At 44.4% G+C, this 72,089-nt stretch overlaps 3 protein-coding genes across 3 annotated transcripts; all 3 read left to right on the forward strand.

Annotated features, from left to right (window-relative positions):
• The first annotated feature begins 6,389 nt into the window (after window positions 1-6,389).
• LOC147664188 (receptor-transporting protein 3-like) lies at window positions 6,390-15,393 on the forward strand. Its single transcript, XM_086949947.1, has 2 exons — window positions 6,390-6,535; window positions 14,826-15,393. Exons 1-2 carry the CDS (start codon window positions 6,390-6,392, stop codon window positions 15,391-15,393), a joined length of 714 nt encoding a protein of 237 aa, XP_086806073.1.
• Window positions 15,394-21,231: 5,838 nt separating this feature from the next.
• On the forward strand, window positions 21,232-45,219 carry LOC147664189 (receptor-transporting protein 3-like). The gene is made up of 2 exons (XM_086949945.1): window positions 21,232-21,457; window positions 43,510-45,219. The coding sequence occupies exons 1-2, from the start codon at window positions 21,312-21,314 to the stop codon at window positions 44,072-44,074; spliced, it is 711 nt and encodes a 236-aa protein (XP_086806071.1). The 5' UTR covers window positions 21,232-21,311; the 3' UTR covers window positions 44,075-45,219.
• A 10,652-nt stretch (window positions 45,220-55,871) lies between these two features.
• LOC147664190 (receptor-transporting protein 3-like) lies at window positions 55,872-71,951 on the forward strand. Its single transcript, XM_086949946.1, has 2 exons — window positions 55,872-56,017; window positions 69,888-71,951. The coding sequence occupies exons 1-2, from the start codon at window positions 55,872-55,874 to the stop codon at window positions 70,495-70,497; spliced, it is 756 nt and encodes a 251-aa protein (XP_086806072.1). The 3' UTR covers window positions 70,498-71,951.
• The last annotated feature ends 138 nt before the right edge of the window (window positions 71,952-72,089 follow it).

A 72,089-nucleotide genomic window follows, 5' to 3' on the forward strand; every position in this document is an offset into this window, starting at 1 on the left:
ACATTCACAGTTTCCCCTGACGAAGGGCTGATAATCTGCCCGAAATGCATTGGGTCTGAATAAAGAACTGCTGCTCGGAACTACTATTTGCCTTTTTTATCGTTTTCCTGTAGAGGCTCGGATGGGCACACGAGAGAATGAGAAGCTTGTAAAAATGCAATTTGTGTAATATGTGGACTTGGATTAGACAAACGGACTTAAAAAGGAAGAAATAGAGATAAACTTTGGTAAAAACAGTGATAATCGGTTTTTACATAAACATTACCTCGAAATGGTAAATGGATGTAAATGGATCTAGTATCCTATATAGCAGTGCAACTGGGAGTGGAGCGCCAATACAGCGCTCCCCACAGTATATTGATATTAGAACAATCTGCCACTAATAATAATAATAATAATGCGATTTATTGAGCGCGAACAGCTACCTCACAAGGAGGTGTCCCGGCGCTGTGAAAGCAGCGGATCCCCAAAGCGCAAGCTACATACAGGAAGTTAGTGTATTTTGTGGAAGAGCCATGTTTTAAGTCTTTGTTTGAAGACGGCTTCAGAGGGAGCCTGTTGTAGCTCTGGGGGAAGAGAGTTCCATAACACGGCTACGTTAGCCGTGAAGGTTCTTCCCCCTAGGCGTACTCTTTTTACCCGAGGGACCACAAGCTGCACCCGCCCGTTGGAACGGAGAGTTCTAGATTGGTGGTATCGGGGTAGCCTAGATCTCAGGTAATTAGGGCAAGTACCATATAGGGCTCTATATGCCAGAGTCAAGGTTTTGAACTTTATCCTGCTGGCCACTGGGAGCCAGTGCAGGGCTCGCAGGTGCGGAGAGACTGAGTGTTTGAAGGGAATTTGCCTTAGCAGTCTCGCAGCCGCATTCTGAACCATCTGAAGCCGTTGGATCAGATAGGCAGGAAGGCCCAGGTATAAGCCATTGGCGTATTCCAGCCTAGAAGTTACAGTTGCATGAACAACCGTCTTGCGACACTCCTCCGGCAGTAGCCGCAATATCTTGTTCAGGTTCCTCAGTTTAGAGAAACAGCAGCCTGCAGTTTGCTGAATATGCGAGGCAAAGGATAGGCTGCTATCCCATCTGATCCCCAAGTTTTTGGCACTATGGCTAGGCGAGGGGGGGGAACCCATTTCCACCGGCCACCACAGCTCTGCAGGAGGAGGCGAGCCTTTGCCGAAGAAGATCACCTCTGTCTTCCCGGCATTTAATTTTAATTTATTTGTGTTCATCCATCTAGCGACATCTTGGAGGCAACCCTTGAAACTCGCAAAGGCACTTACAGATACCTCCGAGTATGGGAACACCAACTGGGTATCGTCGGCGTAAGAGATCGCTTTGATCCCCCAGTTGGCGATAAGCGTAAAAAGGGGGGCCAGGTAAACATTAAATAGAAGCGGGCTCAAAGCCGAGCCCTGGGGGACGCCGTATTTTATCTTGGTGGATTTAGAAACAAACTCCCCCAGAGCCACCTTCTGTGTTCTCTGCGATAAGTACGAGCGAACCCAGCCCAGTGCCTGATCTTTTAGCCCTACTAGAGGGCAGAAAATGTTCAAACAAATAAAACAAAGGGTTCTCAAAGCTCGAGGGGATCGAAATACCCTCGAGCTTCGAGAAGCCTTTGTAAAACATTAGAATGTTGGTCTGCGGGCCTTTACCGGCCCGTAGAAGCAGGGAGCACTCCGTTGTCTTCAATGGAGCTCCCAACATTCCAATGTTCTAATATTCTTACATTCATTTATTAAGTAGAGTCCTTGCTCCCCAGACCCCCCTGTCCCCGGTGAGGGTTAGTTATTTGGACAGGTAAAGATGTAGGACTTTGCACCTGAGGCAACCAATTTTACATTTAAACCCTGACTTGGTTTAGGCTCTGACAAATCACATGTATGATTGTGTTAAAGAGATCTTTAAGGGCTGTTTGTCTGGTGTTCAGCTGTCCATCACATCCCTCGAGGCCACTGGAATTATGCGTTAAAATTAGACCAGGGGGCAGATGTATCAAAATACCTATTTGCGATTCTCAAATAGCGATTTTTTTTAAAATCACTATTTTTGCTATTCCTATGGGCCAGGAGGCCCATAGGAATGAATGGGAAGTTATTCTCAATTTGCAATTCGCAATTTGAGAATCGTAAATAGAGAATAATTTCAAAGGTGTCATAAGGACACCCTGATGCACCCCTGAAATTTACATCTGCACCATATGGCACCTTCACAAATGCCAAAAAGTGCATTTGTGAAAGAAATCGCAAATTACCACCAACTTGGAGTTGGTGGTAATTTGCGATTTCTTAAGGAGAAATCGTAATAATTGAATGCTTGATGCATAGCATTTAAGGAATCGCAATTTGCGACTCTTTAAATGCTTACGCAAAATGAAGGAATCGCAAATTTTGCGATTCCTTAATTTTGCTATGCAATTTCCTTCATACATACCGTTCAGCAAATTTTTAGTCGCAAACGCTGCTTTTTTGCGAATCGCAGCATTTGTGACTAAAGATTGCTTTGATACATCTGCCCCCAGATGATGCAGCAATGTTGACTGAGTTATCAGGCAAGAAAATTGCAAATTATGTGGGACAAAGCCTCACATCCTGTGACAGTATTGTTTCATGGTCTTTTTAGTTTAATCCACAATATTAGTACTTTCTGGGCTAAAATGAAACTTCCCTAGTACTAGTTTAACCCTAGTAGACGGCTTAACAACTTAATAGGAGGGCTGTTAATCTTGGCAAAAATTAAAGTCTTGCACTGCGAGGCACCTCGTGTGACGTTTCTGTGGAAACTTTTGATCCGTTTGAACTAAAAACGATTTTCTAGGAAATCTGAAAATGATGTAGCAGATGGGCTGAGCAACAAGTAACTCAGACCCTCTCTAACACCAGCGGATAACTCCCGACCATCTATTAAAATGTTTTTGTTAAACTGCCGATCTCTGACCAAGCATGCAGTAGAAATATCACTCCTCATAGAAAACCTCAATCCGGAGGCCATATTTCTTACGGAAACTTGGCTAAAGGATGAGGTAGACCCGGCTATCAATTTTATATCACAGCTTAGTAATGTACTGCAGAGGATCGATAGGAAAGTGGGAAGAGGAGGAGGGATAGGGATAATATTCAGGGATTGCTACCAATGTAGATCCTTTCCAGCTGAAGTACCGGACTACGAAAGCATGGGCTTTGCCTTAGAACTATCTTCCACCTCAACCTTTTCAGGCCTACTACTCTATCGCCCCCCTGGTCAAATAGGCAGGTTCATGGACTCTCTTCCGTCCCATGTTGTCAAGCTATCCTCATCAAATTTTACGGTGTTGGGAGATATAAACATCCACTTGGATGATCTCTCGGACCACTTAGCGAAGGCCCTCCTGGATGGTTTAGCAGCCCTTCAAATTATCCAGAAGGGATTCGAACAAACACACAATAAAGGCCACTTACTGGATGCGGTTCTAAGCAATGATCAGATGCTTCATGTAGGTGCTCCAATTGCCCTCCCCTGGACTAACCACTTACTGGTACCGCTAGCTTGGGAGATTCTGAGTCCCCCCATGGCTCTTTCCCGTGCCACTTTAATGGGGAGGAATTGGTCGAAGGTATCATCCGACCAATGGACAAATTCTCTTTCAGCATTTCCTCTACCTACAGGGGACGACCCAGACATACTTAACATGCACTTTAATGAGTGGATACAGATGTCACTGGAGTCGGTGGCCCCTTTGAAACTCCTTAAGGAAAAAACTAAGTCTAAAGAGGCACCATGGTACACTCCCAAACTAAAAAAAGCGAAAGCAAAGCTGTAGGAAATTAGAGAGGATGTGGAGACGTACAACGAAGACGCAAGATAGGAACCTTTATAGGGAATCCATCAAGAAATATAAGGCCGAAATTACTCTGGCACAATCGGTGTTTTATGAACAAAAGATAAGGATGGCAGCTAACGTCCCGAGGGAAATCTTTCGGATTGCCAAATCCTTGATTAAGACCACACTTACTCCCATCGACCCAAAAGAAGCTCAAAGCCGCTGCGACAAGCAGGCAGAGTACTTCTTTCAAAAGATTCATTCCATCTCCCTTTCTTTTAAATCGAATGAACAGAATCCTTGTGATACAGGAAACATCCCCGCAAAATCCATCTGCCAGCTAATGGAGATTCCACTGCTTAATGAAGACTCCCTGAATGCATTAATGCTAAAAGTGACATCGGGCTCTCCTACCGATCCTGCTCCTCCGCGCCACCTATTGAAGGTTGCGGATACTATCAGACCAATTATCCTAAACATCCTGAATACCTCTATTTCTACAGGAAACGTACCAAAGGCTTGGAAATGTGCTCAAGTTAGGGCTTTATTGAAAAAATCTAACCTCGACTCAGCAATTATGGCCAACTATCGCCCAATCTCCCTTCTCCCCTGGATGAGTAAGCTGCTTGAGAGGCACATCAATTCCATCTTGGTTGGCTATCTGGAATCCAACCACCTTCTCCATGACTCTCAAGCAGGCTTCTGCCCTAAATTGGGGACAGAGGTTGCGCTGCTGACAGTAACAGAGCTAGCCCGGAAGCACATGGATCAAGGCTGCACCACGGCAATCATGCTGTTAGACCTGAGTGCCGCCTTTGACACCGTGAATCATAACATCTTAATCTCTCGCCTAAAACATCTTGGAGTGGCAGGTCAAGCCCTCACTTGGTTGCGATCCTTCTTAGAGGATAGGATGTTTCAGGTGTCAGAGGGTGCCACCCAATCCAAAGCTTGGCCCCTCACTCGCGGAATGCCCCAGGGCTCCTCTCTAAGCCCTACACTTTTTATTGTTTGCATGGAGCCTCTGGCAGAGATTGTGCGTCCCTATGGCTTTGAAATAGTAACCTATGCAGACGATACCCAACTAGTGGTGACTCTAAACCAGCTAGAGGGCACATCCAACAAACTGGGCAGTTGCCTAGAAGCAATAACAAAATGGATTGCCCTGTCCCACCTAAAACTGAATGGGGAGAAAACGGAGCTGATGTTCTTGGGAAAATTGGGTGTACCAAGAACAACCATTGATTGGCCGACCTGCATGGGTGCCCCCCCAGAACCTAAAGATCTGCTCAAAAGTCTGGGAGTATAGCTAGATAACAACTTAAGCTTCAATTAGCAAGCCACCAAACACTCTGCCACATGCGATGGCCTGAAGAGAACGCTGAGGAAAAAGTTGCCTCTTCTCCCATTTCAAGCCCGAAGGATAATGGTCCAGGCTATTATCCTGTCCCGCCTTGACTACGGGCACGCCCTTTATCTGGGCACTCCTGTTAGTACTATTAAAAAACTCCAAGTAACCCAGAATGCGGCGGCACGTCTTCTCCTTGGACTCACTCGAAGGCACTCAGGCGTGGCCGCCTTGAGGAAACTACACTGGCTGCCCATACAGGCCACAGTAAAATTCAAGGCAATGTGTATAACGCACAAAGCTATGTGGCAAAAAGGTCCCACAATGATCCGCTCCTTGGTCACTCCCTACCATCCACGGAGATCGTTGCGCTCCAGTACAACCTATCTGGCTACAACTAAGAAAATTAAACTAACCAGATGGGGTGGCCGCTCTTTTTCGTGGAACGCGGCATCAGACTGGAACTCCGTGCCGCTTTCCTTGCCCAGTGAACTCGATCTCCAAAAATTTTGCTAACTTCTAAAAACACTTCTCTTCCACTAATCCTTATCTTGTTGTCACTGTTTCCCACCCGTCCACAGCGCTACGAGGCCTCCGGGTAGTAATGCGCTTTACAAAACTCTATTTAATTTCATTTCATTTCATAAATCCGTAATTATGTGGAAAACATTATGTGCCTCATTTATGAAAAGTGACGCATCGCTGCGTGAAAACAGCGATGCGTCACTTTTCACTGCGCCCTCCTTGCGACACCAATGATGCGTCATAGTCACAAAAAGTGACGCACCAGCGGCGTAAAAGTGACGCACAGCCTCATAAATGAGGCCCTATGTCTGCATAGTTGCACAACGCCGATGAGCATGGCGCCACTGAACCCCAGAGTTTTCGCGAAAACTTGTTGATATTGCAGTAAGCCACTTCTCGACCTTGGAAGAATGAAAAGGCGCGTCAGCCCTACCAAGAATGAAGATCTCTTCTGTGGCGGATGAAAGCATATCTATCCTATTTAATAGTGAGAAAGAGGGAACTACGAGGTGAATTTTACAACTAGCTGTGTGTTGAAAGAGTTTTGTTTGCTCACTGAATTACTGTCTCAGTTTCGTTTCTCACTCCTCACTGGCTGGTGTTTTTTCCACCCTTGGCCACACCTTATATCTCGCCAGACACCGCACATTTCCACAGATACGCGCAGCGCTTCTCTGGCAGAAGTGTCCCTCCCAGGCTTCCATCGAGTGACCATGGGCAAAGACGAGGAAATGTGGGACTACTACTTCAGGGCCTTGATGTTTAGAGAGAAGCCGAGGGATGAGTGGGACTTCGAGTGGATGCAGAGGAACCCCGATGTTCTGGTAGAAGACTGGGACGCACAAGAGGCCTTTGGCAGGTGAGACACAGGGGCACAGGAATTTCAGCTCGGATGAAATGCTGAGTGGTGAAAATGTATGCTTTCCACCTCTCCCAGATCTTACAATTACAAGGTACAAGAGATTCATTTTAGAAACCCTTGTTGTGTTTATACTATGTAAGGACCAATAAACTTAAATATTTTAAGTAGGAAAATATTAAAGATAGCTGGACTCAAATTTTAACATGATAATTCTGTCGCTTTCTCGTTAATGATTATTTTTTTTAAATTTTACAAAGAGATTTCTTCTGTACTTGCTTTTTTAATTTCATTTTTCTAAGAGGAAACAGCCCTGCTTGTATTGGTTTTTTTTCCAGGCTTTAGCCTTGATATGAAAGCAATCGATACGTTTACTTGCCGGGTGGAAACCAGGTGGAACTCATTTTAATAAACCTCAGACAGTCACAGTTTCTGTTAACACTATACTGATTGTAGGTTGAACGGCTGTATGAGAAATTATCATGCACAAAAATATCGAGGCACATAAATATTGCCTCAAAAATATTGTTTACTTTTATATCGTCTTCCTATACATATATATTACGAATATGAAAACTATTGTGTCAAGAATGTCGTGGAAGGGAACATCATCCAAAACTAGAGAGGAATATGTTTTAAAAAATATATATATAGACTGTAAAATAGTACATTTAAATTATTATTACATTGAAATGTAAAATAAAGTAAATTAAACAATTGTAATCAATTATTATAATATAAGAGTGTGTGCGTGTGTAACAAAAATCAACACGGAATAAACTATTTTTTAAGACTGTTTTTTTTTTTTTTTTTAATTTTTGAAAACCTTTATTTGAGAAAATGGATGCATACAAATACGGGCCTACAACCCGGGGGTCGACCACGGAGCAAAACTGCAAAGCACCATCGTCAATTAAAGGCACAGAGTGGTTAGACGATATTACAAGCGCTGCAAGTCAGTATTGTCAGCTAACTAGAACCACTCGACACAGGATTAGAGGAGGTTAATTTTATATGTTTAAAGAATAAAGGATCGGTCGTATAGATAGCAACCTGGAGTACATGGCGGGAATAATCCAACTGTTTCGTTGCAGTACAACAGAAGAGCAGTAGTCAGAATGGTCCATAGTATGCAAAACATTGGTCAGTTTATAATTCCTCAATGGTAGTGTCCACGCCCAACCACATGTACCCAGAGACTAACTGAACAGCAATTCCCCAGTAATAAAACCCATCAGGGAAACAAATAGGCTGCAGTCACTATACATCCCAACCCCAGAAATAAGAAAACGAGAAAACCAAAGAAGAAAAGAAGTAGGCGGACTCCACGTTATTGTACCCGCCCCTCAATGATAATGGCGAGCATTAATACAAATCGCAAACGTGCTTGGGGGCGGAGCGACAAATCAGCAGAAAAAAGTGCCATGAGTATCATGTGTCGTAAAATACATATTCCTCCCCTCACTGTAGCACACCCCACGGGGTTACAAACAGTTGTGGAGACCCAAGGAAGGGATACAAAAGAGCCATAGAAACAAAGAACTACCCAATAGACCCTACTCCACCCATCCCACCCTGCACCCCTGCAGAAGGCTACGGCCTACCCCCCCCAGCAGCATGCCTGTCGCCCTAATAATGAACCCGAAATATAGAAAAAGAGAATATAGGGAAACGGAAAAGGAAAGGGAGAAAGAAGAAAGAGCCTGGGGAGAGGAACCAGTAGCAAATGGTACGGCCCCGCCCCCCGCCCACTTACGCTGTAAGTAATACCCAAAACGAAGCTGGCAAATGTTCAGCCACACGCAAATACAAAGGAATCAACAAAGTATCACAATGTAAGGCAGTCCATAACTCCATATACCAATCAGTAGTCCTCCAAAATGAACCGGGTTCATCCTAGTCCCTTCTTGGCCATCGTCGCTATGTACGTTGATCCAGTGGGCATAGGACATGACGATGAGGAAAGGCCATGGAAAAATTGCTGGAGTATCAACGGAAACAGCCAATAGGACCCCCTCTCACACGGGCAATGCAGATACTGTTCACAGCAGCTGTACATACCAATGTCAGTGGACTCCAGCGGTTCCACCCGTTCATGAGTAGGACCATCGCCACCCCAGCCAGGAAGCGGGGAACAATCAACGACCGCACCGGACCCATCCGCGTCCTCAAGCATTGGTCCGGGAATAATGGCGGCTATTACTTCTCCCCGCACGCAGGAATCCCGGACCAAGGTCGACCTCCAGGACCTCAAAGCTTGCAGGACGTCGCCCACCGTGGGTTCGAGCTCACCAGTACAGGCCCAGGAGGAGTGCAAGGGCAAGAAATCGGCGTCCCGGGACCCTACACGGAAGATGGCAGCAGCCGCCATTTTGCGACAATTACGCCGTCTCTCCGGATTCGTCTCCAAGGGTGAGCTCAACAGCAGAACCCCGGCGGGACCCCCCTCAAGCGCGCAAGCTGCACCCACAGCGCTGAAATAGTGATTACAAGGGAGGGGGAACCGCCGGTGACACCGCTCCACCAAAGTCCTTCTTCGCCACCAAGTGAAGGAACCCGGTACGGCCGGATGGCAACAACGGGGGGAGCCACCAGACACGGCGTCCCCACCCCACAACTTGCCGCACACCACCTCTGGAGCACCGGACGAGTGTCCCAGGCGCGTTCATGTGCCTCCGGGCTCTTCGCACATCGGCATCTTCCGGCCGGCCCCAGACCTCCACCCGAGGCCGCCGCCGACACCGTCTCGCCGGCAACTCGCTAAGGGCGAGGCCCCGGTCTCATTTTTTAAGACTGTTTAAATTAAAATAGTAACAGTAAAGTAAACTTAGCATAATATGTCCCTAACAAAACTATGTACCTAATTTTAAAAATTAACATAAATATTGATAAACAACGTTATTTAGTGATTTTAATTAAATCTGGATAGTAATCATAGGACATTGTAAATATATATATATATATGTATATATATATATATATATATATATATATATATATATATATATATATATATATATATATATATCAAAGCAAACTCCCTCGAAGAAAGAGCAGAGGCCACACAGGGGAAGTTTCGGAGCCAGCATTTATTCACAGTTCACACAGAATGGCGAATGCATTCCAGCGTCGTAGCCTTCTTCAGCGCCCGGAGTGTGATCAGGATGCAGGTTCCCAATCACGGGTTTAAAATACCCTGCCCCGTCCTGATAGGTGTTTAGATGCTCCTCCCCCAGGTGAGTCACTTGCGCTGATACCTAATGTGGGCCGCCCAGTGGCAGGCGCCTACATGTCCCAAAATGCTTTGTTCTTGTTGGGGAGGTATTGCGAGGGGAACAGCAACGTAATACAGCACAAAACTCCAAAGTCCATGTTAGTGCGAATTCTGCTTTCTCCTCCGGTCTCCACGCTGCAGCACCCTTCAGACATCAGGGATCAATTCAGCGTGAGCAAATGTGTGAGTACACATTGCCACAGTGCAGTCAATGACCGCATATATATATATATATATGCTGCTCTTTGCAACACGAGACATGCCACTGCAGCATGCTTAAGCGTTTGTTCAGATCTTTATTGGAGACAGAAGCAGCATGACGCGTTTCGCCACTATCGAGACTTAATCATATGCACAGTCACTTTGGATGGGTTAGCTAGCTTATTTAAACGTAACTCCAAACATTGAAAAGGGACTTATGTCCACCAGTGCGATTTAAGGCGGCAGTGAGTGCTTTAACATAATTTTTTCATATAAGGAAACTCCTTCGAAAATAAAGTATTTTCGTTATCACTGTGTCCTACCACTGCATAGTTTCCCAAATGTCTTAGATTGTAGCTCTCGGACTACAATCCCCAGAATGCATCATCACTGCCTTCTTTTAACCTACTTGGTACTTCAATGCTGTTCTTGGCAAAATTCAACCTTTATTGTCACCGCAACTCCCGTACATTGCGTAGCCTTTCCCAGGAATAGTTCCATTTTGCGGCTTATGTTTAAGGTTGCAGCGTCTCTCAAGGTGAATTTCGTTACCATCCCGACTTTCTTTTTGTCTTCCTGGCAAAACATTGATCGGCATGAAGTGCACGGGGAAATCCCTTACGCAAAATCTGACTGTGTCCGTGTTTATTTTCTAAGTCGAGGCGGGCCGTCTCAGTGTGATCCTTCAATTATTCCATCGTTAATAATCCACTTATTACAGCAATTGAAGCGATATATATATATATATATATCACAGCTCCACTCGCACCGACCAACCAGTGCACTCACAGGCGGGTGCTTTCTGTGGTGGTGCCCCACATCAACATCGAAGCTCCAATCAACTTCCCTTCTTTTCAAAAGAAGTCAAGCACTCCGCCGGGGTAGTGTAGCAGATCTTTATTTAGCCATCAGCAGCCTTAGACAGACGCGTTTCGTTTCCTTCGTCAGTGTCAGTTTCATGCACTGCGAGGACGCCATTTAAACTATTTTGCCGTCACCCTGGTGTCACCCTTGATTACGGCAAGAGAACTTCACATATATCTCATAAACTGTCGGGCATCTTAACACGGTACATTCATGTGCTTTACGATGGAACTTTCATAAGAATATGCCACAGTTAAACAGATAGCAAAACACACAAGATGATGGACGGAATGCTGCACATTGGCAAAACACTCACCCCCACTCACAGATCTAAGAAAATAAATACAATGTAATTTCTAAAAGCAGCATCATACCTGTTGATTAAATTGCTTACTTATAACAGCTGATAACTAGCACAGCTTAAGAACACCCAAAAAGTGCCTCTCTCTGGATTCAGTCGACCACCTCTATAGACCGGGACATGAGCCAAATTTGCCAAAATCTGCCTGGACAGCTGGTGAAAAACTGGGACTGTTCAGGCAAATCCGGGACGCATGATCACCCTAGCATGTGCCTAACTTCGATCTTTGCCAATATACCATTAAAAGCATGGATGAGCTGCACAGCTTCTGGCATCTTGCACGCGATAGCCTTAAAACTGCAATGAAGGAGAGTAGTGGTGGACATAGGCACTCTTTGCTACTCCTGTTCTTAGGGCTCATGATGGAAGTAGCAGGAGCAGAATGCAAATAGGGTTCTAAAAGATATATAAAAGATATATTTACTTTTCATAATTTACATTGTCCTTGCCCTTCCTCTAGAAAACCAGAGCAGATTCAAGGGTCTTGAGGTACTAAGGGTGGAAAGTGGGTCTACCCGGTGATGCCATCAAGGGCAAACTGGTGCATGATGTCACTTTAGCTACCCCCTGCATTTTGGAAACTAGGGGGCAGATTTACAATAACTGGCGCATCCCCAGGGATGCGCCAGTTATTGTGCGCCGCAGCTCCGCCACCCATGGTGCGCCGCATTTACAATGCGGCACACCATGGGGCAAAAACGGCACAGATGTGTCACGTATCTCTGCCATAAAAGCGGCGCATTGCTGGAGTTGCGTCTCAAGTGCGAAGCAGCTCCAGCAATGATCAATGAGGCCCTATGTGGATAATGCTGCGTCAATCCTTACGCCTGCTTCAAGCAGGCGCAGGGTTTTGACGCAAGCATGGGCCCAAAAGTGACTGAGTGAAATCTTGTAGATTTCACTCAGCCACTTTTGGGAGGCGTTCCTGCGCCGGAAAGCCTCCCCCTGCGATGGTACGCCTCTTCTGGCGCAGGGCTTTACAACATGACGCATCTGGGAGATGCGTCACGTTGTAAATACTCCACACCATGGTGCATCTTTTGCGCCACCGCTGCGTCACAAAAGAGACGCACCAGCAGCGTTAAAGCGGCGTAAGGGGCTTGTAAATATGCCCCTTCAAGCTCATAGACAACGTTGTGTGCGAATGCTGCACGTCATACACAACCAAAATCCTGCTCTAGGTCCCAGACCCATCTTTGAACTCCATCACCAAGAAAGATAAAAACATGGAAAAGCAAAGATATGTGACAGCTGCACAAACAAAAAAGTATTTTTGTGGAGGGCTTAAGAAGCTATGATATATTTATTTCCATCTGTGATGGGAATGGTTTAGATTTCATCTCCAGATTGGTAGCCACTCTGGTTATGTCATGTTAAAACAACTTATAAAGCGCACAAATACCAGTAGGCGTGTGTAACAAACCAAGAGGCTGCAGCATTTCAAGGGATTCATCGGCTAGATTTCCAAGGGGGTGCCACAGGGCTCATGTTTGAGCCCCACTCTTTTTAATATCTATGTGGCACCCCTGGCAGGAGTATTGCGTAGATACGGTTTTGTCCCCGTATCATACGCAGGTGATACGCAGCTCCTTTTCCCCTTCAAAACTCTTTCCACTGAGGTTAGGAACTCATTCTCGTCAGGCATGAAAGAAGTGGCAAAATGGATGTCTACCAACTATCTCCAATGTAACGTCAGCAAAACGGAGATCATGTTATTTGGGGAGGCTAAAATACTATGGACTCCGGAATGGTGGCCATCAGAACTAGGAGCAGTCCCTGAACCTAAACAGGTTGTGAAGAATTTGGGAATTCGGCTCGATCACGACCTGTCACTAAAACAACACACCAGCTATATTTCAGGGATATGCTTCCACACCATCGGTCTGCTCCGCAAAGGTCTTCCCACTCCTACCTGACTCAGTAAGGAAAACCCTCGTTCAAGCACTGATCCTGAGTCGGATCGATTATTGTAACGGTTTGTTACTCTCTGCCAACGAAGGAGTGCTGGATAAGCTACAAGTCATTCAGAACACGGCAGCCCGCCTTGTTCTGAATGCCTCCCCGAGAACTGCTTCCAAGCCCCTCCTTAAACAATTACATTGGCTTCCAATCAGACAAAGGGCAAAATTCAAAATATGCTGCCTGATCCATAAGTGCTTGAATGGACAGGGGCCGATCTATCTTGAGCGGAGATTTGTTCCTTATGTTCCAGCACGATCCCTCAGATCAAGTAACGATCTCCTCCCCGTGGTCCCCCATGTCAAAATGGTCAGACACGGAGGTAGAGACCTGTCTACCACTGGTCCCAAGCTGTGGAACAAATTACCCCTGGCTTTAAGACAATGCAAAGAGCACCTAACATTCCGTAAACTCCTAAAAACTGTTCTATTCAAAAATGAAATCTAATTCCATCTTCATATCATGTTTGCTGATTTACCGGTCAAAAAGCGCAGAGATACTCCTGTCGGAGTGGATTCAAGCGCTATATAAACCTACAAATAAATAAATGAATAAATAGGTAGATGAGATCACATCGGGCTAAAGAAGATGGACCTGGACATATAAACCTTTACATAAGTTTTAGATTACCGGGCCTTAACTCTGGCAGCGATGATCTAAAACAACAACCACTCCTCTATATCATATATGGATCTTAAAGAATTTCAGCAGTTGAACACAAACATATTTTAAAAGCTATTCCTGAATATTAATGGAATTAATTGGAGTTAGTTTAAATAAAATTGAATTCATTTAAAAATCCAATTAAATTAAATGAATCTAAAAGCAAAATAACCTTGACATGTTTATCCCCTTCCATGCTGCCGTCGGCCATTGGCCGACGGCAGCACTACCTGCCCAGTGCTGCCGTCGGCCAATGGCCGACGCGGCACCGCCCGTTTTGCGGAAGTGCCGCACTTCCGCAGAATCGCAGGCGCATGAAACGGGTTAAGCAGTAGACAGGGTAAATAGATCTTGTGGTATGATATATTCCTCACTGGGGCAGAAACTGAAATTACTATCAAAGAGATGGGTAAGTGAAACAAAGTATATGGGGATTTGTCGACTGTGCAGACATTCAGGGCCGGCTTCAGGGAAGTGTCACCGGTGCGGTCGCACTGGGCGCTGATCTGGAAGGAGGGAACTGATCCTCCAGCTGTCAGACAGGAAAGAAAAATTTCAAGATAACTCTTGTGATTAATGTTCCTGCTAGAGAGAGAGATCAGAGTTTTGTCTAGAGGCAGTTTTGACTCCCCATAAAGTAGCTCAGCGGGTTAATATGCCTGCTGCAAAGAAGAGCTATGTATTTATGGTGGAGAGCTGAGTGGATTAGTAAAACTAGCCTTTACCAGTGCTTTAAAACAAATTAAATGTATGTGAGGAGGGGCTAAGGAGAGATGAGGGGCACTTTTGCCAGGTGGTTGTGAGGGAATCTGAGGAGGAGGCCACTGGAGGGGGAGGAGCCAAAAAGATTGTTGCACCATGTGCCACCAGCCTTTAAGCCGGCCCTGCAGACATTGCACTATACATTACATCATTACACTGTTGCTTTTCCAGGACCTGGTAAATTGTTCCACCTTTTCCATCCGCAGGTTCTGCTGCTCCTGGTGCGGGCACTCCTGGAACTCTATACGTGTGTCGATCATCTACCAAACAAAATTGGAAAAGAAGAGAAGACAAGGGACTGTGAAAATGAAGATCTTGAGGCAGAAGTGTAACCGCTGCTGCGCAGGTATTTATGAAGATCCAGAGTTTACCATGGAGAACATCAACGTCATCTTAAACAACCTGCTGATCTCCATCCGGGAGTCATGCTATGGCGAGGACGTGGATGATGATGAGCTCCAGCCCATCGCCCCGTATGGAAGCCTTGATGGGCCACACCAGCCTGAGAACTGTGAGGCCTGCCAGCTAGGGATCTGTGCCAGGAATCCAGGTGGCAAGAGGTCTTCTAGGAAGACATCTTTTGCCAATCTACTTTCCCTCCAGTGCAAAAGAAAACCGGCTCCTCCCATTCACGACACAATCCCAAAGTCTTGTACGGACCAATCCGAAGACCAGCCTTCTTGTGGCTCTTGCTTGTGGAAGTGCTGTGGCTTAACCTCTCTAATTCTTATTATACTATTACTCATTAAAATAATTTTACTCCCTGCAACCTAGAAAAGTTGGGACTGATTCACTAAGTCCTTCCTTTGATAACTACAGACATAATTAAACCAGGCTGATTTACTTGTCTTGGAGAACTTTGATAAAATAAGGCACATATTTTCTTTCGATTGATTGATGGAAATCGATTTGTATGTTTTTTCTTAGGCTGATGGATCAATGTCATATTATGGTATTGTCACACATATATATATATATATATATATATATATATATATATATATATATATATATATATATATATATATATATAAGCACTGGTAGACCTCGCGGGGCAACAATTGCTGGACCATTTCCAGTCAGCGTCACACGCTTTGTTAGCCCATTGGCTAATCCTATTAGCATTCGAAAGGCTCTTGCTGTCTCTCTCCCATTTGGCTGCTTTTGCCTCAAGAAAAAAGGCAGAAAGTCATAAACAAAAGTTTCTTTTGCATTTCACTCCAGTGCCTATCACACATCAGCCATGCCCTGCTTTTCATCCAACAGCATGTTGCATCGTGGTGCTTGTGTTTATACTGTAACACTTTATTTATGTGTTCAAATCCCCCAGAATGCAAAGTGATGTTGGCTAAAATGCCAGAATTGGCGGGTGTTGATACACATCAAATGGAGCTTTAAATGTTACAAATTGTTCTTCATAACCAAGGGTTCTAAACCTTTTGACTTCTGAGGACCTCCTCTTAATCATTACTGGAACCCAGGGATCCCCAAAGAATCAATACTGGGACCCAGGGACCCCCACTGAATCCTTATTGCAATCCAGGGGCCCCCACAGAGTCATTACTGAAATCCAGGGGCCCCACTGAATCATTACTGGAATCCGGGGACCCCACTGACTCATTATTGAAATCCAGGGACCCCACTGACTCAATATTGGAATCCAGGGACCCCACTGACTCAATATTGGAATCCAGGGACCCCACTGACTAATTATTGGAATCCGGGGACCCCACTGACTCATTATTGAAATCCAGGGGCCCCACTGAATCATTACTGGAATCCGGGGACCCCACTGACTCAATATTGGAATCCAGGGACCCCACTGACTCAATATTGGAATCCAGGGACCCCACTGACTCATTATTGGAATCCGGGGACCCCACTGACTCATTATTGGAATCCAGGGACCCCACTGACTCATTATTGGAATCCAGGGACCCCACTGACTCATTATTGGAATATGGGGACCCCACTAAGTCATGACTGGAAGCCGGGGACCGCGGCCTAAACATTGTTGATGATTCGAACCTCATAACAATACGCAAAAAATACAGAAACAAGCATTCATCAAATAAATGATGACAACGTTTATTTAATTACAAATGAATATAAAAAATATCAATATTTTAACTTTGATAGGAAGGTTGGAGCCTTTCTAAATTTAATTGAGGCCAGTCATTGCTCATAGTATATTTTGTTTGATGCGCTTGCAGTGCTCCAAAGACTCGAACTGAGGATACTGACTTAATTTTTAGCCTCCAATTTCAAATTCCTCAACATGTACCAAAAGTTTAAAATTTTTCAATTCTACATGTTCCTTCTTAATTTTCTAGACTTTGTGAATCTGTTAATATTCATTTTCTAAGCAGTCGCAGATCCCGTGAGTAGGTTTCACGGGTCCCATTGGTCCCCAGACCAGAAGTTAACAACCACTTTTCTAGTTCATTTCATAATCTGCTTGTTTCACACATAAAACAAAAGTAAACTCTGCTCAGATATCCTATAAGAATGTACTTTTTCTTTGATGTAATGCATTAAAACGACCCTGGCAGTACAAATAGTTTTGATTTTTGTGTAGTGGGAAGTATTATGTTGATCCTCACAATACAACAAAGTTACAACATGGGCAGTAGCAGTGCAACTTTACCTAATCCAAAGAATAGGTAAAGGGCAAGTGAATGAAGCAGGAGGAACATCTAACAAGCTTCTCACACATACCTGGCAGATAAAACACAGGTAGTAAATGTAGTAAAGAGGGAGTGAGCAGTTAAAAGACAGTTGGACACGCTGCAGAAACATATTAAACCTATAATAGAATTACAATGCATCCATGCACTCATACAGGATTTTGCAGTCCTACCTATTTTTGGCCATGCATAGTGCCTTAGTAATTTTTCATAGCATTGATTTCCATCATCTGTGGAATTTCCACTCTTCGATGGCTACCAAATGCATTCCACTGGTTGGCACTGATATCAGCATTGGGATTTTGCCGGCACTGATTGACACTTTGTGATTTTGGTTGGACTTCATTTGGGACAAAACCATGAATTGGTGGCGATTGTCTTTGTGGCTCATTATCTGGCGGGATCATCGTCTTGGCCTTCGGTAGGCTGTGATGGGAGTGTTATTAGACCTGGATGTAGGTCTTGTGGTTTCTCCAAGGACTGAGATTGTTTAATGCTGATTGTGGGTTTTACTGCATGTAGCGCTCACTGTGGTATTGTATTTTTTCCATGTGGATCTTATGTGTTATTGTCATCAGGCCTGCTATGAATGTTTGTATTCGGTTTGAGGCATTTTGACGTTTAGCGTACTGAGTTGTGATTTTGTTGATTTCATTGGAGTACAGAGATTTCTAGAGACGTAAGATCACTATTGTCTTTTACACAGTGACTTTGGACATTATGAAGTTAAACCTTGATGTTGGATCTGGGAGAATTAGAGGTTAATATTGGGCTTCATGGAGAATTTTGGCGCCGATATTGGAATGGGGTTCTATTGATAAACTAGGACCTAAAGAAATTCTTGTTGCATTTTTTCTGTGTTGATCGATAAACTTGTGGAATATTGTAATATCCTAGTTAGAATATTTTCTAAAGAAAATGTTTGTGTGTTGTGGGAACCCACACATTTAATAAAGATTTGAATTTTAAAGATTTTAAATAAAGAAAATAAGAAAAACATGTTATAATTTGCAAAATGGAAACAGGAATGAAGTAAAATGTGTCATCATGCGCAAAATGGAAATAAAGAAATAAAGAAAAACATGTCATAATTTGCAAAATGCAAATAAAGAAATAAAGAAAAATGTGTTGTAATTTGAAAAATGGAAATAAAGAAAAATGTCATAATTTGCAAAATAGAAATAAAGAAATAAAGAAAAATGTGTCATAATTTGCAAAAAGGAAATAAAGAAATAAAGAAAAATGTCATAATTTGCAAAATGGAAATAAAGACAAAGAAAAACATGTCATAATTTGCAAAGTGGACATAAAGAAATTCAGAAAAACGTGTCATACTTTGCAAAATGGAAATAAAGAAAAACGTGTCATAATTTGCAAAATGGAAATAAAGAAATACAGAAAACGTGTCGTAATTTGCAAAATGAACTTGATTAAATTTGATTAAAAAAATTACCAAAAGTGACATAGGATTCTTAAAAACATATGTATGGAAAGTTTTTACATGCAACCTTGTAATGGTATTAAATTGTCACGTTGTTATGGTCAGTGAACCGATAGTCTGTGTTTCAAAGCTTCAAATCTTGCAAACTATTGGTAAAACAAAAACTTTGCGGTATCTGTTTCTTAAAATATATCCTTGATTTCTCATGTAAAGAGTTTATTTCTCTGTCTGGAAATCTGTACTAATCTGTCAAACCACATTTACACCACTGTAAATATATTTCAGCATAAAAAAAGTCTACATGCTTTTAATATTACTTCAATAAAGATTAAGACATCTATTATGATTATAAAAATAAGTGATGCCTCGTGTGATAGTGGCATGGACTGCCAGTGAATGAAGAGATGCGTGCCAGCGAAAGGCTGGCTCTTCAGGGGGGATCAGGGATCGACCCCGGCATCAGTGGCTTTTAATAACACCAAGAGGTGCAAAACAAGGAGGTGTCGCACTGGGCACAGGCTTAAACCTCTTCAAGGGGATGGGTGGGTGTCAGACGCTGAGGAGTCAAATCAAAGGGACTTTGGGCCACATATACGTAGGTTTTATTTTGCACTTACCTAATTATGAATTTTTGCGAATTGCTATTAGGTAATCGCAAACACCTATGTACTAATGTGTCTTTGACACATTTAACGATTCCTAATGGGGTCGCAATTGACGTACCTTTATAATATAATTTGTGCCCCATTGGGAATTGCTAAAAACACAGGCCGGCTGGGGACAGCAGACCACCATGACTGTGTTTGACTTTATTAAATCAATGTTTTTTTTAAAAAAATGCAGACCGGTACCCTTAAAGGAAAATGGGAGGCATTTCAAAAACAAAAATGAGACGTTTTCTTTTCATTTTTAGGTCGAGCCTAGAGCCAGCGTGCATGCGCTGCTCTGCAAGACTTGTTGTGGTGGAGTAGCAAATAGAGGTAACTTTAACCCCTGTAGCGTGGCGTAGAATCCAACACGGTGCGGACGCTTCCGTGGGTGGGCGGGGCCACGTCGGCCAACGAACGTGCGCATCACTACAGAGGTAGTGCTCGTGACAGCCGTTGGCCGACGCACGCACGCACTCACGCACGCTATGGTTTAAAGACACTCATTTTTTAGTTGTATACAGCGCAACCTTGGAGTGCTTTACATGAGCTCCACCACGCAAGCACATATTAATGTTTTAAATCAAAGGATGTGGAGCCGACATGAGGCCCGAACCTGCTTTCTCAGCTCGAAGGTCAGCAGCTCTATCCTTTTGCCACAAGCTCACACACAATAACGGAAACATTTTCAAACTGATATACAACAAAGTCATAGTTGCTGCTTATTTATCTTATGCAATTTACAACCATTAACAAAGCCAATAGTCCTGGCTTGTTGTAGGTGTAATGTTACTTGTTGTGTTATATATCTGGATGCAATGACAGAAGCAGCAAAATACAAGTCGAGCGACACACTATTCTAAATGCAGATTTTTAGCTTAAGTGTTTTAAGCCTCGCCCTTAATTACAATGGCCGCGCCCCTATGAGAGACCCCCAGTTTTTTCATCCCACTTAAAGCCTTGGTATCAAGTTTAATAGAGTGTGGAGATTCAGCGCTGCTTGGGGTTGCTAGGTAAATTCTTAACATCCGTTTGCATTCACAAACACTCTCTTTTTATTTTCCCTTCCCTGTTTCCACATCTAACTTCCGCCCCCAAAATGTGTACTTACTTTTTAATGACCATTCCGAATCCAGAGCACGCACGTCAACCCTCGCCCATACTATCCCTCACCTTTGTAGTCACCGCAGTTGTATCCTTACATATGTTTATTCTTCCTGATGTACAGCGCTCTGATTCCCTAAAAGGTCACCTGCATGTGCTTATCTGTTTTCTTCAAAGTTGTACATCTCTAATACCCGAAAGGGTCATGTTCGCGCTTCATAAAGCTCAATAAATATAATAAAATAAAATAAATAATACATTTGGAGGGCAGCTAACCTGGGCAAAGAGAAGCACCTCGTCGAGTGTTATCTCTAAAAACGGATCCGTTTGAACTAGAAACCATTTATTAGAAAATCTGAGAATTTTGTAGCAGATGGACCGCTCAGCAAGTAAATCCTTAATTATGTGGAATTATAACCGCATAATTGCAGAATTCCAATGGCCTTGGCAAACATTGAATTCCGAAATCTTGGTGCACACTGGTTGATGTTGCAGTATGCCACCTTTCGGCTTTGGAGGAATGAAAAGGTGAGTCAGCCCTGCCAGGAATGTAACTAGTTATCTGCAATGAATGCCGGTCTATCCTACATAGTTGTGAAAAAGAATGAAAACGAGGTGCCTTTCAGCACTAGCTGTGCGCTGAAAGAGTTGTTTGCTCAGTGAGTGAGTGAGTGTCTCAGTTTCGTTTCTCAGTCCTCACTCGCAGGTGTTTTTCCACCTTTGCCACACCCAGGAGCTGCAGCGGACACCTCCACAGACACGCGCAGCGCCTCCCTGACAGAAGTGTCCCTTCCAGGCTTCCATCGGGTGAACATGGGCAAAGATGAGGACGTCTGGGACTACTACTTCAGGGCCTTGATGTTTCGAGAGAAGCCGAGGGATGAGTGGTCCCTGGTGTGGGAGACCCGCACTTCCGCCAGAAGTGACTGGGGGCGGTACAAAGAGCAGGCCTTTGGCAGGTGAGACACGGGGGTAACCTCTGTACATCTATATAATCAGGTTCCATTCACAAACATTCTTTAGTTATTTATTTTCCCTTCCTTGTTTGCACACCTGACTACAGACCCCAAAATGTTTGGAGTAAGTGAGTGTGCAGAGTGGGTGAAAAAAGGCTCAAAGTGCGACAAGTTTTTGGGGGTTTGAGGATAGAGGTGGGTGAGCCAGGCAGCTCATGGGAAGAGCCGAGCCAGGGCCGAGCCAGAGCCGAGCCAGGGGTCCGGCTTAGATGTAAGAGTCCAAATATGACCTGAGCCCCGCTCCCACCACAATCAATAATCAATCATATCATCTGTAAAGCGCTCTACTCACCTGTGAGGGTCTCAAGGCGCTGGTGTGGGGAATGCTGCTACTGCTCGAAAAGCCAGGTCTTGAGGAGTTTTCTCACCATGAGAAACATACATTATTTGTTTTGTAAGTGACAGTTGTTTGGCTAAAAATAGCAGCCACGCCTGTCTGGCCTAGCTATTCACTATTTGCCGTTCCATCTCCCTCCCTTTCGCTCCACCCTCACCTCCTTCTACCTCTCGCCCTCACCCCCTCAGGATCAGCCGACTATGCTCCTATCGGCGAACTGGAGGGCCCTACTCTTTTTCCTGATCCTTCTGGCTAGGAGAGAGATTTGTAAACAAGCATTTACAATGCAATGGTTTCGCCTTTGGATAAGTTAGAGCTATTGGCATTGTAAATGACAAAATTTGTATTTATGTGTTAGTTTTGAAAACAGATAAATAAATGGCATTGTCATTTACATTGCCATTAGCTTAATCTCTCGCAAATGTGAGACCTATTGTACCCTACGGACGAGCTCAGCAGACAGCAGTTACTACCACACACACACCCAGAGCCACACACAAGGTTGATTTGTGGAACGGTGAGATTAGAAATCAGCGGGTTTAAGGCAGTTTTTTGTTTCTGGGCTGAGGGTGCAAAAGAAAGGGCGATGATCTCTGATGATCTCAGATGTTCATTGCAGCGAGGTGGATGACATAAAGGTTTAGCTAATAACTCCTCTCCACAAGGGCCTGGTCAATTAACTCCGGGCTCTGCAGTTTACTATCACCATTACTCTGTTATGCGCGTCTCTGCTTTTCGAGTATTGTAGAATGACTACCTCTGCAAACAGCACGTGTTCTCCCAAAATAGAACCCTTTCCACCTCGATTGAACATGCACATCTGTGAGTAAAGCCTTCGACACAGTTTTAATGTGATTGATAGCCGTCTAAATCAATAAATATGATACTGTGCAGTACGCATAAACATTTTATGGGCGCTATAGGGAAATCGGGAGATGCCCTCCTGACAGCGGGTGCCCATGAACTCCTGAAAAGGAGGGTAGAGGTATGGTTGTTTAACGTGAAGTTGTTAGAAGCATGGGCATAGTCACCCGCTCTACGGCACAGCTGGGACACTTTTTGACAGCTTTGGGCTGGTGCGCGAGTTTAATTGTTATGTTGAATGTTTGGATGGCGCTTTTGAGAATATAGCGTTACTTCGAAGCGCCCGGAGAAGCAAGAGGGATGGAAAAGATACAGGCGGGGGCTAGAAAGCGAGGAGGGGGTGTTGGATGAAAGCAGCTTCTCCAAAACGCTGGCAACGCACTGGACTGAATGACAGCACTTTACGGGAGCGCCTGGAGGGTTCTTGCAGGAAGGGAGGAAGATGAGCTGGAAGGTAGAGGAGAGATGACAGCAAGAGGGCAGGAGGAGAGGGGGGGCAGTCAGGTGATGGTGCGAGAGAGCACAGTTTGGGGAGTCCAGACCGGACTGAGTGAAACATCACAGTACGCCGGCTCAAAGATAGGTGTGACTGGGAGTCCAACAGGGAGACCCCCCCTCCCCCTCCCAAACTCTGCTTTTAATGGGGGAACATCTCGTGGGCCCTGGGCTTATAAGACGCAGCACCTGAGTGAATGAAAAGTAAGGCGACGGACCCCCCTCAGACCTTGTCTAGTACTGCCAGTGCCTACATGCCAGGGAATGAATGAAATAAGGCAGTGCGTCCAGATGGCATCACAACCTTTGGGATAGCCCTGTGTAGCATATACAGGCTATTCACCCACACAGACCGCTAGTAGGGTCGGTGCAGCAGCTTCTTAGGGACGGTGTCTCTGAGGGCCGCTTGGCCCGGGGCAGAGTCACCGTCCCCTCGAGCTCCGCCTGACTTGGCCCTGGCGCCTTTGGTGTGTGTCAGCAGGGGGTGAGACGGTGAAGAGCTGCCAAGGGGGGGTATTGGGATGGTAAAAACAGTGCTCACTGTGTGATAATGAGGGATTAGAACCACTTTAAACTGGAAAATCAGACAGAAACATGCACACATGGATAAGGCTGAAGCAAGATGCTGTTGGCATTAACTTAATGCACACAGCTCCCTGCGCCCCTCTATATTGGCGGCCACCCATGCTAAATGAAGGCCCTGGGTTCCACAACTGTTCAATGAGGATTCTCCCATTACCACTGTGTGACACTGCGCTTTATCAAACTGCACCATGACATGCTATATTCTTTTGTATCAACACAGTTATGAGTGTGCTGCGTTTTGAAAAGTCTTGGCACCAGACATGGCAAGGTGCATTGTAGTAACTGTACTTGGCCTACTTGTTCTTCGAGAAGTATGCAATTAGTGTTTGCACAACCTCATGAGCAATCGGAGTTGGACAGGTACTAGGACACTGGATAGGAATTAAACTAGACTGCAATAAATATGAAGTCTTAACGTCTTGGAAGTTTTTATTGAAACTTAACAGACACCAAGTGACAAGGGACCCATTAAGGATTGCACTGTATGCACAGCAAAAATGTTCTGATTTTTATATATTTATATAGATACACACACATACACCCATACACATATACACCCACACACCCATATATACACATACACCCATACATGTGTGATATCCAAACTCTTCCACAAATTACCGGACCCTTTGCTCTCCTCCCACACCCAACCCCTTACATTTCCGATCGACATGAAATGGGGACCTGAGGGTCTGGGAGCAAGCTAGTGATTTCCAAAATAGTACCGAAAAGCTCTACTCTGAGCCATTTAGCAAGGTTTAATATCTCTTATGGTGTAATAAGTAATCCGTTCCGAGAGTAAGACGCAACTGTGACGCATATGGGTATAAAAACCTAAACGTCCCTTACAAGAGTCAAAGGATCTAGTCAGGCAAACTGCAAAAAGATGCCTTGACTGAAAGAAACACGGTAAACATGGAGCACATAGTTGAAATGGCGAGAACAGTCAGTGTGTATAGGAACTTCATAAACGAAAAAATAAACAGCAAATGTTTTAGGAAAACGCTGACTAAATGGGCCTTAAACCACAAAAGGAAGCGTGACAAACCAATGCAGATTCAGTCATCCACTTGGGAAGGGCAAGAAAGCTAGCGGTCGCTCTGTCGGGAACTCATTTAACGAAGTTAGGGCCTGCAACAGAAGATGTGCGATTTTCACAACCTGCAACACAAAACGACAATTTAGACCAAAAAAAATACTTTTCCGCACTGCCTCGTCAAATCAGTTTCTAAACATTAGCATCCGCCGTTTTTCATAGCTTAGTGGTTTGGCATTAACTTCTATACATTAACAAGAGTGGGAACATTTGAAGAAATTTTGTATACAATATGCTTCTACTTCCTATGTGTGCCTTAGGCTGCGTAAGTTACCCGCTCATACAAATTACTTTAACTCTTGCATCGGCTCAGACTACGGATTCTCCCAGCAGAAGTGACGTCTCGAATTTGTCAGAAACATTATTAAAGATACCATTTGTAGGAGTCAACACAGTTTTCAAGGAGGCCTCGATAACGATGAAAAAGGCGTCACGCTAAAAAAAAAAAGGCTTTTTTGGAGGGATGGAGAAATGCGTCGGTGTATTGTGAATTCAGTGCCTCGCAGCCCTCCTACCGATCAATTTTCAGAGTCGACCATGACGTTAGGATTCCAAGCATAGCACCTTAACACAAACCATATATTGTTGAATGCACGCTGCTCTGGAGCGTACACCCACAGCTCTTAAAGCAAACTACGTAGGTTGAAATCCTCCTCCATCGCCCTCCCACCACTTCACCTCCCGCCAACCCATTTCCCCAAGGGTATGAAACCGTGAGCGGCGCGTTAATGTTTAAATCTTACCTCGACAGCGTGTAAAAGGCAGCAGTCGGACGAGCAGGACGGCATATTTAAAGTAAGGATTGTCCGGAGAGTTTACTGCGCGGTCTCTTCCAACCCCTGGCGAGCCCGAGCTGCACCGTCAAGGACGCCAGACCGTGTCAACGGATTACTGTACCGTACCTGTCACGTCGCCAGTGTTGCATGGCACCGCTCCTGGGGAGGAAGGCAACTCTCGAAGCTCGCCTCTCAAAGGGTTACAGAAGGCTTTTAGGTAGTGAGAGAAACTGCAGACGGCAAGCCAATGGTAGTCCTCCTCAGACTGATTCAACAAGCGGGAGGGGGAGCAAGGGAGGTGCCGGCAATGCCGGACCAGACACGGGGGCGTTCCCGGCGTCCCGTGACGTCGGCAAAAGCCAAAGAATGTCGGGAACGCCCCCGTGTCTGGTCCGGCATTGACGGACAGGCCCCTCGTCCAATGGCAAGGCTCCGTTTACGGAGCCAGCCAATCAAGGACGAGGGCCGAACAAAGCCACCTTACGGTTCTCAACAGGATTTCGCCTGCGCCGAAAAGATGCGCAGAGCGCATCCTTCGGCGAGGCGAAACCTAAAAAGGATAGATTCTGCACCACCTCAGGGTGCGGACTGGCTCCTGGTGGTTAAAACCATCTGCAAAATGGACATAGGAACCGAGGCCGGTACACATACTAAGATCTGGCACGATTTTTTGAACTGGAGTGCTATAATAAGAACTTGATCTCTTGCGTCCTATGATTACACCTGTGTGGAATCACTAATCAGGAAACTGGTTGGGCAGGACTATGGGCCATATGTAGGTAAATTGCGTTTTGCGATTTTCAAATTGCTATTTTTAGGGAATCGGAATTAGAGAATCGCAAAATGCAATGTAGGTAGGATTAGCAACATTTTTTGTGAATGACACTTATTCCTTATTTGCGAATCGCAAATTGAGATTCGCAAATAAGGAATATCTTCTCATTCATTCCTATGGGCTAGAAGGCCCATAGGAATAAATGGGAAGACAGTCTCAATTTTCAATTCTCAATTAGAGAATCGCAAATTGAGAATGCAGTTTAAGGGTTGCAAGGGTATCAATAGGACACCCTTTTGCACTCCTGAAATTAACATGTGTGCAGATGTGGACTACAAAAAGCATGGAAAAAAGGGTACTCCCTAAAGTTATGTCAGGTCTAGAGGAGGGAGTGGCAAACCAACAGCAAGAAAGGGGGAACCTCTATTATGACCTATATTCCTTTATACATGAGCAGTAAAGTTGCTTCAAAATTACATACAGGATGCTGCAAGAAACATGAATACATTCACTTAGACTTAGTATTGATATTTTACTTCTTTCATTTATTTTCTATCATTTTCATAACAGTTTAGTTTTTTTTTCATACTAATAGTGCTGACATTGCTAACACAACACACAACAATGAGAGAAACGAAGAACAAAATAAAAATGTCCTCTAGTAGACTCCTCGAGATGTCGCTAAGACCAGTAGTCTTTAGATCTTTCTTTTTTTTATATAAGCGTTATTGTTTTTTTTTTATCCTTTCCTTTCTTTCTCCAGAGTTTGAATTAATTTGTACGTGAGGGTCTCTGGTGCGTACGGCCGTACGCACCAGAGACCCTCACTTACAAGTGTGTTGTGTTAGTCATGTCAGCACTATTAGTATGAAAGATTGAGTATGTATGAATGTTGGTATGAGTGAAAATAACTGTATATGTATTGTGTAGGCGTGTTTGTCTCGATATGATTTAATCTTGCATTTTAACTGATTTGTACATATGTTACCATGTCACTGTATTGTAATTTTGATAAAACAATCACTAAAAAATGAGGGAAAAAAACTAAACTGTTATGAAAATGAAAGAAAAAAAATGAAAGAAATAAAATATCAATACTAAGTCTAAGTGAATGTATTCATGTTTCTTGCAGCATCCTGTATGTAATTTTGAAGCAACTTTACTGCTCATGTATAAAGGAATATAGGTCATAATAGAGGTTGCCCCTTTCTTGCACATGTGGACTACATACATGCCCTAAGGGCATGTATGTGACCCACATGGCACTTTGAAAAATGCCAAAAAGTGCATTTTTCACAGAAATCGCAAATTACCACCAACCTGAAGTTGGTGGTATTTTGCGATTCCTTAAGCCAAAATTCGCACAACTTGGATGCTTCCTACATTGCATTAAAGGAATCGCAATTTACTGTTACTGTTATACTTGAGAGGAGAGTTCTGTCCACCAATCTAAAAGAGTGGAGAGATTTTTAGGTCGATTAATTTATTACTCGAAACTATTGTGTTGAAACCAACTCTTAAAACCAAGGGCTTTGGGAGACGGATAACGCACAGTGCATGTGCCCGTGCACGCGCTTTTCTCCCGAGCCTCGGCATCACACTTCAAAGGAATTCCTTCCGCTCCTTATCTCCTCAGGCACTTAGCGTCTATGTGTGTCTCCCAGGCTCCTCACAGTGCCATATGTCCTCAGGGCATCACACTTCTAACGTGAACGACCGTCTGCTCCTTGGAATGCTGGCATGGTTGCCCAGTGCTGCCTGATCTTCTTCAAAGGCAGCTTGTAACCCGTGCTGCCCTCTGCCTTTGCATTCTGAACTCTTTCTTGGATTTCACACACAGTCCATAGCGCTTCCTTCTACCTTTCACTAGGCACACACACACACCACCAGCCATCAGTGCACGCTTTCACCAGGCGCACACACACACACACACACACACACCACCAGCCATCAGTGCACGCTTTCAGCAGGCGCACACACACACACACACCACCAGACATCAGTGCACGCTTTCACCAGGCATACACACACACCACCAGCTATCAGTGCACCCTTTCACCAGGCACACACCACCAGCCATCAGTGCACGCTTTCACCAGGCACACACACACACACCACCAGCCATCAGTGCACGCTTTCACCAGGCGCACACACACACACACCACCAGACATCAGTGCACGCTTTCACCAGGCATACACACACCACCATCCATCAGTGCACCCTTTCACCAGGCACACACACACACACACACACACACACCACCAGCCATCAGTGCACGCTTTCACCAGGCACACACACACACACCACCAGCCATCAGTGCACGCTTTCACCAGGCATACACACACACCACCAACCATCAGTGCACTCTTTCACAAGGCATACACACCACCGGCTGTCAGTGCACACTCTCAACAGGCACAGACACCATCAGTCATCAGTGCAGGCTTTCACTGGGCACAAACACCACCAGCTGTCAGTACACGCTTCCACCAGGCACACACACCACCAAACGGCAGTGCACGCTTTCACCTGGCACACACCACCAGCTGTCAGTGCACGCTTTCACCAGGCACACACACACCACCAGCCATCAGTGCACGCTTTCACCAGTCATACACACCACCGGCCGTCAGTGCATGCTTTCACCAGGCACACACACACACCACCCGCCATCAGTGCACGCTTTCACCAGGCATACACACCACTGGTCGTCAGTGCACACTCTCACCAGTCACAGACACCATCAGCCATCAGTGCACGCATTCACCAGGCATACACACCATCGGCCGTCAGTGCACGCTTTCACCAGGCACAAACACACACCACCAGTGCACGCTTTCACCAGGCATACACACCACAGGCCGTCAGTGCACACTCTCACCAGGCACAGACACCATCAGCCATCAGTGCACGCATTCACCAGGCATACACACCACCAGCCGTCAGTGCACGCTTTCACCAGGCACACACACACACCACCAGCCATCAGTGCACGCTTTCACCAGGCATACACACCACCGGCCGTCAGTGCACGCTTTCACCAGGCACACACACACACCACCCGCCATCAGTGCACGCTTTCACCAGGCATACACACCACCGGCCGTCAGTTCACACTCTCACCAGGCACAGACACCATCAGTCATCCGTGCACGTTTTCACCGGGCGCAAACACCACCAGCCGTCAGTGCACGCTTCCACCAGTCACACACCACCAAATGGCAGTGCACGCTTTCACCAGGCACACACACCACCAGCTGTCAGTGCACGCTTTCACCAGGCACACACCACCAGCTGTCAGTGCACGCTTTCACCAGAGACACACACTACCAGCTATCAGGGCACCCTTCCACCAGGCACACACACCACCAGCCGGCCAGGCACACACACACCACCAGCCATCATTGTATGCTTTCAACAGGCACACACACACACACCACCAGTGCACGCTTTCACCAGGCATAAACACCACCGGCCATCAATGCACACTTTCACCAGGCACAAACACCATCAGTCATCAGTGCACGCTTCCACCAGGCACACACAACCAGCCGTCAGTGCACGCTTTCACAAGGCACACACACACACCACCAGCCATCATTGTATGCTTTCAACAGGCACACACACACACACCACCAGTGCACGCTTTCACCAGGCATACACACCACCGGCCATCAATGCACACTTTCACCAGGCACAAACACCACCGGCCGTCAGTGCACACTTTCACCAGGCACACACACACACACACACACACACACACCACCAGCCATCAGTGAACGCTTTCACCAGGCATACACACCAGCGGCCGTCAGTGCACGCTTTCACCAGGCACACACACACACCACCAGCCTTCAGTGCATGCTTTCACCAGGCACACACACCACCAGCCATCAGTGCACCCTTTCACCAGGCATACACACACACGACCAGCCATCAGTGCACGCTTTCACCAGGCATACACACCACCGGCCGTCAGTGCACGCTTTCACCAGGCACACACACCACCGGCCGTCAGTGCACGCTTTCACCAGGCACACACACACACACCACCAGCCATCAGTGCACGCTTTCACCAGGCATACACACCACCGCCCGTCAGTGCACGCTTTAACCTGGCACACACACACACCACCAGCCATCAGTGCACGATTTCACCAGGCATACACACCACCGGCCGTCAGTTCACGCTTTCACCAGGCACACGCACACACCACCAACCAACAGTGCACGCTTTCACCAGGCATACACACCACCGGCCGTCAGTGCACACTCTCACCAGGCACAGACACCATCAGTCATCAGTGCACGCTTTCACCAGGCACACACCACCAGCTGTCAGTGCACGCTTTCACCAGGCACACACACACACACACACCGCCAGCCATCAGTGCACTCTTTCACCAGGCATACACCACTGGCCGTCAGTGCACGCTTTCAACAGGCACACACACACACACACACACACCATCAGTCATCAGTGCACGCTTTCACCGGGCACAAACACCACCAGCCGTCAGTGCACGCTTTCACCAGGCACAAACACCACCAGCCGTCAGTGCACTATTCCTCCAGGCACACACCACCAGATGTCAGTGCACCCTTTAAGCAGGCACACACACCACCAGCCGTCAGTGCGCGCTTTCACCAGGCACACACCACCAGCCATCAGTGCATGCTTCCACCAGGCACACACAGCACCAGCCGGCCAGGCACACACACAGCACCAGCCATCAGTGCATGCTTTCAAAAGGCACACACACACCACCAGCCATAAGTGCACGTTTTCACCAGGCATACACACCACCGGCCGTCAGTGCACACTTTCACCGGGCACAGACACCATCAGTCATCAGGGCACGCTTACACCAGGCACACACCACCAGCCGTCAGTGCACGCTTTCACCAGGCACACACACACACACCGCCAGCCATCAGTGCACGCTTTCACCAGGCACACACACCACCAGCCGCCAGTGCACGCTTTTACCAGGCACACACACCACCAGCCATCAGTGCACGCTTCCACCAGGCACACACACCACCAGTCGGCCAGGCCCACACACACCACCAGCCGTCAGTGCATGCTTTCACCAGGCACACACACCACCAGCCATTAGTGCACCATTTCTACAGGCACACACACCACCAGCCATCAGTGCGCACATCAATTGTTAACGCATCCACAATTAACTATTGTAGCAATCGCAGTATGGCACACTTTACTTTTAAACATATTCATCTAAAGCGCAGCATGCCACCATTCCCTCACACTCATCACCCTCACACACTCTGCAATGGAACATACACTCCAAATACCACTCAGTGCCACATAATCGCACGCCACATAATTACACTGCACTCAATGCAACATACACTTCAAATACCACTCAGTGCCACATAATTTCACTCCACATGATTACACTGCACTCAATGCAACATACATTCCAAATACCACTCAGTGCCACATAGTTATATGCAACATATTTACACTGCACACAATGCAACATACACTCCAAATACCACTCAGTGCCCCATAATTACACACCACATAATTACACTCTACTGAATGCAACAGACACTCCACACAATACCACTAAGTGCTACATAATTATATGCTGCATAATTACACTACACTCATGCAACATACACTCCAAACAATACCACTCAGTGCCACATAATTATACGCCACACAATTACACTCTGCTGAATACAACATACATTCCCCACACAATACCACTCAGTGCCACATAATTATATGCTACCTAATTACACTACGCTCACCGCAACATACACTCCAAATACCACTCAATGCCACATAATTACATGCCACATAATTACACTGCACTCAATGCAACATACACTCCAAATAACACTCAGTGCCACATAGTTACACGCCACATAATTACACTGCACTCAATGCAACATACACTCCAAATACCACTTAGTACCACATAATTACACGCCACATAATTACACTCTACTGAATGCAACACACACTCCACACAAGACCACTCAGTGCCACATAATTATATGCTACATAATTACACTGCACTCAATGCAACATACACTCCAAATTCCACTCAGTGCCACATAATTAAACACCACATAATTACACTCAACTGAATGCAACACACTCCACACAATACCACTCAGTGCCACATAATTATATGCTACATAATTACACAGCACTCAATGCAACATACACTCCAAATACCTCTCAGTGTCACATAGTTATATGCAACATAATTACACTGCACACAATGCAACATACACTCCAAATACCACTCAGTGCCACATAATTACACACCACATAATTACACTCTACTGAATACAACAAACACTCCACACAATACCACTCAGTGCCACATAATTATATGCTACATAATTACACTGCACTCAATGCAACATACACTCCAAATTCCACTCAGAGCCACATAATTAAACACCACATAATTACACTCTACTGAATGCAACACACACTCCACACAATACCACTCAGTGCCACATAATTATATGCTACATAATTACACTGCACTCAATGCAACATACACTCCAAATTCCACTCAGAGCCACATAATTAAACACCACATAATTACACTCTACTGAATGCAACACACACTCCACACAATACCACTCAGTGCCACATAATTATATGCTACATAATTACACAGCACTCAATGCAACATACACTCCAAATACCTCTCAGTGCCACATAGTTATATGCAACATAATTACACTCTACACAATGCAACATACACTCCAAATACCACTCAGTGCCACATAATTACACACCACATAATTACACTCTACTGAATACAACATACACTCCACACAATACCACTCAGTGTCACATAATTATATGCTACATAATTACACTGCGCTCAACGCAACATACACTCGAAATACCACTCAGTGCCACATAATTACACGCCACATAATTACACTGCACTGAATGCAACATACACTCCAAATACCACTCAGTGCTGCATAATTAAACTCCACATAATTACTCTGCACTCAATGCAACGTACATTCCAAATACCACTCAGTGCCACATAATTACATGCCACATATTTATACTGCACTCAATGCAACATACACTCCAAATACCACTCAGTGCCACATAATTTCACCCCACATAATTACACTGCACTCAATGCAACAGACACTCCACACAATACCACTCAGTGCCACATAATTATATGCTTCATAATTACACTGCGCTCAACGCAACATACACTCCAAATACCACTCAGTGCCGCATAATTACACGCCACATAATTACACTGCACTCAATGCAACATACACTCCAAATAACACTCAGTGCCACATAATGACACAGCACTCAATGCAACATACACTCCAAATACCACTCAGTGCCACATAATTACACGCGACATAATTACACTGCACTCAAAGCCACATACACTCCAAATACCACTCAGTGCCACATAATTACACTGCAATCAATGCAAAATACATTCCAAATACCGCTCAGTGCCACATAATTACACGCAACATAATTACACTGCACTCAATGCAACATACACTCCAAATACCACTCAGTGCCGCATAATTACACACCACATAATTACACTCTACTGAATGCAACACACACTCCACACAATACCACTAAGTGCCACATAATTACACACCACATAATTACACTCTACTGAATGCAACACACACTCCCCATATTAACACTCAGTACCACATAATTACACGCTACATAATTACACTGCACTCAATGCAACATACACTCCAAATACCACTCAGTGCCACATAATTACATGGCACACAATTGCACTCTACTGAATACAATATACACTGCCCATATTACCACTCAGTGCCATATAATTACATGCCTCATACTTACACTCTACTCAATGCAACATAAATACACTTTATCTATCTGTCTATCTATCTATCACCCTTCTATCTGTCTATCTCTCTATCACCCTCACTCTATCTATCCATCTATCGCCCTCACTCTATCTATCTATCGCCCTCACTCTACCTATCGCCCTCCCTCTATCTATCTATCGCCCTCACTCTATCTATCTATCTATCTATCTATCTATCTATCTATCTATCTATCTATCGCACTCACTCTATGTATCTATTGCATCACCACAGCATCACTCAGCACCACCAGAGCATCACTCAGGGGTACCACAACATCACTATGCACTACCACAGCATCACTGAACGCCACAGCATCACTTGTCGCCACCACAACATCACTCCGCGCCACCACAGCATCAATCTTTGCAACCATTCAACAACTGGTTCAAATATGTTCTCTCAATGTTTCAAGCTTCATTACAAATGTCACAAAAATATGTTAATAGTTCACTTCTGTTCTTGGATTTTCATCGCAATAAAATACAATGAACATAATCTTCACAAAAGTTATTTACAAAAGCTATTGCCATTATAAATTACAATAACTTAAGTATTAATTATAAAAAAATAAAAGCCATTTTTATTTGTAATATCAATACATCTAAGTCACGTAAATACAACACATATTGCATTACAAATGCTATAGATGTCACATTTGCGAAAGTTAAAACTATTGGCAGTGTAAATGACAAAGCTATTTATTTCACTATTTTCCAAACCAACACATAAATAAAAAATTTGTCATTTACAATACCAATAGCTCAAACTTTCCTAATGCGAGACCTATTGCATTGCAAATGCTTGTTAGTCTTAGCCTTTGATTCTAGGGGCTTATTTAATTGATGTTTTGCACACAAGTTTTGTTTTGTCTGTGAATAATTGATGGACTTGCACTTTGTGGACAAATTTAGTAATTGTATATAATTATCTTTATATAGGGGGCTTTCTTCTTATTTTGAAAAAAACATTAGTCCTGATGATGGTCTCATAGATGCCAACAACGAAGACCGAAACGTCGACCACTATCATCATCTCCTTAGCCCTTGTGCATTGGAAGAAACCTTTTTTTCATTTATGAATTGGTTTTTCCTTAATAATTTACGGAGCTGATGCTTTGTTATGAATTGACTTGTGAAATTATATGTACAGCCTTTTCATGACTTTTATACCCTGATTTATTTCTATATATCCCCATGATTTGTTCAAAATACAAAAATCTTTTTGGAATATAATTAACTTGTTGTGTGCTTTATAAAGTCTAAAGCCATATTTATATTCTCCTCTGTTGCTTTTGCTTTTTTGATTGAATGTATGATTTTGAACAACACTGAAACTTGTCAGTTATCCTAGGGATACAACTAGGTTCAATTTATTTGTGAACCTTAAAATTAATTGTTCTCAACCACATATACTAAGTGCTTCAAAAAACAAAATCCCTTGTAGACATCTTCTACTTAAATCAGGTATCCATGACGGCATTTTGGAAAGTGAGTGGGTAGAAGCGTCCGTCAAGGATGTTGGGAGCTAAGTCGTGAAATATTTGTCAAGAAGGGTAAGATTATAGGAGCAGGGAGAGTCGTTTCCCCAGAAGGTATTATGGACAGAGTTCTAGAATTGTGCCATGAGGGTAACATAGGGATTACAAAAACTAAGAGTAGAGTTAAGCAGCCGTTGTCGGTAGTGGGAGTACCGGCCGGACGGTGACGTGGGGAGGGGGAGGGGCAGGGTGGGGGGTAGTAATGTATGGATTACGGGCTTTAAAAGGTAAGTAAATATAAAAATAAATAAAACGAATTTTGTTGCACACACTGCATCGCATTTGGTGATGCAGTGTGTGCTACGAAATTTGTTTTATTTATTTTTATGTTTACTTACCTTCAACACGTTTGAAAAGCTCAATGGGGCACATTTGGATCAAGAGACCCATTTAAAATTGCACAATTGCTATGCAAGTAGTACATTGTAATGTGTAAGATGGAGATTGTTTAAAAGCCCCTTCAAATTCTTTGTTCTAATCTATATATTACATTAAACTGCGAGCATTTATTTTCAACTTGCTAAAGCACAAAATATGATCTGTTACCTCAGGGCGCCCAGTCTGAGGCTCCACACACATGCGAGTGGTTACTCTGCCTCTTCCCCCGTTCCCAGATATGCCGACGGGAAGTAGGTAACGGCCCAGGAAAGCAATGCTGCAATGGCGTCAAGGGCCGTTGCCTCTGAACAAACTGCCCATCCGTTTATTATTGAGGAAACATTTTATACAACTTTCATGTAACACCTTCTTATAAAGTAATACTCGTTGACATTGGCAGTGGGGAACACAAACATTGGCATTTTTTAAAAAAGGTGGCTGTTTTAGATGTTTAGGAGGAACACAGAGCAGGGCTGGCCTTAGGCATGTGCAAACTGTGCATCTGCACAGGGCCACCAAATCCCCAGGGGCCACCACGCCAATATATATCCTTTATATAATATCCTCTGAGGATGGATACATATTTGTGTGGCGGCCCCTGGCAGGGATTTGGTGGCCTCTGGTTCTGTTGCACTTCCAAACACCCTGACCCCCCTCTTCACTGGCCTGCCCGCTCCGCCCCACCTGGACCCCCTCTTCCGGGGCCCCCTACCTACGCTCCTTGCCCAGGGCCAACATGAACCTAGAGCCGGCCCTGCACAGAGCTCATCAATATATAAAAGGAAAAACACAGAAACATGCGGTGTGAAAAGAGCACGTTAAGGTACTCAGGTGAGAATTTCACAATTGCTGGTAACTGTGTAGAGAGGAAAGAAATGTCTAACAGTTGCTTAAATGGCAATTTTTCCCACTCTGCCCCATTATGAAAACATTCCAGAGGTACAGAGACATGCAGCGTTAACTCCAGGAGCATTCCCAGCTAAACCGCACAACACCCGTTAATTCTCAAAGATGCCTTCAGCAGCTTTTTGCTGCCAGGGAAGCATGCAGGATTACTGGCTGAAGCAATGGTTCAGCGGGTTATTCCCCAGCCATAGCGCAGGGAGTGAAAATGGCAGTTCCGACGGCATGTTAAACAAGCATTTGCAATGCAATACGTCTCGTATTAGGAAAGTTTGAGCTATTGGTATTGTAAATGACAAATTTTTTATTTAGGTTTTGTTTTTGAAAATAGCAAAATTAATAGCTTTGTCATTTACCATGCCAATAGTTATAACTTTCGCAAATGTGACACCTATAGCATTTGTAATGCAATATGTGTTGTATTTACGTGACCTACATGTATTGATATTACAAATAACAATGGTTTTTAATTTTTTTAAATAATTAATACTTAAATAAAGTTATTGTAATTTATAATGGCAATAGCTTAAACTTTTGTAAATAACATTTGTGAAGATTATGTTCAGTGTATTTTATTGTGACGAAAATCCAAGAACATATGTCAAATATTAACATCTTTTTGTAACATTTGTAATAAAGCTTGAAACATTGAGATAACATATTTGAACCAGGTGTTGTTGAATGGTTGCACAGATTGATGCTGTGGTGGAGCTCAGTGATGTTGTGGTGCCACAGAGTGATGCTGTAGTGGTGCTGAGTGATGCTGTATGCTATGCTATGTTTTGTTTTGCTATCCTATGTTTTGTTTTGTTATGCTATGCTATGCTGTTTTGTTATGCTATGCTATGCTGTTTTGTTATGCTATGCTATGTTTTGTTATGTTATGCTATGTTTTGCTATGCTACGCTATGTTATGCTATGCTATGTTTTGTTATGCTATGCTATGCTTTGTTATGCTATGCTATGTTTTGCTCTGCTATGCTTTGTTATGCTATGCTATGTTTTGTTGTGTTTTATTATGCTATGCTTTGTTTTGCTATGCTATGTTTTGTTATGCTATGCTATGTTTTGTTGTGTTGGTATGCTATGCTGTGTTTTGCTATGCTATTATGTTTTGTTATGTTTTGTTCAGCCATGCTATGTTTTGTTTTGTTAAGCTGTGCTGCTTTGTTGTGTTTTGTTATGCTATGTTTTGTTATGTTGTGCTATGTTTTGTTATGCTATGCTATGTTTTGTTTTGCTATCCGAAGCTTTGTTTTGTTATGCTATGCTATGTTTAGTTTTGCTATCCTATGCTTTGTTTTGTTACGCTATGCTATGTTTTGTTGTGTTTTGTTATGCTATGCTATGTTTTGTTGTGTTTTGCTAGGCTATACTTGGTTATGCTATGTTTTGTTATGCTATGCTATGTTTTGCTCTGCTATGCTTTGTTCTGCTATGCTTTGTTATGCGATATTTTGTTATGCTATGCTATGCTTTGTTGTGTTTTATTATGCTATGCTTTGTTTTGCTATGCTATGTTTTGTTATCCTATGCTATGTTTTGCTGTGTTTGGTATGCTATGCTGTGTTTTCCTATGCTATTATATGTTTTGTTATGTTTTGTTAAGCCATGCTATGTTTTGTTGTGTTTTGTTATGCTATGCTATGTTTTGTTGTTTTTTGCTAGGCTATGCTTTGTTATGAGATATTTTGTTATGCTATGCTTTGTTATGCTATGCTTTGTTATGGTATGCTATGTTTTGTTATGCTATGCTTTGTTATGCTATGTTTTGTTATGCTATGTTTTGTTATGCTATGCTAAGCTTTGTTTTGTTATGCTATGCTATGTTGTGTTTTGTTATGCTATGCTATGCTTTGTTGTGTTTTGTTATGCTATGCTATGTTTTGTTAAGTATGCTATGGTTTGTTGTGTTTTGCTATGTTTTGTTTTGCTATGTTTTGTTATGCTATGTTTTGTTATGCTATGTTTTGTTATGCTATGCTTTGTTATGCTAGGCTTTGTTTTGCAATGCTATGCTTTGTTATACTATTCTATGTTTTGTTTTGCTATGCTTTGTTTTGTTATGCTATGTTTTGTTATGCTATGGTATGTTTTGTTGTGTTTTGTTATGCTAAGCTTTGTTATGCTATGCTATGTTTTCCTATCCTATGCTTTGTTTTGTTATGCTATGCTATGTTTTGTTATGCTATGCTGGTGAGGGTGAGTGAGGGTGAGTAAGGGTGGGTGGGTGAGGGTGAGTGAGGGTGGGTGAGTCAGGGTAGGTGAGTGAGTGAGTGTGGGTGGGTGAGGGTGGGTGGGTGAGTGATGGTGAGTGTGTTAGAGCGAGGGTGAGGGTGAGAGGGTGAGAGGGTTGTGAGGTTGTGAGGTTGTGTATCCTATGCTTTTTTTGTTATGCCATGCTATGTTTTGTTATGCTATGCTGATGAGGGTGTATGAGGGTGAGTGAGGGTGAGTGAGGGTGAGTGAGGGTGTGTGAGGGGGTGTGAGGGTGAGGGGGAGGGTATGATGGTGTGTGAGGGTGATAGGGTTGGGAGGGTGAGGGGGTGTGAGGGTGAGGGTGTGAGGGTGAGTGAGGGTGTGTGAGGGTGAGGGTGTGTGCGGGTGAGGGGGTGTGAGGGTAAGAGTGAGTGAGGGTGTGTGAGGGTGAGTGTGGGTGAGGGGGTGTGAGGGTGAGGGGGGTGAGGGTGTTAGGGTAAGGGTGTGTGAGGGTGTTTGAGGGGGTGTGAGGGTGAGGGTGTGAGGTTGACTGAGGGTGCGTGAGGGTGTGAGTGAGTGTGTGAGGATGTGAGGGTGTGTGATGGTGAGGAGGTGTGAGGGTGAGTGAGGGGGGTGAGGGTGTGTTAGGGTGGGTGAGGGTGTGTGAGGGTGAGAGGGTGTGAGGATGTGTGAGGGTGAGAGGGTGTGAGGATGTGTGTCGGTGAGAGGGTGAGTGAGGGTGAGTGAGGGTGTGAGGGTGAGTGAGGGTGTGTGAGGGTGAGTGAGGGTGTGTGAGGGTGAGTGAGGATGGGTGAGGGTGAGTGAGGGTGTGTGAGGGTGAGTGAGGGGGTGTGAGGGTGAGTGAGGGGGTGTGAGGGTGAGTGAGGGTGTGTGAGGGTGAAAGGGTGTGTGAGGGGAGAGGGTGTGTGAGGGGGTGTGATGGTGAGTGAGGGTGTGTGAGGGGTGTGATGGTGAGTGAGGGTGTGAGGGGTGAGGGTGTGTGAGGGTGGTGCGGGTGTGAGGTGTGTGAGGATGAGGGGTTGAGGGTGTGAGGGTGTGAGGGTGAGGGGGTGTGAAGGTGGGTGAGGGGCTGTGAAGGTGAGTGAGGGTGTGAGGGTGTGTGAGGGTGAGGGTGTGAGTGAGGGTGTGAGGATGTGAGGGTGTGTGATGGTGAGGGGGGTGGGTGAGGGTGAGTGAGGGTGGGTGAGAGTGTGAGGGTGGGTGAGGGTGGGAGAGGCTGAGAGGGTGTGAGGATGTGGGAGGGTGAGTGAGGGTGGGTGAGGGGGTGAGTGAGGGTGGGTGAAGGTGTGTGGGGGTGAGGGTGAGTGAGGGTGTGTGAGGGTGTGAGGGTGTGTGAGGGGTGAAGGTGAGTGAGGGTGTGTGAGGGTTGAAGGTGAGTGAGGGTGAGTGAGGGTGTGTGAGGGGGTGAGAGGGTTTGAGGGTGTGTGAGGGGACCAAGTAAATAGTGGCAGGGCAGACATCGTAAGAGAGAAACACAAATGTTAAGATAACAGTGCTCGAAGGGGTTGTGAGAAGGTGCATGCTGAAGTCAGACAATGAATCCTATACATGGAACCCATTTCTAGAAACCACAGATGCGGCCTTTGCTGTGTTAGAGGGGGCACGGGTTCCTGCTAAGCCTGACGTCCTTGTGAAGACTTAACCCAACATGAAAAAATGGTTAAAACGGTGCACCCATAAACAAATTTATAGAGCGAGTCTAAATTAAGTTATTATCAGATTGATGTGTGAGACTACTGCAAGAATGTCTAACACAATATAGTATGTAGAGAGATGGTCTCAATTGAAATTAGAGATGAACCGGCCTACCCAATAAAATCTCGTTAAAAAAATGCTTGTGGCTAAAGTAAAATATTTCGTTTGTGCATTTATTTGCCGAATGCTTATTTCTGTATTTATGAGGTTCAAATCACTTGAAATTGCTTAGGCGAAGTCCTCAGTGACTCGGGTGTTGGGGGTGGGTCCAGATTCTAATAACGACTCAATGGGGATTTCCAGTAATAATTAAGTGGGGATCACGAGAAGTCAAACAGGAAGAACCGCTGCATAAAGCGATCGCTCTTAGCCGTGCATTCACGGTGTGAGATCTCGAAAAAGAACAATGTACTTGGTTTATTGTGTGCTCTCCTGCCATCTAGTGTTTCTCTAGCAATGCAACTTATTTCTTTGGGGTCTTTGTTGCTTTGAACGTGCAGTAAGAAGACCTCTGAGCACGTCACCAGACAACTACAAGAAAAGGGACGCAGACACCCCCCAACAATTTTTCCGTATTCCACTAACGCAGCGGCTGGTAGAAATGAATAGAAGATGAAGCAAAGTCAGTCTTTAAACCGTCTGAGGGGTTTCTCTGCTAGCTTGCACATCGGAGAAATGTCTTATGAATAATATGGACAACAACAAGCTCTCAGCATAGGTGTGGGGGGGAAGGGTGGCGCGGGGAGCAGCAGCCTTTGATGTGCGAGCGAGTGGGAGGGAACGACCATATGGGGTGTGCATGAGAAGTGAGGCCAAGAGCGTGCTGGGGAAGCGTCGCGCTTGAGTACCTCATCATAAACAAAGCAGTGTACATCAAGAGGAGTTCAGCTTGCCTGATGCACGACTTCACTGTAACTACTCGTACAACAAAGGAGGGTGGCAGGGAGTGCGCAATGTGATGTTGTCTCCTCTGTTGTTCAGCTTGAATGAGCGCTGTGTGCATTACAATGAGAAACTAGGTAGGTCATAAACATGGGGGGCTGCAGTGTGGCAAGGAGGAGGACGGGTGCGAGACTGGCAGAAAGGACGGCCGTGGGAGGTGGGAGGAGAAGTATGGAGAGTGGTGCAGGCGGGGGGCGTGGAGCAAACCCTTTGAAGAGCGTTTGGCTGCCAGGGGGGGCGGAGAAGCAGATGGCCTTCAAGGCAGGAGGCAGGCAGAAGGCTCGGGCAAGCTCGTGCACGAGAGCACATGCACTCGTCAAAATCCGGATCGTAAAAAGTCAGCTTTGTGGATGGGCGGCAATAGGTCTCTCTACGAGACCTAAAAAAGCTGTTTTGTGAGGTTGAGGTACCACAGGCTGTTATTAGGTGTCCCTTGGGACCTCTTTTGGCCACATATGGTACTGCATCCTGCTACATTGCTAAGGAAAGGATATAGCGCCGATGTAAGAGCTGCCGACTGGTGAGCTGGGGACCAGTGTTTGAGTCTGCTATTGACTCAACATTCTGTGATAATGGAGTGATTATTCAATTTTCCCCGAGCCCATGGATAGGTGCGCTATATAAATAAAAGCAGCTAATGTAAAATAACTTAGCAAAACAGCACTGGCCTCGGAGGGGTGGTGGGGGCCTGCGAGAGGTGTTGTAGGCAGGGTGAAGGGCAGGCACAGGAGATTAAAGGACATGATGTGATGGAAGAAGCTAATGAAGCTAATGTAAAGTAATTTAGAAAAACAGCTGTGGCCTTGGAGAGATGGTTGGGCCTGTGAGCAGTGTTTTTGGAAGTTCCGAAGGGGATGCACAGGAGATTAAGGGACATGAAATGACGGAAGCAGTGTTGTGGGAGGGCAGAGGGGGAGACACAGGAGATTAAGGGACATGAAGTGAGGGAGTGAAGTTTAATTGCACAAGTAAACAGAACAGTTAACGAGCACTGAGGCAGGACAACTAAAAATGATGTCTCTCTAAGTATAAATAACCTGAACAGTAAGAACACATGTAAGAGGGACAGTCCTCATGGCAGGATACAAAATTCCAAAAGGAGGGACAACTAAGTGTATTCACCAAGGAAAAGCATGTATTTTTAAAAGACAGCATGAGGAACCAATGAAAAAGATGGGTGTTTTTTCAAGCCCATTTCCTAGCTACAGCATGTCTCAAAGAGACAGCACAGGCACTGCCTAGGCGAGACCTACAAAGTTACAACTTGACGGTTGGCATGTCTATGTAGCAGAGAGGGTAAAAAGATCTTACGGTGTGATATAGTTCTCATTGGGGGAAGTAATTGAAGAGTGTCAAAGGGATGTGTAAGTGGTACAGAGTATTTATGGATTGGGAGATTGCAGACTCTGCACTGTATGTCATTACACTTCGCGTTGTTGCTCTTTCAGGACCAGGTAACTTGCTCTACCTTTTCCACCCGCAGGTTCCGCTGCTCCCGCTGCGGCCACGCCTGGGCATCGGTACATGTACCGATCTTCTTCCGAATGAAACTGGAAAACAAGAGAAGACGTGGGACTGTGAAAACGAATATCTTCAGGCAGAAGTGTAACAGCTGCAGCGCAGGAATGTATGAAGAACCAGAGTTTACTGAGGAGAACATCAACATCATCTTAAACAACCTGCTGATCTCCATCCGGGAGTGTTGCTACGGCGAGTATGTGAATGACGAGCCGCAACCCACCTTTGTGTATGGAAGCCTCCATGGGCCACACCAGCCTGAGAACTGTGAGGCCTGCCAGTTAGGGATCTGTGACTGGACTCCAGGTGGCAAGAGGTCTTCTAGGAAGACATCTCATGCCAAGGCAAATTCTATGCAGTACACCCTAGAGTCGAGTACGCCCAGTTACATTGACATCCCTGAGTCTTGCACCGAACAGTCTGGAGACCAGTCTGCTTGTGACTCTTGTTTGTGGAAATGCTGTGCCTTTTGTTGTCTGCTCCTTGCTATACTGTTACTCATAATATTAATTTTGTACACACTAAAGTAGAACACTTGGGCGTCATTTACTAAGACCTTCCTTGGATAACAAAAGTCTTACGTAAAATTAGACTGAAGTACTCCTGACTTCAGATTTTTGGGATTAATGGCATTTTACGTCTGTCTTAAAATCGATAGATTCGTCGACGTCTCAGGACTGTTGTAAGCTCTGAGAGAACTTCTTTTTATTTATTGATAGAATCGGCTTGCATGTTTTTTCTTGGGTTAATGGATGGGTGGCATACTAAGGCATTGTCACACAGATGAGCTACAGTAAAATTGAACTGATAACTCTCAAGCTCTGCAAAGACTCCAAGGCACTGCAAAAAAGAGAATGACGTCATTAGGACAGTGCCAAGTTTTTCAGGGTGTTGTAAATTTGTTTGACACTCATTTTCAGCCTTGTAAATGAGATGGTACTTTGCCTGGTGTGCGATGGGTATTTTTGGCCATGTGTAACGCCATCATCATTTTCAGAGCATCATTGATGGAATTTCCACTCTTCGATAGCGACGGAATGCATTGCCGCTGGCTGACACCGATATTTGCATTGGGAATGTTTGCGGTAGATTGACACATTGGGACATTTACACAATGCCATGTCTTGGTGGCGATGGTCTTTCTAGCTCATTATCAGGCAGCAGCGGCGGTGTCCTAGTCGATGGTAGAGATTGCTGTGAGCAATCTTGTGATATCCCAGGTGGATCCTTTTCTAAAAGAAAATATTTGGGTGTCGTGAAAATCCACTCTCACGTATCTAATTTAGATTTGCTTTTTAAAAAATTGTCCTATTGTTTGCAAAATAGATTTGGATACATTAGATTGCAAAACCAAGAGTGAGATATGCTCTTAAAACATATTATGGAAAGTCTTCACATGCAATTTTATAATGGTATTAAATTGTCATGTTGTTATGATCAATGAACCAGTGGACTGTGCTTTAAAGTTTCATCGCTTGCCAACTATTGATGACATTTAAAATACAAACAAACACCTGTGAGAATGTTCTAAGAGCTGCTTTAGAACTGCCTCTAACACCAGTTTCATTTTAAACAATGTGTGCGACAAAAAAGTATTTTAAAATTACAATACAGAGAAACAGTTTAATAGGAAAAATAACGTAAAACCCCCACTGCAAAGAACATCTATCAAAAACATCCAGCGTTGAAGAGATAACTTTCAAACGACTTAAAACATAAACCGCTCTAAAGACAAATGTAAAATTAGTTGGTTAAACAGCGCGTGATCGAAAAATGCAACAATCTCTCCAATTACTTTACTATTTGCAGAACGTTGCAGACTACTTTTCCAAACCAAATACCTGACAACTGACAGTAGTTTACGCCTGACTCAGGTTTACAAATAGTCCACAAATGTCACACATTTTTACCCACACACATTTTGCCTGGTAATACTTGGAGACATAAATGTGGACGAAAAAGAAAATATTCAGAGATTAGAAGCTCAGAAAGGGGGAGGTGTTACTTTTATCCCTCAGCCGGAAGTGGATAACACAGAACAGGAGGTTGAACGGCAACTGGTAGATCCCACACCCAATGGTTTAGGGAATTATCGGGTGCGATATTACTGCCCCTCATTACCGTGCTTAATTTAAAAAAAATTAAGTGCTGGGGCACTCATCAAGAGTTTACTGAAGGTTGCACCACCCATTGCCCTTGTTAGCGCTGCCAGCGACAGAAACAACACAACTACTATCCATCGCAAGCCTACAAGTGTGACAATTCAGACTATTCCAGGCCCCCAAAGCTGTAAGAATGGCTTGGGCATCAGGTATCATGCATTTGTAATACATAGTGAAATAATAAACAATTGTTGATGTGCTAATCTTCTAAATTAGACGGGGAGCGCCATCATGTGGCAGACTGCCACAAGTGCCGGTGTTGGCAATTTAGTGCCTGTGCTGAGCACCGGAAACCACTGGCTCAAATTAAGCACTGCTCTCATAACAGGCCACTTGCTTTGAAGCCATAAGTGATAAGAACAGCAGACCTCTGCCATTGTTTACAAATGGGTGGGAATCTGCATGGTGCAGTGGTAAAACCAACTGTCCTGCTGAAACGGCCGAATACGAGTCAGGTGGAGTGATGTTTACGGGGGAATGTGGACCTTCTCGTTCTGAGTCGCAGGGTCTAAATCAACTTCCGGTGTCTCCCTTGGTTTTACCATGCACAGATTCCTTCTGCTACTAGTAGTTTCCAATTAGCATGGCGGAGGGGAGGAATTACTGTCTACAAATAGAGGGTCTGTCCTGCTAATCTGAGCTGCCTGCTCTGTATTGCTTGTGAGCAGCCTCAACATATTTCTGTCCTCCCTCCCCACAAACCCTGCAGTTCGGAATCTGGATTCAGCCGGATCCCACACAGGGAGTAGCGGTCTAAACAAAGTGCCTTGTTTTTGAGGTGCTCTTTTTGCAATAATGTCCTCAGTTGAAGGAGTCCCTGCCTCTTCTAATGGCGAGGGCCGCACAGAGGAGTTTGGCAGAAGAATGCCATAGGGATTTAGCTAGCCACAGGTAGCAAATTTGGCACATTTTTGGTTTGAATCTTCATCAGCAAAATATGGTGCTAAATGTAGGGGCAGATTTACAAAGATGTCATGCAACGCAGCACAGCAAGCAAAGTTGCTTGAGAATTCTTCCACAAGCGAGTTTCTGGAGCTTTTATCCACCATTTCTGCTTTTTGAGGGGCTTTTTACTGTTCTGTTCTCCGACTCACCGCCTTGTGGAGCTAGTGAAGTCTAAAAGAGTACGTTGAAAATCCAAATTCCATTTTAGCAAATTGTGGGCGCGCACACACAACAAACACACACACACACACACACACCCCACACACAACCACACACACACACACCCAACCACACACACACACCCACACACACAACCACACACACACACCCCACACACAACCACACACACACACCCCACACACACAACCACACACACACCCGCCCACACACACAACCACACACACACCCCACACACACAACCACACACCCCCCCACACACACAACCACAAACACACACACACTCACACTCACCACACACACACACGTCAAAGCACTGCTCAGAATCCCACAGCTGGTGCGTTTAGAGGCGGCACACCTAATTCCAAGGCTGCATAGTATTGAGTCGACCTAGTGTCTCTGCCTTAAAGTACCAGACACTCCCTGCCCCTTAAATTCACTCCTGCAGGTTCCTGCTTTCTCCCTTTGCCATGGTTTTCCTGTCTTTCTCTTCCTGCTTCTTTCCCCTTAGTGTGTTTTTCTCCTGCTCAATGTTTGATGAGGAAAATTAAGGACTGGTCCCCAAAAATGAGTGTCAGGCAACCACCGGCTGAAATTAAGCGCTGCACACACAAGCACAGACATTTGCAGGGAGCCGCACACACGTAAAACAACCCCCTGGGCACACTGCTGCAAACACCCACTGCCTGCACACACACCCAAACGCACACACGTGCATACCCATATGAGGACAGTGCATATGACCATAGAAGTCGACATGCAAGCATATGTGGGCGCACACAAACACACACACTCAAGACACGCAAACACGGCATGCAGACACAATGGAACATAGTTCATTAATCTATTATGCTATGAAACTGAACGTGCACAGTGACAAGTTTATTGTGTCTTTCTATATAATGTTTTTTATTTGGTAAAAGTCTTATATAACTCTGATTTCCAAGTTACAAATACCTTTTGCTTTTGTTGCGTATATACATTATATGTAAATTGTTTTAATCTGCTTGCGAAAATATATCGTTCATTTCTGCTGTAAAGCGTTTATTTCTCTGTCTGGAATTCTGCATACTCTGTTAAAGGACATTGCGTAAATATATGTACTCAGGTAAAGAGTTTATTTCTGTGACTGGACATTTTTTGCGAATCTGTCAAACCTTATTTACACCACTGCAAACATGATATTTTAACATAATAAAAAGCCTTCAATATTACTTTAATAAAGTTTCAGAAATGTATCATGCTTATGAAAATAAGAGAGGCGTCGTGTGATAGTGGCGTGGACCGCCAGTGAACGAACAGATGTGTGCCAGGAAAAGGCAGGCTCTTCAGGGGGGATCAGGGAGGGACCCCGGCAGGGGTGGCTTGTAACAACACCAAGAGGTGCAACAACAAGGTGGGGGCGCACTGGGCGCGCGCTCGAACCTCAAAAGGGATGGGTGGGCATCAAACGCTGAGGAGTTAAATCGAAGGGACTTTATTCAGACCCTTGTGTGTGCAGGAATCGGGATTCCAAATCAGACACTTTTTTAAACATATGTTTATTGGCATTTATAAGACACAATATACTCGAATCTCAAAATATCAGCCTGTATTTATCATAAAAAAACACTTGTCTTATCCAGGAAAGTCAGCAGATATACAATCAAAGGTCACATAAATGCAATCATCTGAGATAACCTTGGGTCAAAGGGACGAACAACTTTAGGGCATATATAAACAAGAAACTAGCTGAGCGCGGTATTACGCCAAAAGTGGTAACGCTGAGCTCCAACAGTTTAAACAAGCATTTACAATGCAACGGTTTTGCCTTTGCAAAAGTTAGAGCTATTGGCATTGTAAATGACAATTTTTTTATTTATGTGTTGGTTTTGAAAACAGATAAATAAATGGCATTGTCATTTACAATGCCAATAGCTTAATCTCTCGCAAATGCCACACACACAGAGAGCCCCCCACACTCACACAGAGCCCCCCCCCACACCGAGCCCCCCACACACACACAGAGCCCCCCCACACAGAGCCCCCCCACACACCCACCCATACAGAGCCCCCCACACACTGCACATACATAGGCTACCAACATGGATATAATCTACACACCAACTAACCTGATATGCTAGGACACCCTAAATACCAACTCATCAAGTATCTCAACTACATGGATATATGTTAAAATAAATCACCCATACGTAGATGTGCTTAGTGTACGCTAGCTCCTGTCACAGCAGAATATGCAGTATGCTAGTTAATCTCACACTGTATACCCACATATATAAGAAGATCTGTTTTACAGGAAATTTAGAACAGTTTCCAGTATTGACCTTTTGTGCGATAGCTTAATGTATTCTGAATATTTGTCTTGTTTTACTGAAGACATCATATAAGCCAGCTCATTACAAATATATAGTTCAGATTTACACTCAGGGATGTAGCTTAATCAGGGAGTTTGCTGAGCTCAAATTCCCAACTTGGAAAAAAAAAATGGGCTATAGGGTGAATGGACGAGACGAAAGGTTCAGGATGGACTGTTGCCATAAGTAGAAGGGTCAGCACTGGGTTGCATTAGAAGGACCTCTGAAGCTGACAAGTACTCCATTGCAACGGCGACCCAATACCCTGTCCACAAAACCCAATGTCTGCCAACCCAATTTTGAGTTGGTGGACTGCAAGCTTTCGCTGACAAGATTAAAATGTATTCAGATGTTGTAAAACTTCCTCCAATGACCCAACAGAGTAGGGGCTGTTGGAGGTAAGCCAACCGACCGTCTGCCCTATTCAGAATGGGCAGTGGGATTACTTCCCCCCCACCGTCTTGTCACCGCCAAACTAGATGTGAGGGACAGTAAAAAAATAAAAAAAAGACCCCCCACACACTGTGAGAGAACACCCAAGGTGTGGGGGAGGTTATTAGGTCGTTTCTTCTAAAAAATAAAACCTTGCAATGAGAGTTTGTTTTTGTAACTTTTAGACTGTGGAAAAGTTTGACGGTTGGATGGCATGTTTGATAGAGCTGTCACCAAACTTTAGCTACATCGTCAGTAACTGACATGATGGCGGCTCCTGGCAATATATAGAGATGTCGACCGAGCAAGTGAACATTTCTAAATTTGGCAGGTGGAGTAACGATAGGAAACGAGACCTGAAGTCCTTTGCCACTCTGTCTGCCTTTACTCCGTCTGTCAACCTCTAAATCAGGCCCTCTATTTTGTGAGGCATGGTGGGTGAAAAGAAAAATGGTTCGGGATACCGGCTTGACTGATTGCCAGTAGTGGGTAATGTTCTTTCCCTCTGCATCCAAAAATGTGTCTCCTCTGCTGCACTACAAGGTTGTGGCTGCCCCAATGCGCCAAACACCTCCGTTCAGTTTCTTGCACAGGACTGTCTGCCCCCCTCCCAGATGTGTTTAACATCTGCGAGTTCCAATAGGGAAAAGTAAACTTAATTTGCGACTGAAATTATTTATTTGGGGGCTGGATTTTAAAAAAATCGCACCATTTTACATGAAGCTACTCAAAAATAGGAAGAAATCCATAAATAAAGACGGCAAACACGGCCACATGATGCCTTTTGTCCCGTTTCCACGTTTTGGGTCCATTTTCGGTCTGCAAGCCCTCTCTCGGGCAAGGGGGCTGACACCACGGCCGGTGTCCCTGCAGCCCTCACGGGGACGCTGTAGAGATGCATAGAGAGGCGGGGCGGGACAGAGGGCAGGGGGCTGGCACGGGTTCTCTGACAATGCCTTGGCACTCTGTCCATGTTTAGAAGCAAGACTGCCCCAAGTTCCTACATTGTGTTTGACACAGACCGTACAGTGGGAAGCACCGCACACGCAGTGTGTTTCACACACACCCTCTTCATGTTCACATCCGTGCATCACAAGCCCTCCACACACACAGCTGCCCGAGATGCGCAGTGCTTTTGTTGCCAAACACGATAGTGACAAGCCGCCGAGCAAACACACTATCCTACTGGGAAGGAAACTAAAGGGTTACGCATTCCTTTACGTGTGAGGGTGCTGGAAGGTCACTCTAGCCCTCGCCCCCGCTCTTCCTCTTCACCAGTAACACCTAGCTCAGACCCATCATAATCATCACCCCCATGCTGCAAGCGGTAAAGCGGCTGCTATTTCAACATGCAGAAAGAGGTGATAGGGAAGCAGAGCAGAATGCGAAAGCTTCCACCCCAGCCAATAGAGGTGATTTCAATAGTTTTGAAAACAGGAGAATATGTACACGAATTGATACAAAAATGGCAAAACGTCAAAGAAAACCTACGGTAATCACTGCGCTCAGCCCTCTGCTGATGCCGCACTTGGCTCAGCTGCACACAACTATACTGCAGTAATATAACCAGCAAAATTAAGTAAATTGAAGCCCGACTAATGGGAGCACTAAAGGTAGTATAAAAACAGTGGAAGACTTACTGAGTATGCACAACGGAGGCTGAATTGATCAGACTAAATTGGTCATAATGATGGGGCTCATCCGGACAGAGAGCGGCGTGCCGATTACCGACACTGGGTTAGGAATGCACAGCCGTTATTTCCGTCAGTGGCTGCGACTCGTGTCAATTAGGCGAGTTCCCACATTAACTCTGAAGGGGGAAAGTGGTAAATGTTAGGGAAGGGAACAAGTACTGTGCTTCCTCGCCCTCCTCTGCTACGTGTTGCTTTCACTCGGCTTACCCAGTTTCCTTCAATCTGGCTACTACCAACCGTGCCCACGTTGACACTCTCCTACTCCTGTTGCTCACGGCCTCTCTGCGGTCTCGTTTACCCCCTCACCTCACTCTCCTCCTCAGTTACACCTGTTATTCTACTCTCTTGCCTTTGCTCTCCTCCCATCAAAGGAGGGCATTACCTTACTGCGGCTAAACGCACAGGTCTCACCTCAGCTCTCGGGGTCTTGTGGTCTCTTCCTCTAGGTTCCCCGAGGTTCTGCCCCGACTCCATGCTTCTCGCTGCTTTCCCAATCGGACCACCACTGCTCCTCCCCTAATAGCTGTCATGGACTCTTCCGGACAACATGAGAGAATTTGGAGTTAATCACATTTGTTGGAGAAACGATTTGACCAATCAGCAATCGCTATTATTACCACGTGACATTGGCTCCAGAACACTTTGCTTCCGGTCTCTTGATTTTCGCCATGTTTTGGGTATTTTGTTAACGTTACGTATTTCTCATAAATGGTGTGTGCTGTCAAGTTTCATAAAGACTGGTTTCCGCTGCAGTCTCTTGCTGCTACAATTCCTAGTTTGGCTTTAATGAATGTAGAAACAAGATGCGGTTAATTAAAAAGATTATCGCCTACAAGTGCGCCTTACATTTCCATGTTTCTGTAGAAAACCTTGCTTACAAATACTATGCTGCAGAGCCCTAAAGTGTCATTGGTCCGTCTGTGAGTAGATCAAGTTTTGTTTTTAATTTCTTTATATACTGGAAAAATATGGTCCAGGTTTGCTAATGGCAAGCGACTGCAAATCCTAGAATGCAGAGCAAAATTTGAGCTGAAAGAGCTACTCACGCATGCCCCTGGGAAACGAGAGCTCTGCACAGTGACCAAGGAGGCGGAGCAGCGAGTCAGTAGCAGCACTGATATAACAAGTCAGGTCCCAGGCCGGCCAGCCAATCACAGCGCGGCCCGGGAATGACGTCACGGGGGTGTCCCGGGCCGGCAGCCAATCGCAGCGCGGCCCGGGACAAAGGGGCGGGGCTTAAAAAAGCACCAGAAACGCCCCCGAATCGCGTTTTCGAGAGAAAGCGCGATTGACAGCCTCTGTCTCCCAATGGCTAGTCTCCATTTATGGAGCTAGCCAATCAGAGGCAGAGGCGGGTCATCGATCATATATAGAACTCAATAGGTTTTTTAGCGAATGCTCACTACGTGAGCATTTGCAGGCAAAACCTAAAAAGCAGGGATGCGCCCTATTCACAAGAATGCAGCGCACCCTTGCCGCACCCTACCGCAAAAAATGTTGCAAAGGTGCCTGCACAGCAGGGGCAATTGTTTATGTGCAGGAAGGGACACCTTATTCTAGCACAAATCGATATCCAGAACAATCTCCTGTTCTCCCCAATTCGTGTCTCATCCAGTTTGTGACCTAAAACACAGAATATGCACGGCTTTGAAAGAGTACCTGGTTCTTCCAAACCTCACCGTTAGGTGGAATAGACATCAGGAGAAAGGGAGAGGGGAATGGCAGAGGCCACCATAGGAAAAACAACCAAATGGAAATAAAGAAATAAAGAAAAACATGTCATAATTTGCAAAATGGAAATAAAGACAAAGAAAAGCATGTCATAATTTGCAAAGTGGACATAAAGACAAAGAAAAACATGTCATAATTTGCAAAGTGGACATAAAGAATTCAGAAAAACGTGTCATACTTTGCAAAATGGAAATAAAGAAAAACGTGTCATACTTTGCAAAATGGAAATACAGAAAACGTGTCATAAATTGCAAAATGAACTTGATTAAATTTGATTAAAAAAATTACCAAAAGTGACATAGGATTCTTAAAAACATATGTATGGAAAGTTTTTACATGCAACCTTGTAATGGTATTACATTGTCACGTTGTTATGGTCAGTGAACCGATAGTCTGTGTTTCAAAGCTTCAAATCTTGCAAACTATTGGTAAAACAAAAACTTTGCGGTATCTGTTTCTTAAAATATATCCTTGATTTCTCATGTAAAGAGTTTATTTCTCTGTCTGGAAATCTGTACTAATCTGTCAAACCACATTTACACCACTGTAAATATATTTCAGCATAAAAAAAGTCTACATGCTTTTAATATTACTTCAATAAAGATTAAGATATCTATTATGATTATAAAAATAAGTGATGCCGCGTGTGATAGTGGCGTGGACCGCCAGTGAATGAAGAGATGCGTGCCAGCGAAAGGCTGGCTCTTCAGGGGGGGGATCAGGGATTGACCCCGGCAGCGGTGGCTTTTAATAACACCAAGAGATGCAAAACAAGGAGGTGTCACACTGGGCACAGGCTCAAACCTCTTTAAGGGGATGGGTGGGTGTTAGACGCTGAGGAGTCAAATCAAAGGGACTTTGGGCCACATATAAGTAGGTTTTATTTTGCACTTACCTAATTATGAATTTTTGCGAATTGCTATTAGGTAATCACAAACACCTATGTACTAATGTGTCTTTGACACATTTAACGATTCCTAATGGGGTCGCAATTGACGTACGTCTATAATATAATTTGTGCCCCATTGGGAATTGCTAAAAACACAGGCCTGCTGGGGACAGCAGACCACCATGACTGTGTTTGACTTTATTAAATCAATGTTTTTTTAAAAGATGCAGACCGTTACCCTTAAAGGAAAATGGGAGGCATTTCAAAAACAAAAATGAGACGTTTTCTTTTCATTTTTAGGTCGAGTCTAGAGCCAGCGTGAATGCGCTGCTCTGCGAGACTTGTTGTGGCGGAGTAGCAAATAGAGGTTACTTTAACCCCTGTAGCGTGGCGTAGAATCCAACACGGTGCGGACGCTTCCGTGGGTGGGCGGGGCCACGTCGGCCAACGAACGTGCGCATCACTACAGAGGTAGTGCTCGTGACGGCCGTTGGCCGACGCACGTACGCGCGCGATGGTTTAAAGACACTCATTTTTTAGTGGTATACAGCTCAACCTTGGAGTGCTTTACATGAGCTCCACCACGCAAGCACATATTCATGTTTTAAATCAAAGGATGTTGAGCCGACATGAGGCCCGAACCTGCTTTCTCAGCTCGAAGATCAGCAGCTCTATCCTTTTGCCACAAGCTCACACACAATAACGGAAACATTTTCAAACTGATATACAACAAAGTCATAGTTGCTGCTTATTTATCTTATGCAATTTACAACCATTAACAAAGCCAATAGTCCTGGCTTGTTGTAGGTGTAATGTTACTTGTTGTGCTATATATCTGGATGCAATGACAGAAGCAGCAAAATACCAGTCGAGCGACACACTATTCTAAATGCAGATTTTTAGCCTAAGTGTTTTAAGCCTCGCCCTTAATTACAATGGCCGCGCCCCTATGAGAGACCCCCAGTTTTTTCATCCCACTTAAAGCCTTGGTATCAAGTTTAATAGAGTGTGGAGATTCAGCGCTGCTTGGGGTTGCTAGGTAAATTCTTAACATCCGTTTGCATTCACAAACACTCTCTTTTTATTTTCCCTTCCCTGTTTCCACATCTAACTTCCGCCCCCAAAATGTGTACTTACTTTTTAATGACCATTCCGAATCCAGAGCACGCACGTCAACCCTCGCCCATACTATCCCTCACCTTTGTAGTCACCGCAGTTGTATCCTTACATATGTTTATTCTTCCTGATGTACAGCGCTCTGATTCCCTAAAAGGTCACCTGCATGTGCTTATCTGTTTTCTTCAAAGTTGTACATCTCTAATACCCGAAAGGGTCATGTTCGCGCTTCATAAAGCTCAATAAATATAATAAAATAAAATAAATAATACATTTGGAGGGCAGCTAACCTGGGCAAAGAGAAGCCCCTCGCTGGGTGTTATCTCTAATAACTGATCCGTTTGAACTAGAAACAACTTATTAGAAAATCTGAGAAGTTTGTAGCAGATGGACCGCTCAGCAAGTAAATCCTTAATTATGTGGAAAGCATCATAACCGCATAATTGCAGAGTTCCAATGGACTTGGCAAACTTTTAATTCCAAAATCTTGGTGCACACTGGTGGATGTTGCAGTATGCCACCTTTCGGCTTTGGAGGAATGAAAAGGTGAGTCAGCCCTGCCAGGAATGTAACTAGTTATTTCCAATGAAAGCCGGTCTATCCTACATAATTGCGAAAAAGAATGAAAACGAGGTGCCTTTCAGCACTAGCTGTGCGCTGAAAGAGTTGTTTGCTCAGTGAGTGAGTGTCTCAGTTTCGTTTCTCAGTCCTCACTCGCAGGTGTTTTTCCACCTTTGCCACACCCAGGAGCTGCAGCGGACACCTCCACAGACACGCACAGCGCCTCCCTGACAGAAGTGTCCCTTCCAGGCTTCCATCGAGTGACCATGGGCAAAGAGGAGGACGTCTGGAATTACGACTTCAGGGCCTTGATGTTTCGAGAGAAGCCGAGGGATGAGTGGTCCCTGGTGTGGGGGAACCGCACTTCCGCCGGAAGTGACTGGAAGTGGTGCAACCAGGTGGCCTTTGGCAGGTGAGAGCATAGGGGGGGTGGGGGGGACCAGTGCTGACTGGGGTCGCTCTGTACATCTATAACAACCGATTGCATTCGCAAACATTCTCTAGTTATTTTCCCTTCCTTGTTTGCATCCTTGACTACAAACCCCAATTTGCATCCTTGACTACAAACCCCAGAATGTTTGGAGTGAGTGAGTGTGCACAGTGGGTGAAAAAAGGCCCAAAGTGCGACAAGCTTTTTGGGGTTGAGGATAGAGGTGGGTGAGCCAGAGAGACAGCTCATGGGAAGAGTCCGGCTTAGGTGTATGAGTCGAAATACGACCCCACCCACACCACAAAAAAAAAAGAAAAAATCAGCATGAGAACCATACAATTTTTATTTTTTGTAAGTGACAGTAGGTTGGGCAAAAAACAGCAGCCACGCCGAGCTGGCCAAAAAATTCACTCTTCACTCTTTGCCGTTCTATATCTTTATCTAATCCACCCCCCCCTCCCCCCCCCCCACACACACACACTTCTTCCCATCTTCCTGCTGTACGAGCCTCTGGTCTTTGTATGTTTTTTTAGTTTTAATACAATGCTGGCTTTCACAGCTCGTGAAATCCAGGATTGTGTTAAAACTCTATGAAACACGACACTTGCACATTGTCTGTGGGTCGGAGATGCCACAAGACAACGCTCCAGTTGTAACAGCATAATGACGTCACATCCTGTGACAACTGTGACCCCCCCTCACAGGGAGTGGCCGGGCTCAGCTCGTGCTGGGCTCAAGGGTCCAAGTGGCCCCAGCGCTGAGGACAGACCGCCCCCTGGCTCGAGCCAGGCCCGAGCTTTCAGCGCGCGCCCTCCTCAAGTTTAGGAGAAAGCAGCTGATACATTGAAAAAATGCCATTTATTTGATCACAATGAAACATTTTAAATGTTCATTCAGATATAACTTTCTGGCAGACGTCCCCACCAGAGAAACTGTCGGAATCAAAGGGGTGCACGGAGAAAGCCATGACTTGCGCAGATTTCCGACTTTTTTAATCCCAAACAAAAAGCCAGGAAATCATCAAAACTCTGAGCTGGAAATCAATACTGTGTAGGTAGTTTTGTGAACCAGAACGCAGTGTCGAAATTGTGGGGCAGATTTACAAGCCCCTTGCGACACTTTTACGCCGCCGTTGTGACACATTGCGGCGTAAACCATGCACCACGTTGCAACTTATTTACAACGTGACGCATCTAGGCAGATGCGTCACGTTATAAAGCCCTGCGCCACATAAAACCTGCGTCAGGTTTCATGTGGGCCTTCTGTCGCAGGGTGGGCGTTCCCTTGAAGGAAAACCCTGTAAAACTGACGCAGTGAAATCTACAAGATTTCACTGAGTCAGTTTTACGACGCTGCTGCGTCAAATCCTTACGCCTGCTTGTAGCAGGCATAAGGATTGATGCACCACGTTAAGTATGGGCAGCCCCTGTGCATTGCAGGAGTTGAGTCGCGCTTGCGAAGCGACTCCAGCAATGCGTTGCATGTACGCCACTAGATGCGTCACACATCTGCCCCTCCTTGCACCATGGTGCGCCGCATTGTAAATGCGACGTATCCAAGGTGGCGCATCTGTTCTGGCGCATCCCTGCTGATTTGCAGAGATGCACCAGAAGTTGTAAATCTACACCTCTGTATTTTGCAGCAGGGTGAGTCGATTAAATGAAGATTACATTGTTGTTGTTAGACCTGGCATCTTTGGCGTGGTTTCCCCTGTCTTTTTGGCCTCTACCTCATGTATTTTTGATGATGTGCTGGATTTCGTTTTTGCTGGTTTAGATGCTTTGGACACTCTGCCACTGCTGATCAGTGCCAGAGTGTAAGTGCTCCCTGTGTAAATTATTATGATGATTGGATATACACGATTGGCATATTTGTATCACCATGAAGTCCCTATTAAAGTGCACTGGGTGTGCCAGGGCTGGTGATGACAAATGCTACTAGTGGGCCTGCAGCACTGATTGTGCCACCCACACGAGTAGCCCCAAAATGGTGTCTCAGGCCTGCCACTGCAGTGCCTGTGTGCAGTCTGTGAACTGCCATCTCCTCCTGGTCAGTGTCCCCACTGACCAGGCCTAACCCTTCCCTTTTTGTGCACATTGGTCACCCCTATGGAAGGCCCAAAGGTAGCCCCCCCTGGGCAGGGTGCAGTGTATGTGAAAGGTAGAGCATGTACTGGTGCATGTGACATGCTCTGGTAGTGAATTCCAGCCATTTTCGTTTTCATTATTGTAAGGCTATCTTGCTCCATAGGTTAACATGGGGGGTGCTGGCTACAGTGGCTACCAGCATTTCTTCCCATAGGAACAAGATAGGAGATAAGAGTCTAGTATCCCTGAACTCCCTGAATTTAATAACACATCTTTTAGGAAAGGTTGTTTTTGAATCTGTGTTTGAGAACAGCACTTTTAGAAAGTTGCTGTTCTCTTGTCTGACTCTTCTGTGTGCCTTGGCCTGTTTGTGTATTGACTGTCTGGTTTGAGAGTGACAGGGGCTGGGGCTGGGGATTCCCCAGGAGGCTGGCTGAGTCAGCCCTAGGCTGAATGACTGCATTTGCAACCTGAGTGGTGGGAGGAGTTAGCACCTGGGCTGAATAGGGCTGTGCCTGCCTGCCACAATGCAGGCTCCACCTGCTGCTGGGCGGCTGACGACCCTACCCCTCACTCTGAAAGGAAAGGAGAAGCCAGGAAAACAAAGTGCTCAAGAAACACCCAGAACTGGTTCAGACCGGGCTCAGGGCCCACTTGCACAAAGAGAACAAAGACTTTTAGGGGTATAAGTACTGGACCCCTGACAACAGAAAATTACATCATCCTGGAATCAAGAAGGAACCTCTGCCAAGGAGAAAGCTGAAACTGAAGAAGGAAGACTGTCCTGCTGTTGCTCTGCTGGATTGCTCTGCTGTTGCTTTGCTGCCAAGGAGAGGGGAAGGACTTTGCTTTGTGCTGTGTCCCCTTGCTTGAAGGAATCTCCAAGGGCCTGAGAAGAGCTGGCTCCCTGTTCTGGAGTCCTAGGAACAAAAGGACTTCACCCCCAGCTTCCCCTGAGCTCTACTGAGAGAGTTCTGTCCTTCCTGGAGTGCTTGGCCCATGTGTGGTGCCTCTGGAAGTTGTACCTGTGTTGGGAAGCTGGAAACTAAGCTTGAGAGACTTTGCTAAAGAAAAGTTATTGCATCGCTCGCTGCGGAGCGCATCCCCGACAGTGCGAGGAAATTCCCGCCGCTTCGAAGGTCGAGATCGTCGCAGCGCCTGTTGCCGCTGTCAGAGCCGTTGCATCCTTTGTTTGCGGGACGCACCCTATAGGTGCGGGAAGCCTAACATCGCTGCGAGTGTCGTCGCAGAGCCTGTTGTCGCTGGGTGAGATCGCCGCACCGCCTGCTTGCGGACCGCATCACGTCGCTGCGAGAGTCATCACCGAAGCCATCGCATCGAGGAGCTGCAAGAGAGAGATCGCCGCTGGACCACACATTGTCGCCCCGGAGATCGTCTCAGCCCCTACGAGATCGACGCATCGTGCCTTTGCGAGAACAAACTTCCTTTGGAACCTACGCCCCGGAATCCATACAAGTGGCCTTCCCCCCCATACAGATTGGATTAGTCGCAACATGCCCGCTGCTGCTGCGGGGCTGTCGCATCGCCTCCCCAGGGTCTCAGGAGCAACGCATCGCTTGTTTTCCACCGCACCAGCTTCTGCTTTTGGAACTTTGTGCAACTAAATGTACTGTGTCTGAAACGTGACGCAACTGTGAACTTTTCACGCAACTGTGGATTATTTTATCGCAACCTAAAGAACTTTTATTGCAACCTTAAGAACTCCTTTGAAACCATATTCTTGAACTGTGTATGTTGGATTTTTGTTGTTTTGGTCTTGTGTAGTTTAGATTAAATACCTTTATTTTTCTAAACTGTTGTGGAGTCAGTTTGTGGTGTTTTCACTGTGTTACTGTGAGTGTTGGTACAAATACTTTACACATTGCCTTCTGATTAGCCTTGACTGCTCGTGCCAAGCTACCTAGAGGTGAGCATAGGTTTTCCCAGAGGGTTTCCTCCTCACCTTGACTGGAATCAAGGGTTCCTATCTGGACAGTGGTACCTACCTCTGCCAACTAGAGACCCCCAATTCTAACAGTTGTCATAAGTAGGCCTGGGTGCAATTTTAATTCCACTTGCGGAATTGGAAACATATGGCGACTCCACGTTACTCTGTAGGTAGCAATCCCGCCAAATTGCACCAATCACTGCATGATGGAATTTTTTTCCCGTTCAAGCAACGCAATGACAAAGGGAACAACATGAGGCTCCAGAATGGGTGCTGTGAGCGTGAGCGAAATTTGGCATCCCCCAGAGTGATTTCCGAACGCTAGGAGAACTTCGGATGAGATTTTATAACACAGGCGGCACAGCTGCCAAGGTTTGTGCTTGCTTATGAGTGACATTTTCATTTTTTCAGTGTACTTATGAGTGACATTCAACAACTATGAGTGACACTTTATCGCGAGCAAAATAAAGCAATTAAGACCAGGGAAACATATAAATATCAGAATTTACACCCATTTGTGCAACCAAAAACTTTCACTTTACTGTACCAGTCGGTAGAAAATTAGAAAAAGAAAATCACAAAAAGTCAATATTTTCTCCCTCATTAGTTCATACTACATGCAGGTAAACGTGGTTTAGAGCTTCGCGTAATGATACCTGACTGATATGTAAAATAAACAAAAACTGAAAAGTCATGTTAAAAGTGATTACAAATGGCTTTATGTGTACATGAACAAATGTTGATATCTGGTATATTTTTTCAATGCTCGCAATCCTTCCTACCTTGAAAAGTGAGAACCCGACCAACCTGAGAGGAATCAGCGGCTGCATTCTGACTTCGGGCACCGTAGATGGTGAAGGCCCGTTCTCAAGACTTTCCTTTCTGCCTGGGTTGAGAGTCCTGGCCCACACTGAACTGGAGGGGCACTGGGCACTGTAGCAGGGCCTAATCAGTGCATCCATTGCAACAAAGAAGGCCAAACAGTGAGCACAGCTGGAACACGCTCAGCACAGTGATGATGATGCTTTATCATAGCTTTAAATACATTTTAAGCACATACATTGCGCATTTTAATATTAGGGTGATTTTGTCTGTTAAGAAAGACAAAATAAGTCACATTTATAAATAAAATACCAAACTGGACGTTGTAGACTCTCGGCGAACCGTGCAACCATGCAATCTTGTAGTTCATAAAAACAAACTCCAATTTTGTAACGGTGAATGCTCTGGTAACACAGGACGTCATTGCACAGTTTCTTCCTGCCACGTGATCTAGATGTTTGGAATCGCGCTGTAGCCCAACATCTATTGCATAGAGCTGCTACGCGAATGGTAATAATGGGGCCCTTGTTATCAGGCCTGTCACGTCCTCATTCCCAGGGCCGGAGTTAAGTGCAAGTAAAAATCTGTGACCTACGGAAATGCGTGACTTTGCATTTCAGTGCGGTGATGCCGATCACAACACTGAAATGCGATAGAGTCACGCCTGATGCGTGATACTTGGCAGGACTGAGGCGGCTGTAGTCAGGAGGCTGCTTCCCAAGAAGATTTTCTACTCGAGGGGCAGCAAAATCTACTCGAAAATACTGTGGTGCAGTTCGTGCAGATCTTCTGCACAGAACGGGCAACTGGCACTAAATCGCAGCACAAACAGCACAACGTGCATTTTCAGCTCCTCGGCAGCACTCCGCGGAATCTTGAGGAGCTTTTATGTAACTCCGTGGAATTCCCCAGAGTGAAATTCTGCGTGTTCCGCCCACACCTAATCCCTAGTGAGTGGCATACAAATTTGGCAATTTTCTCAGAGATAAAAATCAGCTTTTGATCATTTTTGGTTCTTCAGAAAGGCCAGCAGTTGGCACTTTCACAAGGATTTTAATAACATCATGTGTCTTCATTTTTTAGTTTATGTCCATGTTTTAAAGCACACCAGTACCCATATACAAATGTGCTGAACAGTATCCTGCAGATATGATAGCATAAAAGCACAGATTAGTTTAGTTTAAAAAATAATTGATTTTAAAATAAAATAAAATATATTAAACCTTTTTCAAAAATCAGTTAAAGTATAAGATTTGGATAAGGAGATGTATAATATTATAATATCAACTATATTATTAGAGATATTTAATCACCAATAAAGTAAAAGATATTAATTAGAACATTAGAGATACGTCAACTCATTTAATCATGGCAATTCTGTTGCTTTACTTAATAATCTATTACGATTACTTTATATCATTTAAAAATACTTTAAGAGATTTCTTCTTGTACTTGCTGTTTAAAGTTCATTTTTCAAAGAGGAAGAAGGCCAGCTTGTGTTTATTCCTGGTATTAGCAGGCTTGAAATTAAAATAATGATAAGAATAGTTTCCAGGCAAGAAACATTGTGGAACCCATTTTAATAACCTCGGACATTTACAGCTCATCTGAACACATCATTATTAAAATCTCTGACTGCAGCTAGACTGGTTGTAAGACAGACGATCATGCACAAAAATATAGAGGCTCTATAGAAAAGGGAACCATGCGCTTTGAGGTCCAGCACATGTGCTCCTTGTGTCAATTAGGTATCAGAAAAGAGTGTGCAGTTCCTTGAACACACAGTTAGAGTTGATAGCTTCCAGGAAGGGGAATATGCTCCAATAAGACCAAGGGCCTTTACAAACCCTAAAGGTGTCATGCTTCATCATTGGGCATGCTCCTCGTCGGGCCGGTGCTGCAATACCCGACAGGCACCCACTAGAGCAGAGGTCTTCAAACTTTTTGATGCCGAGACCCCCTTGTAAAACCTTTTTAGGGGTAAGGACCCCCTTCCGACAAATGTTTCTAGAAACTGGTACTCCTCATCATCATCTTTTGACAACCATAAATGCGCCTGTTAGACCTCATCACATCCCTCCATCATTCATCCAACTACACTTTCACACATCCATCCATCCTTTCATCCTTCCTTCCATCCATCCATCCATCCTTCATCCATCCACACTTTCATCTTTCCATCCATACATCCATCCTTTACCCCTCCACCCTTCCATCCATCCACCCATCATTCATCCACCCACCTTTTCACACATCCATCCATCATTCATCCATGCAACCTTTTATCCATCATTCATCCATGCAACCTTTTATCCATCCATCCATCCACCCTTTCATCCTCCCAGCCATACATCCATCCTTCATCCATCCATCTACCCATCATTCATCCCCCCACCTTTTCACACATCCACCCATTCATCATTCATCCATCCATGCAACCTTTTATACGTCCATACATCCATCCATCCTTCATCCGTCCACCCTTTCATCCTTCCATCCATCCACCCTTTCATCCACCCATCCTTCATCCGTCCACCCTTTCATCCTTACATCATACATCTATCCTTCATCCATCTATCCTTCAACCATCCACCCTTCACCCATCCACCCTTTCATCCTTACTTCCATAAATCCATCCTTCATCCACCCACCCCTTCATCCTTCCATCCATACATCCATCCTTTACCCATCCACCCTTTCATCCATCCATCCACCCATCATTCATCCACCCACCTTTTCACACATCCATCCATGCATCCTTCATCCATACAACCTTTTATCCATCCATACATCCATCTACCCTTTCATCCTTCCATCTATCCATCCTTTATCCGTGCATCCTTGCATCCATCCATCCACCCATCATTCATCCCCCCACCTTTTCACACATCCATCATTCGTCCATGCAACATTTTATCTATCCATATATCCATCCACCCTTCCATACATCCATCCTTCATCAGTCCACCCTTTCATCCTTCCATCCATCCACCCTTTCATCCATCCATCCACCCTTCCATCCATCCATCCTTTCATCCTTCCATCCTTCCATCCACCCTTTCATCCATCCATTCATCATTCATCCACCCACTTTTTCACACATCCATCCATCCTTCATCCTTACATCCATCCATCCACCCATCATTCATCCACCCACCTTTTCTGTGCCTCTCTCATGGGGGGGTCAGTATCTCTCTGCGTGTTTTTCCTTCTTTCCCGATCATGGGAGGGCTTCTCTGTGCATCCCTGCTGGGGGCGGGGGATGTGTCACGGGACTCACAGCTCCCAGCGCGCAATATGCATTGACCTCAAAGGGCTACACTACAGCCTGCTCCCCCAGACCCCCTCCCCGACTTCCCCCAGCTCGAAACGGCTTCAGGGACACACACAGCCACACCCGAGTACTTGACCGGTCTTTAGAAGACCTTTTACTTGGTAATGAGGCTTTGATGTTTTTCACACCTCAGTGAGGCCTTCGATCAGCCCGACGCCAGGAACTGCGTGCTCTGGCAGAATCTGCGACCCCCTTCCAAGGACTCCACGACCCCCCTGGGGGTCGCGCCCCACAGATTGAAGACCTCTGCACTAGAGTCTCTTTGCTGGGAATCTTTTCGTAGCCGTCAGGTGAATTGGGGTGTGTGGGCTTGAGTGGTATGTGTAGGGTGGGATAAACAACGTTTATAACTAAACGTTATCTCCGCGGGGAATCACAACGCGGTCGTTATCCCAACCGCGTTGTGGTTCCGCATACCATTTCTCCGCAAGTCGGAACAACGACTTGCGGAGAAGGGGGGAAGGTGTTGGATTTAAAATCCAACACCTTCCCTAGTGTCCGCATAGACTGGAGTTGGAATAGTAAATTATACTATTCCAACTTCCAGCGCCCCCCCTCCGCAAGTCGTTGTTACGACTTGCGGAGTAAAGGTATGCGGAATCACAACGCGGTCGTGATAACGACCGCATTGTGATTCTCCGTGGAGAAAAAGGCTGTGGGATTAGATCATACATTCGTAGGCTTGTGGTGAAGTGATAGGCTAAAATAGGTGATGTGATGCTCCGAGACACAATATTTTAATGGAGGAGTTCATTACCCTATGTTAAAATATTTTTGTGCTGACTTCTGATATTATGGTCCTAGTTAGCAAAGTGAGTATGAAAATGGTGGACAAGATTCTCCCCTTGGTATGTCAGGAGGATCAAATTGCGATTCTTCAGGACCTTAAGTGCAAACCTACTCTATGCTGTGTGAGTTCATGAATTTATAGTGCTCTGGTGAAGGTAAACAGTCACACAGGGAATCAAAGGATAATATTATGTACCTTCGATAAATATTAAATAAACCTGGAACACAAAAAATAGACATACATGACATGGAAGCAGATAATGCTCACAACTACAAGACAGATTAATTATATATGGCATGCGAGCATATTGATAACTGCATGCCCCACGTAACATGATACAAAATACCACCATCTGTACGTAGCTCAGTGATAGTGATTCTCATAACAGGGGCTAACTACAACATCATGGTCACTTACTCGATTCGGGTAGTAACTACAGCCCCATGAGGAAATAGCAGAGAGAAACGCCTATTAGCATCCTAGATAGAAAAGGTTCAGCGCTAAGACCATTCTGCTCAGCGTGTCTTACCGCGAGTTAAGAAGTGTTCTTGTGGTCCGGTCCTCATACTTACTCAAACGCTTTGTGGCATCAGCCATGAACCTACCCACAAGCTACCCACATCGCAGCTCGCTCCTTACGTTTTTCACTCTGCATCTTCTTCGTTTAGTGTTCCCAGTAGTTCTACATTGGACACACGCACGACTTGTATGTGCACAACATTGGCAGCCATCTTGAGTTTGGCAATAGACGCATTCACGCTTCAAAGATACTGTGTATCGGTGAAATTAATCCGTTGGACAGCTATCCCATTTACGGATCCTATTAAGTGTCACTTGCTGTGCTCCCGATTTCACACGGTACATCCTGTTCAACGTTGTTGTACATTGAAGCACACGCGCATTCCAAAGGTACTGTGTGTTAGCGAAATTGTTCCGTCAGGCAACTGTGTTTTAAAAAAATACTTTTGCGTGTCACTTGCAGTTATCTGCACACCATTTTGACAGCATTTCACGATTTTAGTGGTACGCACTCCTGCTTCATTACGGTGACACACACACACAAAACATAACAGGCTTCAAATGTTTCTGAGATTTTTCTTTTTATTGTTTTTCTTTTTCTTTCTTCTCCTCATTACAACTTTTATTCTCTAACTTCTTGATATCTTTACATTGTGCATTACTCAGGTCATGGCATCAGGGGGTTGTCTAAATCTTACTCCACCCCAACCTTTTGTGCCTTCATCTGGTGAGAATGCACTCATGAGGCAAGAATGGAAAGAGTATTTTTTAAATTATATCTCTACTCTGAATGAAGATGTTGATTTCACCCCTGAAAAGAAGAAGAGCATTTTGGTAGACTCCCTAGGACCCATTGGGTTAGAGGTATCAAAACGTTTTGCATAGAAACCACGGGATGGGGCGATGTTTTCTTATGAGCTATGGAAGATCTTGATGTGTAACATGCCCCTATTGTTTGTGTGGGTATTGATAGATATAAATTCTACCTCAGAAAACAACTAGAAAACAAAAGTGTGGAGGAAAATGTTTCTGCCCCAAAAAATGTAGCGTTAGCCTACCGTTTTGGGGTTTTACATGATGAGCTCATCAGAGACAAAATAGTTATGCATGCAGCTAATTCCTGCGGAAAAGCGATTCTATGGGTGAACAGTGAATCACTTCTTCAGGACGCAGTTGAAATTGTTAAACGTGCAGAACTTGCAGGGAGATGTGCTAAGGTTGTTTTAGCTGACACCAAGAAAACAAGGGAGTCAGAGGACATACGGGAGAGTAAGCATGTTGTCATCAAAATCCAGAAATCCTATACTGCATGAGACAAGAAGCCAAAAGCCACATATAAAAAGAAAGAATCTCAGTATAGTAGTGAGATCAAGTGTTACAGATGTGGTTTTTCAGGACATTTTGCCAACAAAAAAAAATGTCCAGCTCGGAATTAAAGACGTTCGGGGTCCGGAATCATGGGCCATTTTTAAAAGGTCTGCAAGAAAAAGAAGAATAGATACACAGCAGCTACGTTTTCAGAAGAAAACTCTGATTCTGAATGTCAAGACAGTGAAGGGGATGACACCAACATGCGTGTTTTAAGTGTGGATTCTGAGTATGATGTACTGAAATGTCCTAGGTGATAGGAAAGAACCTAAGTGTTATATTAGTCAAAAATCAAATACATTAGTCAGCAGCCACCGCCATGTTGTACTGAGTCTATGTTATGAGGTGACATGAGCGTGAAAGGCATAAAAAGGAGGATAAAGTCCAACCTCTTTACACAAATCTGTACATCAAAAAGGTAGGCATCACCTAATCCTACCCTGTATCCTTTCTGTCTGCATACCTCTAAGGAAGAAGAAAAGAAAAAGAGAGAAAGCTTTTTATTTTATAAAACAGACCATAATCTGCTGCTATATAGAAATATAATACAAATACAAAAAATACAGATAGCAATATGAGCCCTGATGTTTAGACCGGAAACATATAGTCTGCAATGCAGGTCAGCCTAGATGTACGTGCATTTCCTCATCTTGATTGAGTCCTGTTGGACCGACACAGTTTAACAAAATGATGTATTCAGATTCCAATCTCCCCAGGGCACGTTCTCTGTCCCCGCCTCGTTTGTCCAGTATAATCCTGTCAATTCAAAAATTAAATTCCATCAGTTTCCCTTGCATGAAATTTTTGCCAATCTCGCAGCAATATATAAAAATATACAAAAAATAATTGCAATAAATACTGTTTAACAAACATTACATAAACTATGTTTCCTGCAAGGGCTTAATTTACAAATCTCACTCCATCCAAATAAACAGAAGAGTAGGTTTTGGACTTCTGAGGGATTATATTTACTATTAACACTCCAGTCTAATAACCAGTAGGGAAAGTGTTAGATTCCAGAAAGGTTACATTTACTATTTTTATTCCAGTCCAAGCAACAGTAGAGGGCTTTGGAGGTACTACAAAGAACATTCCACCTCCTCATCCTTTTATACAAAACCTGTAAATACCTAATATCATATTAAAAGAATTAGAGTATAAATAGAAAAATACTTATTACAAAATATTAAACAAATCATAAAATACATAATAAAAAGTACAAATAATATAAATACATTTAACTTTCCTGCCTACAAGCAGTAAATTATTGCAAAATTATAACTTAAATGATATATCCAACAAAATGTTTTGAAAAGTAATAAACCAAAACATTTACTTTCAAATACAAACAATAAATATGCATTTTACAAACATTACTATTAAAATACTTAATTCAAATTGATGAATAATTAAAAAAGAAATAAAGTACTTGATATGCCCACCATAAAAATAATTATCGATTTATCAATTAAACATGATAAACAATTAACTATAAAAATATTATAACTTTGATAACTTCCAACCCTATTCACCTGCAGAGCCTACTAAAATATAAATAACTTACAGATATAGTAGCATTTAAATATACTTTAAGATTTATAAAATAAAATGTAAATAAAACAAGTAAGAAATAAAACAAAAAATAAAACAGTTTACATAAATAATAACACATTACACAAATAACTACCAGCAATATACAATCATTTAAAATTCAATTAACTTCCCAACTTATTCCCCTACAAAATCAGCAATCCACTTCCAAAACCAAACATAATTGACAAACAATTTAAATATAAATTATAAATAAAAAAATCAAACTTAAGTAAATAAAAAACAAACAAATAAATAAATAACAATGCTTTTACAACTATATTGATGCAAACCATTTTAAATGAAACAATTAAAACAATATTATTTACCAAAAAAAAACAATATTCTTGACAATGATGCTGTGTGACACCATATTTTTGTACTAACGATATTCTGTATACGGTATTTCGTTATTGTGATATAAAAAACACGCTATTTTGTGCGTTTGCCAGGCTGATTACAGATCATAGCTCTAGAAACTTAGGGTGTGATTATGATGGTGGTAGGGCAGCCACCGCTGGGCTGGTGGAAGGCCCACCACAACAGGGCCGGTGGTGGATGTCCCTCCACCTTCTGAATGCGTATTTCCCCCTGTTACATTAGGATGGCGGGGGGAATCGTTCTGCAAGTTTGGCGGGTGCAAAGACCGCCTGTCACGCTTCTGCCACAGGCAATCGTTGATTGCCTGGCGGAGCGGTTCAGACCCGGGGTATGGTGGCGGTGCCTAGCAGGCACCGCCTGCCCGATTACAATGGAAATGCTATGGAAAGGCTGGCAGAGACTGGATTTGGGGGCCCGTTCCAGGCCGACTCTGTGTTGCGGGAGCAGTTGTGCACTGGGGTGGTACCCATGGCGCCCCCCTACATTTCGATGCACACAGTGGCAAGCACCACATAGTGCCTGCCACGTTGTGTAGGGTAATACACAAAATGGCCATTTAACATTGCAGCAGGTGCTGCAGCCAGCGGCACCTGCCGCAATGTTGAATTGCTGAATGCGACCGGCACGGTGGCAGTCACATCCTAATTAGGGGTGCAGGACCGCCACCTTACAGGCAGGCCGTCCTGATTTTGCTACAATTGCTCAAGTCTGCCCGCCATCGTAAACATCCCCTTTGTGCCCTGAGCCATCCAACTGTCCCTGTCATTGAGCTGAATATTAAAAAAATAACAAATTGAACCTTGGCATGTCTATGATGCAGACAGGGTTCAAAGATCTTACAGTGTGGTATATTTCTCATCAGGGTAAAGAAATTGAAGAGTATTAAAGGGATGTGTAAGTGGAACAGAGTATTTATGGATTGGGAGAGAGTGCAGACTGCACTGTATGTCATTACGCTTTGCGCTGTTGCTCTTCTAGGACCAGGTAACTTGTTCTACCTTTTCCACCCGCAGGTTCTGCTGCTCCCACTGCGGCCGCGCCTGGGCATCGGTACATGTGCCGATTTTCTTCCAAATGAAACTGGAAAAGAAGAGAAGACGAGGGACTGTGAAAATGAATATCTTCAGGCAGAAGTGTAACAGCTGCAGTGCAGGAATTTATGAAGAACCAGAGTTTACTGAGGAGAACATCAACATCATCTTAAAAAACCTACTGATCTCCATCCGGAAGTTTTGCTACGGCGAGTATGTGAATGACGAGCTGCAACCCACCTTGGTGTATGGAAGCCTCCATGGGCCACACCAGCCTGAGAACTGTGAGGCCTGCAAGTTAGGGATCTGTGACTGGACTCCAGGTGGCAAGAGGTCTTTTAGGAAGACATCTCCTGCCAAGGCAAATTCTAGGCAGTACACCCTAGAGTCGAGTACGCCCAGTTACGTCGACATCCCTGAGTCTTGCACCAAACAGTCTGGAGACCAGTCTGCTGGTGACTCTTGTTTGTGGAAATGCTGTAGCGTTTGCTATCTGATTCTTGCTATACTGGTACTGTTACTCATAATATTCATTTCGTACAAACTAAGTTATAAAACATGGGCCTCATTTACTAAGATCTTCCTTGGATAACAACAGTCTTACGTAAAATAGGCTAATGTACTCCTGGCTTCAGTTTTCCTGGATTAATGAAGTTTTACGTCTGTCTTTAACCACAAAGAGTAGTGCTAGGACTGTCTTAAGCTATGGGAGACCGCCAGTAAAATCAGGCACATGTTGTCTTTTTATTGATTAATAGAAATCGTGTTTTATGTTTTTTCTGAGGCTGATGGATGGTTGGGATAATACGACATTGTCACACAGATGAGCTACAGCAATATTCAACTCCTGATAACTCTCAAGCTCTGCAACGGCTTCAAGGCACTGCAAAAAAAAGACAACTAAGTCATCAGGGCAGTGCCAAGTTTTTCAGGGTGTTGTCAAGTTGTCACTCATTTTTTCCATTGTGAATTTGATGGTCCTTTGACTGGTGCACCGTGGGCCTTTTTGGCCATGTGTAGAGCCATCATGATTTTCATCAGTGGAATTTCCACTCTTCGATGACGACTGAATGCATTGCCACTGGCTGGCACTGATAATAGCACTGGGAATGTATTGGCATAGATTAACACATGACTAAGGCTCCCGGTTTTCCGTTTTTAAGGATTTTTACAGATAAGTACATACAGAAAACAATGTCTTTTCTGTCTGCATTTATCTTTAAAAGGGGATAAATACATAAAATTGCGCTTCTTTTAGGTGACTCTACGTGCTTTCTTTCATGAATTATAGGCCAGCAGCTGAGCAGATGGACAGCATGGGAAATTAAAAAAACAGGATGAAATGTCTCTAAATAACAGACTATGTTAACATATATTTATGGTATAGTGCTAACATCTACCAGTGTACGTATTCTGTAATATTTGGCAGTTTAAATAGCTAAAATATGACAGACATCAAAGTATGAGTACGCGTCTGTCAGTTAAATAGATATGGAAATGTACAGTTTTACAACTTAATTTATACGCAAACACAAAATAAATATGGATAAATACAGATAAAATGGCCCAAAAATAAATAGAGATAAATACAGATGGAAATGGCCAAAAAATAAATACCATAAAACCGGGAGCCCTACACATGATTTTGATAGGGCTTAATTTGGGACATTGCCATGTCTTGGTGGCGATGGTCTTTGTAGCTAATTTTCAGGCAGCAGTGTAGTCCTAGCCTCTGGTACAGTATGCAGCGAGCAATGCTGTAATATTCCATGGGGATCATTTTCCAAAGGAAAATGTTTGCGTGTCGTGAGAATCTACACTCTCTTATCTAATTTAGATTTGCTTTAAAAAATTAAAAACTGTCCTATAATTTGCAAAAAGGACTTGGATAAATTAGAGACAAGAATGAACCAAGATTGACGTATGTTTTTTAAACATATTTATGGAAATCCTTTACATGCAATTTTATAATGGTATTAAATTATCACGTTTGCTTTGATCAAGTAACCGGTATTCTGTGGTTTAAGGTTTCATTGCTTGCCAACAATTGGTAAAAAAAACAAAAAAATAACGAATGGGATTGTCCTCATAGCTGCTGTAGAGTTGCCTAATCCAACATTTACATTTTTTAAACAATATGTGCGAAAAGAAAAAGTATTTTAAAATCACAATACAGAGAAAGAG

The sequence above is a fragment of the Lissotriton vulgaris genome, unplaced genomic scaffold, assembly GCF_964263255.1.
Source record: "Lissotriton vulgaris unplaced genomic scaffold, aLisVul1.2 SCAFFOLD_4605, whole genome shotgun sequence".
NCBI classification, from domain to species: domain Eukaryota; kingdom Metazoa; phylum Chordata; class Amphibia; order Caudata; family Salamandridae; genus Lissotriton; species Lissotriton vulgaris.

Bases quoted from the DNA above. Each gene is read 5' to 3' on its own strand.
- LOC147664190 (XM_086949946.1), top strand. From the start codon at position 55,872: ATGGGCAAAGAGGAGGACGTCTGGAATTACGACTTCAGGGCCTTGATG. The intron at 56,018-69,887 runs GTGAGAGCATAG...TTCCACCCGCAG, and splicing joins AACCAGGTGGCCTTTGGCAG to GTTCTGCTGCTCCCACTGCG.
- LOC147664188 (XM_086949947.1), top strand. From the start codon at position 6,390: ATGGGCAAAGACGAGGAAATGTGGGACTACTACTTCAGGGCCTTGATG. The intron at 6,536-14,825 runs GTGAGACACAGG...TTCCATCCGCAG, and splicing joins GCACAAGAGGCCTTTGGCAG to GTTCTGCTGCTCCTGGTGCG.
- LOC147664189 (XM_086949945.1), top strand. From the start codon at position 21,312: ATGGGCAAAGATGAGGACGTCTGGGACTACTACTTCAGGGCCTTGATG. The intron at 21,458-43,509 runs GTGAGACACGGG...TTCCACCCGCAG, and splicing joins AAAGAGCAGGCCTTTGGCAG to GTTCCGCTGCTCCCGCTGCG.